Below are 72,089 nucleotides of genomic sequence, written 5' to 3'. Positions count from 1 at the left end.
CCTTTTATCTCTAGATGCCCTTCAGTTTGATCCCACACTGACAAGGATACAGTGATGATTTTAGACTGGATGAAATGAGGGCACTTTGTTACCATCACTCTACTCTCAAAAACATGGGAAGAGTAAAACCAGGTGTATCTGTGCCTGTGTGTGAGAGAGAGAAAAAGGGCAAAAAAGTGAAATGATGAATCAGTAAGAAAGAAGTTTAAGGTTTACTCTTTTGAGATAATCATGACAACTAGAAAAGTAGTACAGGGGCCACAGAAGGAAGTAGTACAACACGTGTGTGATTAAGATAGAGAAGTGGCTTCTGGGAAGAAATTAGGGAAAAATCCTTGTGGTTTACAGAGAATTGCCAACTTCTTGTCAAAGAGAGTGAACTATTTTTGAAAATCAGATGGTGTGGGAGTACTGCTAGTTGCTAATTCCAATCCCCATTCTCCACTTTTTCTTTAAAATCAAAACTCTGAATTCTGACTTTCATCGAGGCAGCAATGTGTCTGGCTAAAACATACATTTCCCATCAGCTCTTGCATGTAGAAATAGCCATGTGACAAGTTGTGGCCAGTGAGATGTAAACAGAAGACTGGTGGACATCCCTGGGGAATCATTCCTTTCTCAATATAGGTGCTACCTCTTCTTCCTTTTTGCATCCTTCTTATTTCTGCCTTGAGTGCAGAAATAAGGCAAGGGGTGGAATAGTCATCTTGAGAGCGTGAAGCAACCGTGAGCGTGAAAGCCAAATGCTAAGAGTGGCAGTTCAGAAAGGCAGAAGGAGCCTAAGACAGTCCAGAGGCCTTAATCAACCCCACCCACTGATGTTGCATCATTACTAGGAGATTATTGCCGTCTCTTTCTATGCTATAAAGTTGGTACATCTAACTCTTCAGTAAAACGGTCGCTGATGTGTAAATTAGAAATGTGTACTTGGTTCATACAGCTTTTGACTTCAGAGACATTTTCCTAAGTAATTTAAATCTAATGACTTCTGGGACATTTGCTTGTCTTGAGACTGGGACAGTGACAGGAGAAGTACATCTGTCATGTATTGAAAGCCCCAGCAAAAGCAGGGATTCAGGTTTTAATTTCTTGCACCTGGTATTTCTAGCATATATTTCCTTTCTCATTTGTCTGCTTTCCCCAGACACACCCTATATTGATAATGGCCACATTTAGCACAGTGAGTGCAGTCCTTTAATTGAATGCAGTTGTATAATAAAACAGTAGAAGTCACATTATACTCAGGCTAGTTGCTTGATCTAGGCACCTCCAAGGAACATTCAAGAGCAGGGAGAAAGGAGGTTGCTGAGAAGGTAGATGTTTGCGGAATTCTCTTAGACCTAGTATTTGAAAGCATGGGGCATATTCCTTCCTTTACATGTATGGTCTCCTTGCTTAGTAGCTGAGTCCAGGTTTTACTGCAACAATGTACTCAGCTTAAAAAAAAAACAAAAAAACAAAAAAAACTTTATTTCCTAGTCTCCCCTGCACCTAGTGGTGGTCATATGACACAGTTCAGGGAAGGAGTTTGAGGGATTTTAGGCTGCGGAATTGACACTTTTAGCTAAGAGTTGTAGCTGTGGCTCATATCTGATTTGCAGATGTGTTTTGCTTGGTCCACAGAGATTTCTTTTTAAAAAATGGGTAATTTCTTATATAAATCCAGATTTCTAGATCTCTAAAAATATGATACGGTAGATCTTGCATGCTCATGTTGCAAAAATGGGCTGTAATTTAGTAATACCACAGTCCCCAACTCTTCTTACTTTCTTATTGCTGCCTGTTTCACTCCTTCGCTTTGACTCTCTCACCCTGTAGGTGTCTGTCTTGTAACATCTTCCCTAAACCATAGTCTGTTTCTCTCTCACTCTTTTTTCCCTTTCTCTGTTTTATGCCATGTTTTATCTGTCTGTGCCTCAGCTATGGGTGACTGCTGCATCCCAAAGCTTACACACTTAAAAAAAAAAAAATTTTACACACTTATGAGGACTAAATTACCGTACCCAAAGAATGCTGCTTCAAAGCTGGGGCATGTGTGAGTGAATGAATGGGATTACTATTCATTAACCTTAATATTTTTAGGTAAGCTAACAAACAGTTGTCCTCGAGTTCACTCCAACTATGGTGACCCTGTGTGTGTTAGAGTAGAACTGTGCTCCACAGGGTTTCCAAGGCTGTGAACTTTCAGATACCGATCACTAAGCCTGTCTTCTGAGACACCTCTGGGCAGGTTCAAACTGCCAGCCTCTGCGGCTAGTGGTCCAGCGCTTAACTCTTTGTACCATCCAGGAACTCCCATAAATAGGTATGATAATATATAAAGACTATGCTTTTTGCACCCTTATTGGCAGGAACTTTTTGCCAGACGGCTGTTGCTGATGCAGCTGGAGATAAAAAAAGATAGCTGATGAAATTCCAGAAGGGAGCCCAGTACAAAATGAAAGAACATTGGGGTTGGGAGGGGAGAGTGGACAGCCTGGAATCTATTGATTGGTTTTCTGAAGTTTTATTTATTTATTAAATCAATTTAAACACAGTTAACATTTGTTGAATGCTTACTGTGTGCTGGGCTTTTAGTTCGTTTTAAACCTGTAACTTTAACTGGTTAACAAATTCACAAGTAATAGTAAGGTCATAAGAGATAAACAAAAATACAGTATGGTGATATGTAATTCTTATCCTGCCTAGTCAAACAGCAAGACAACGTATATGATGAGGGCGTTTGAAGCATGTCAAATTTTGAAAGTAATCTACTTAGCAAACACTTAAGTATTTCTTTACTACAGAAGTTAAGAAGTAGGTGTATGTAATGGTATCCCTGAGGATTCCTACTCTTTGGACTTCATTCAGAGGAGGGCACGTTGCTGTCTATTGATTGTGCAGTATTCTGTGGTCTGTACCCCTGTTGCCATCATGGAGAGCCTAATTAAAGTCACTTGGAAAGAAATATAATAACCCAGAAGATACTCATCAGTTCTCATTTGTTTAGTGACCAATGCATCTCTCATGAAACCAGCAAATCAAGCATGCTTTTACTTTTAAAATTCACATTGTCTTTCCTCCCAAAGATGACTTTTGTTTAAATATTCAATGATTTTTTCATTGCTGTTATAGGCTCTATGACTTTGCCTGTTATTAAAGCAAAGCTCTTCTGATCGTGGTTCTTCAGGTCTCCTCTGAACTCCTTCACTGAATGGGGTTACAGCTACACATTTGTACATATAAGCCACCGATCTGAGCCAGCAGATTCTCCACCTCTCTGTCCTGACAGTTTGTCCGCATTGATTTTGTCCAGCCTGGTGAAGTATCTTCGAGTAGCGTGCAGTCAAGTAATTCCAACTAGTTCATCTTTGGGGACATCATGGGAAAGGAAGCCTCCACTTATTCTTTCAATTTGGCTCAAACAATTCAGCGTGTAAAATATCCCCCTTTCCATTCTCGAGCAAATCCTTTATCTACAAGGATCAAAAAAAAAAAAAAAAAGATCAAAGATCCCACTTATTCTTTGAGTGACTTCCTCCCATTTACATGTTGAAACGATCTCCTTTTATTGGTTTTTAAGACACTTTACTGGGTTAAGACACTTACAAGGTGCTTTTCAAATTCTTTCTGGTACAGTTATTATTTTCCTCATTTTTAGTTTGCTGGGTGTCTTTATCCTGTTCACATGAGCTCTCTTGCCAGTTTGGGGAAAATTCCCTATTTTTTCTCTAGTAATTTATATGGCTTTACCAGTTCTTTTTTTAGCTTCTACCCCAAAATGCTTGTTACTTTTATTTCTTGGTACAAACTTTTCATGGAAGGCAAGGGGAAAAGTATATAGGATTTTCTTGTGCGTTATTGACTTTTTAAAGTACTTGCTTTCAATTATCTCCTGGGTGGGGCCTACATTTATCATATTTTCCTTTTTAAAAATCTAGAGTGCCTGAAACACGTTTTTTGGTTTTCCTCTGTCTCACGAGGATGAAGAATTTAATTGTTTTTAATTCTTACTGAGTGCTTCACCCACAGCAATGTCTAGAGTCCATTTCTGATCCTGTCTGGAATGAAAGCCTGCTCTATTTTCTGTTATTACGGGTTGTAGAAAACATCCTCAAATTATTAACCCCTCCCCCATCTCTCATCCTGATTGAGCAGTTGGTCATTTACGTTTGGATGATGAAAGCATTCTTTTATTAGTATCTGGACTAATATTTTAGCTTTGCCAATTCTTTTAACACTTTGTCTTATCATACCACTCAGGAAATCCATACTATACATATTTCTGGATATAGAAGTTTTAACATGAATTGTTTTAAAAATAGAAAAGCTTTTATATAAAAAGTTATAACACACACTGCTGCTGTGGAGTTTATTCAACAAATATTTTTTGAGTGTCTACTCTATACCAGGAAAACCCTGGTGGCATAGTGGTTAAGAGCTATGGCAGCTAAGCAAAAGGTCAGCAGTTGGAATCCACCAGGCACTCCTTGGAAACTGTATGGGGCAGTTCTACTCTGTCCTATGGGGTCAATATGAGTTGAAATTGACTGCACTGCAGTGGATTTGTTTTTCTTACTATACACCAGTTCTGGGCATGGAGGATAAGCAGGGAACAAAATCAAGGTCCATACGCTTACATTCTAGAGACAAAAAAAAATAATTCATGAAATGTTGATAAGAGCTCAGAAGAAAAATCAAGTGGGATAACCATTTACAGCAGCCCTTTTCTATCAGTTCCACGGGAGAATTAAACACTAATGTCCTAAAGCAGCTGTTATGTACAATGAATTAACTTCTATGCAACTAGAAGGATGTTAGCTATGTACCATCCTTGGGAGGTATGAAAAAGTCACTGACATTGTTTTCTCTAGGGAAATTCTCTCACAGAACCCTGGTTAAGAAAGGCTTGGTTAGAGAGCACCAGTTGCTGGAGGAAATGCTTCTTTGGATCATTTGACCAGGGAAGGCCTCTCTGACAAGGCCTCCTTTAAGCAAAGACTTGTTCAGTGAGGGAGAGAGGGCCCTGTGCGTACATGGGGGCAGAAGATTCCATCCAGAGAGAGTAGTGTGTTCCTGCAACAAGTGTGGGCTTGGAGTATTTGAGGAAAAGTTAAGAAGATAGTTGTGGCTGGAGCTAAGTTATCAAGGGGCAGAGAGGTGGGGCCGAGTTATGTATGTGAGGCAAGCAGACTGAGAAACAGATAATGAATGAGGGCCTAGATGTGCTTTATACAAATTCATATTCTCAAGTAAGCATCTCTTTGTTTCCTGTTGCCTCTCTTTATAATGATGACACCCATAAAGGGGAAAACAATTTTTTTTCTAGTTTAAAATTCACAGTATTCATGCTAGTTAAATACCAATGAAATCTGCCCTTGTTTTACCCAATAGATAGAGCTACAAGTTTACAAGGCGAAAAACATTCCTTCCCATTTGGATGCTGTGAAATATATTTTTAGAAGCATCAGAGCAGGAAAGAAGCTAGTTTGAAGGCTCACACATTGGGCTTCCATATTTTTGGTGTCAAAAATAAAGTCACTTTAGAAAAAGACGGCTGTTGTTAGGAGAGCATTCTGAGGGGACCTCACTAATTGAGTTAAAAACTGAGTCAAGCTCCACTACATTACACATCATTCCATAGAAAAACTCTGTGCAACAGCATCCTGATGCCTAATTAAAAATAAAAATAATAATGACAGAACTTCCTACAATCCCAGTAAAGAGAACTGAGAATCCCTTGGAGTTTTTTTTTTTTTTTTTTAAATGGAATGGCCCTCCTATATTTAGCCAGCATGGCAAACTAAACTAATATCATAGCTCTTTTATTTGAGGGCTTGCGTATGTGTAGATGCTCTCTATCAGGAGATCCAGTTTGGACTCGCATTTGACCAATAATGACTTCAGGACTGTTACATGAGAGAAGTAACAGGAGACTCTGGGGTGAGTCCTGGGGATCTGCATTTTAACAAGTACCCCTGGTGACTCCTTACACACTTTGGGAAAAGCCTCAGAGAATAACTGTTAATGATATTCAACCAGGAATTTGCTTTTGGTAAGAGAGGCATAGAATAAGTGAAGATAGCACTAGAGAGCTGGTCAGCTTGGCATGGTTGACAAAGATAATAGGTTCTTTTTGAAACATTTAGCTAATCAACTGGAATGAACCTGAGTTGTGGACCTGGCTTTTCAATTTGTACCACTGAAATGTCCTTGGTGTATTTATTTCCTATGAATTGTTTTTGGCCTTTCTTATGTATTCTCACATATTGTGTGGAAAATGCCCTCTGTTTTCACAGTCTTTGTGTCATTAGTGATCTGTGTTGCAGACGTGACTTTTCCTTGTGAGAGAATGACTCCATTGATCTAGCAACTTACGCAGGTGTTCTCACACATGCTGGATAGCAAATCACCTGTGGGACTTTTTAAACCTATAGCTACCCAGGTTCCAGGCCTCACACCAAGCAGAACCTCTGGGCACAGGGGCCCCAAATCTACACCCTTAAAACCTTTACTGGACAGCCACACTTCAGAACCACTGGTTTAATGATAAACCCGAAATCAAACCCATTGCCGTGGAGTCGATTCTGACTCATAGTGACCCTATATGACAGAGAAGACCTGCCCCATAGGGCTTCCAAGGTTGTAATCTTCACAGAAGCAGGTCGCCACATCTTTCTCCCATGATAAGCCTGGTGGGTTTAAACCACTGAGTTTTGGTTAACAGTCAAGCACTTTACCACTGAGCCACCAGGACTCCTCCAGTTGGTTTAATGCTAAAACCAAGTCAAACCAAATCCACTGTCATCGGGTTGATTCCGACTGATAGCGACGGTAGAAGACGGCAAAGGAAATTTTCTTTGAGACTTCAAATGTATTTTTCTCCATTGGACAGCTGTTTATTCCTGCTGTAACCAGAACTTGATTTAACGTGTTCCCAGAAACTCTGAATTTTATGCTATGCCTGCTCTGATACTGAGCAATGTGATGAACAATGTCCAAGGTTACTGATTGGGCTTCACTTCTAGTCCTGATAAGACACACTGACAAGGATGAAGTTTTCTCTAAATGGCAGTTTAGTCCCCTTGATGAGTAAAGTGAGTAATAACTGCTTGAAGCAATGTGGTAGAATATCACACCACCTGGTCTGAAGGTTTTGGAGAATTTAGCCCTTACACTCTTGGAGCATATCAGGGAAAACACTGGGCAATAAGAGCTTGATTATGCTGAACAGCAAAGCTCCTAGATGGCCAGTCTGTACACTAAGTTCAGGTCAAGTTTGAGAGATGGCGGAGGCAATGGGCTTCTTGAAGTCCTGACTCTGGAATTACAGAAGAGTATCTGGAAAATTTTTTAAGACTTCTCGCTATGAGTCGGAATCAACTCGACAGCACTGCTTTTTTTTTAAGGCAGGTTAGTTTACAACCACTCTAGCTTAGGCTGCAAAGATCAGATACCTTCATCTTTTTCCTGTACTCCAAGCTCCCTCCCTGAACTTGCCCTTGGAGTTCTATAACAGAGTGTAAATTCCACAAAGTAGCGGGCCCTTTAAGCCAGAGTCTGGCAAAGCTGCCACTCAGAAACTCATGCCCAATATTTTAGAACACAGTCCTGTTACTTCCAAGGATCATACAGTCCCCATCTCTACTTTCCACACTCCAATCCCAAGTTGGCATAGGTTGTTGTCCCTTAGCCTAAGGGTGGGTGGTGCGGGAATTAAACACAGCACAGAGGTGGAAGGTCAGGGGTTCCAATCCACCAGCTGCTCCTGGGACAAAGCAGTCTGCTTCCCTAAAGATTTACAGCCTTGGAAACCCTATGGGGCAGTTGTACCCTGTCCTGTAGGGTCCTATGAGTCCAAATCGACACCACAGCAGTAGGTTTGGTTCGCGGGTTTTTCCCCTCAGCCGCTGCCCAAACTATGAGCGTCATCAGGACACCCAGTGCTTACTCAGTCACTGGAATGCTCTGCATCACTGGAGGAAGAGGTCTCAAAACTTGAAAATAACATGGGTCAGGTGTAAAACCTACGCTTTCTGACAGATTTCCTTAAAATCTTGCTCCTCAAGGGTGGTCCTCGGACCAGGAGCAGCATCACCACCACCTGGGAGCTAGTTAGAAAGCTGGAATCTCAGGTCCGTACCCCAAACTTACTGGATCAGAATCTGCATTTTAACAAGACACCCAGGTAATGACTATTCATATTAGGATTTTGGAAACTAACAGATGTAGCCAATGATCAATCCAGGGCTTCTCAGTCCCCCAACAAGCAGGCTTAGTCTTCCCGTGCACGCCTCGCATCCTCCGCGCTGTAGCAACAAGCTCCACAGAGACTTGGGAGCCTTTGCAGCCAAGGGCAATTTGGTGATTGGCTGCTGTGGCCACGTGACAGGCGCTGGGCCTCCCGTGCGAGCGGATTGGCTGTCGCGGACGCTGACGGGCAGGGCAGGGGCGGGCCAGAGCCTGGTCGGAGGGGCGCGCGCGTGGACCAGAGGGGCGAAGGCGCGAGAGCGCTAGTGCGCGTGCGCGAGCGGCGGGGCTTTCCTCGCGCCTTTGGAGGGAGCCGGAGCGTTTCTCCTGAGGTGAGCGACGCCTTGGGGTTGCCGGCCCCACCCCTCCGCCGGGTCGGGTGAGCGGGATGGGCAGGGCGGGCGGGGCGGGGCTAGTCTGGGGCTAACCCGCCCCGCCCAGGGAGCCCCACTTCTGAGGTGGCCGCAGACCCAGGCTCAGCCACCCCCTCGGTGCCTCGGTTTCCCTTTCGTACCTTCTTACGCGTCTCTACATCCTCCCCACCCCGGAGATGGGGCCGCCCGAGGGGAGTTGCCCGCCTGGCAGCGTCACCTCCGCCTTTGTTTCCAGCCCAGAGGGATGCTGGCAGGTAAAGGGCGCTGGTGGTGAGGTGGGGGCGTTCCAGGCGCGGACCCGGGTTGGGGCCCAGCAGAAGGTGGCATTAATGCAGCGGGAAAATGAAGGAAGAAATGGAGTGTCACGTTAAAGTGGCCCAGGCCTTGGGACGCGAACCTCTGAAGCCTCGGGACCCGCACTGATCCCGGGGCTGTGGGCGACGCCGAATTGCAGGCGCAGCTGTGCAGAAGCGCTCTCTGCCCCGGTGCGGGCGGGGTGGGGGCGGCGTGACCCGTGACCGAGCCCGAGTGCCGCCCGGAGAAGCTTCTCTGCCCGCTGGACCTGCAGGCGAGCCCTGGGCCCAGGTTCCCCGCAGGTGGGCGCTCTGAGTGGGCTGAAGGGCCCAGGTTCCCCGCAGTTGGGCGCTCTGAGCCGGGTGAAGGGCCCAGGTTCCCCGCAGTTGGGCGCTCTGAGCGGGGTGAAGGGCCCAGGTTCCCCGCAGTTGGGCGCTCTGAGTGGGCTGCAGGGCCCAGGTTCCCCGCAGTTGGGCGCTCTGAGTGGGCTGAAGGAACCCAGAGATTCGTTATAGGGGTAAAAATGTTCTAAGCAGTTGGGCGCTGGCGGAGCAGGTCTAAATGAGATCCTTAATTGGTGACTGGTAAATTGTGAGGAAGGAAATGCGTGCAGTGAACTGCGGACCAGGTCAGCACACTGAGATTCTTCTTCAAGAAGACAGATTTTGTGTGCGTGTGTGTGGGGTGGGGGGTCGCTGTAAACTGAGGTTTTTCGGGGCCTGTCCAAGCGGGTAATTACTTGTTTTCTGCTTATTAATGGACTGTAGGGAGAGGAACGCAGGGTCTAAATTAAGCCTCTTCAGACCTCCTTAGTTCTTTGAAAAGTGTGTGTTTGAAGAAGACCATTTGGCTGGCAGAAGAGGGATGTGTGGGGAGGGAATCTCTCGTGTAAACCGTTCTTTGCAAAGGAGAAGTGTGTGCAGCAGTTTCAGAGCAGATTAAAACTGCAGGGTATCCCCTACCTCTCTCCTCCATTTCCGCAGACCTGCAATAGGCAGGGCATACTGTACATCCTTATAGTGAAACATAAAAAGTCCCTTCAGTTTTCCAGTGGTTAACTACTTTGTTAATTTTACTGTATTCTGGAGTTTCAATGTAATCTGCTTAGAATTTATTCTGGCATGAGATTGACAAAGATCTTTATTTACCTGATTGCCTGGAGACATCCCGATACCTTTTCAAAGCCCTTTTATTCCTCTTCTTGCTACAGATTTGTTTCTTTAGGAAACAGTATGATTTTCAAACATCTAAGACATACTCCAGAGATGGATTATCCAATGAGCAAGGTACACATGGAGTTACTTGTGCCTACTTACTAGTGTGTAGTCAAAATTTTACCTGTTTTTCACCACATGAAAGTGGTGATGAAACCCCCGTGAAATTGTGCACTACTGATTGGTAAGTAAACACAATTAAGCTTGTTGCACACCTTGCTTAATGTAATCCCGTGAGTACCTTGCTTACTGCTTAATCCGCCCCTGCATCCTGACAAAATGTCTACACTTGATAGGAAACCGATTAGCTTGACAAGGCAAAAAAAAAAAAATTGAAGAGGGAGCACTTAGATTTGTTAGGAAGCAGAGAACTCTGAGGTGCGCAAAAGTAGAAGAAGTTGCTGTGAAGCTCAGGGTCACTGGGAACATAACAACTGTTCCTAGTAAAGTGAAATATAGGTTGTCGGCTAATAGTTTGGAACACAAAGCAAATTCTTGGGGATAACTTAAAATTTTGCCTAAAATTTTTAAGTTGGTATTGGTGATGGTGGGGGAAGGAGTCCTGAAGGTTGAGAGAGGTAGTATAACTTGAAAAAGTATATGCTTTTAGGTCTAATGAAAAAATGTCATTTTTGTCATGCAGGCAGTTCCTGGATTACGAATGAGTTCCTCTCCTAAATCTCTCTTTAAGTTGAATTTGTACGTAAGTCGCAACAGTTAGGTACAGTTTGTATCTAACGTCAGTTAATCAAATGTTTGTCTTACGATGTAGTGTTCCTTTTCTATACGTAAACATTAAAGAATCATTTCCAACTACACTAAAATATCTTTAACATGATAATATGGTAATAATAACAGTGTTCTAATGTGCTTCCCTAAGTAATGCCAGTTTATTATTATGAACCATTGTATATACCTCACATTTTTAATTTAAATAGGCTCTATGGGGATTGGTTTGAAACTACAGGTTGCACGTTAGTGGCACATTTGTAACTGGGGACTGCCTGTGAAAACTACACAAAGGGCGTGCAGTTCTTATGTTGAGCCTACGGAAGGGGCTGTGAAAAGGTTGAAAAACACTGATCAGGTTAAGGAAGGAAAACCAGGAAGATTGGCAGGCTTAGTTCATCTTGAGGGACACAGCATATATCCGTCACCTATAGCGCAAGGTTTTATTTTCTGAATCAATGAAAACTCATTACTGTTACTTTCAAAACAACAAAATCATTTCCTTTCTGTTGTTTCTGCCCCTTGGTTTAGGCACTGGGAGGATGGAGAGCAAATGAAAGAGATTAGAGTCTGACCTCCATGCCTAAACAGTAGTGTCCTTTGAGAAGGATCTGTGTCACATTGTGTACATGTAAGAGCCTTCACATTGAGAGGGGTCTGAGCACCTTCCTTAGGATGTGAGATGGAGCTAGATAGCATAGCCACAGGTCAGGGCTGGGAGTGCTATTATCTGATACTGAAGCAGTGGGGGAAAAGGAGAGCCAGGAAATGCTGAATTCAGTGCCCCTCTTACATTGCAACATTGAGGAGGCATTTCCAGACAGAAGTGCCTCATTGTTGGCTAGCCTGGCTTTGCTTTACATGGCTTCCAGATGACCTGCCAGTCACAATGGAGGCTCCTGTGGAGGTTACACATCTCAGGTTGTAGCTTATGCTTGTAATGTGCTCTAAAAAAGAAAGGCTCCCAAAGACAGAAATCTAGGCTGTCATTCCTGTCACCCATAAAATAGGCTTCCAGAAAGCAGATTGTGCCCTCCCTACCAGCAGATGGCACTGCTGTCTCTGGGAGTTCCTGGAGGAGATGAAATAATGGAGCTGGCAAACCAGCAGTGTGTAGCCTCTAGTCTAGAAGATCTCAAGAAGCTTTGTGAGATCTCAGTCAAAGAGAAGCTCAAAGAAAATAGTTGTGAAAGCGAAACTGTTTCTATAGGAGTAATGGGTGTTGTGGGGACTGAGGGATCGTTGTGGTTACTTTGCTGGGTGTGTGTGTGTGTCTGTAGTGGGGGAGAAGGCAGAATGTAACCTACCAATTAAGCATCATAATACAGGGTTTGAAAGCACTTTGCATAAATTGGTTAATTGAATGTGAAGTTGAAATCATAATTCAATCAAATTTCCCCATAACTTCATAGTTTCTACTTCTTTGCTTGTAAAGCTAGTCTACATACATGGGTGGGATTCTGGAAATATACATTATTGGATCAGTATCAGTAATGTATATAATCACATACCTTGAAAGTAGGGGTGAGAGTATTAGTAAAAACTGTTGGTTAATTAGTCTCTATACTTCAGAGCTGACACAGAAGGCAGATCAAAGTTATTCTCAAATCAGTTTGTTCTAAAACTTGAAACTTCCTCCTAAGTATGGATTTTCTTAAATTCTGTCCTTTTGAGATTTTATTCACAACCCAAAACTTGGACATTGGTTTCATTGACCTTAGGAGCCAGAGTCATTCATCCATTTTTTCTTTGGAAATAACTAGGTGGCTGTTGTTTGAAATGGATTTTGTAGACATGGTGTTTGAGGGAGATGGGTGCTGTTGCCATTGATGGGGAGGTTACAGTGTATAATGAGGCCCTCAGCTTTGACCCCGACCCAGGTAGAGTACACTGCCTTTGGTGCCAGTACGCCAGTCACCTGCTTCCTCTTACAGTTCGTATTCTATGCCCAGCTTATTTGAGGTTTATTTCTGTCTCTCTTCAAATAAACTGATGAGCTTGTTTTTACTAGCAATGACGAATCCTAGAATTCTGCTGGTGCTAGCTCAACATTATTAGTCATTAGGGAGATGCAAATCAAAACCACAATGCCATACCACCTCACCCCCACTAGAATGGCTATAATTAAAAAAAAAAAAAAAGGAAAATAACAGGTGTTGGAGAGGATGTGGAGAAATTGGAACCCTTGTTCATTGCTGGTGGGAATGCAAGATGCCACAGTCGCTGTGGAAAACAGTTTGGTGGTTCCTCAAAAAAGTTAATCGTAGAACATATGACCCAGCAGTTCCAGTCCTAAGCATGTGGCCCAAGGAACTGAAAGCAGGGATGCAAACAGCAACCTGTATACCAGTGTTCATTGGAGCAGAATTCACAATAGCCAAAACCTGAAAACAAGGGAAATGTCCATCAAGAGATGAATGGATAAACAAAATGTGGAATATACATAACAATGGGCTATTATTCAGCCATGAAATCCTGATACATGCTATAAGGTGCATGAACCTGGAAAACGTTATGTTGAGCAAAATAAGTCAGTCACGGAAAGATACTGTTTGATCCTTCTTACATGAAATAGGCAGATCTTTATAGAGACCAGAGCTTATTAGTGATTGCCGAGGTGGGAGGGAAGAGTAAATGGGAAGTCAGTGCTTAGGGGCCACTGAGTTCCTGTTAATGGTGGTGGGATAATTTGGAAAAGGATAATGGTAATGGGTGTACAACATTTTCAATGTAATCAATGTCACTGAATTGTACATGTAAAAATTGTTGGAGGAAAAAATCCTGCTAGTACTAAATAGCAATAGTCACAACAGCTTGTTAACATTGCCTCTTTATGTGACCCCAACTCTCTTCGCTTTTTGAACCTCAGTTTTCTCACCTGTTCACTGGGATTGGTGAAGTGGCAGGTGTTGCTTAAGATTCCTTCCAAGTCTGAAATTGTCTGACTAGGTGATTTGTGTAGGTATTTCTGAAGCCTCTGGAAAATTCTCATTTAGAATTCATTTTCCTACTGTGAGTGTAGGGAGTCTTAGTCGTGTAGTGCTGCTATAACAAATACCACAAGTGGATGGCTTTAACAAAGAGAAGTTTATTCTCTCTCTGAGTCCAGTAGGCTAGAAGTCCAAACTTGGGGCGCTGGTTTTAGGGGAATGCTTTCTTTTTCTGTCGGTATGAGGTATGGTGGTATGAGGTCCCCAACTCTCTGCTTCCTTCCCTTTCCTTTTTATTTCTTGAGACATAAAAGGTGGTGCAGGCCACATCCCAGTGAAACTCCCTTTACATTGGTTCAGGGAGGTGACCTGGTAAGGGTGTTACCATCCCACCCTACCCGTCTTTAACATAAAATTACAATCACAAAATGGAGAACAGTCACAAAACCCTGGGAATCCTGGCCTAACCAAGTTGTTACACACATTTTGGGGGGACATAATACAATCCATGACATAGGGTGAGAAGAAATTTAAAGTCTCACTAATATTTATTTTGATAGCAAAGTTTTATTGTAAAATAAGAAACAGATATAAAAAGGGGCGAGGAGAAGGGATACAGGCGAAGAACGCAAATGTACCTTCCAGAGTGCAAAGAAATTAGACTCTGAGCATCTGGGGGCAGTAAGACGTGGTGGTGGGTACAGATGCCACGTAAAAGCTGGAATCCTCCAGGGAGTGGGATGGGGCGAGGTTTCCTTGTAGGTGCTGAGGTTTACCTGGAGGCTAGACAGGACGTGGCTAGGCCAGCAGAAAAGGGACTTGGGAACTCCCTCCCCTTAACCAGCTGCCCAGTCAATCCATCAACCAACAGGGAGAGGGACCAGCACTCCCCAGAGGCCCAGTCCCAGATGCCATATGATCTAAGAAGGTTTTAAGGCCAGCAGCCTGGTGACTTCTGGCCCTCTGGGATCTTTGAGTCCTACACACATCATTTCATTAACCTCATGTCAAACCCCACGAGGTAGGTGGTGGGTGTCAGCATTTCACAGATGTGCACATTGCTGTCAGGAGGAGTGAAACACCTTGAGATAGTTTCCCTGGCTAGTCTGCTGGTGACCTAGGCTTCCAACCCAGGTATGGCCAGTTCTATGACTGCTTTTAAAATCTAATTCTTACATGCAGGAATGCTATCCTCTCTCTCCCAAGCATTGTTTATAGTAAAAACCTTAAAATCTAAGCTGCATTGTCCCAGCTGCCCTCATGCCCCCCAAATCACCAGTGTAGGCCAACATCTTTAGTGGAAGCCCAGACCAAGGTAAGTGAAAAGTTCCTGAGTGTTTTGGAGGCACACCTGTATGAAGCAGGGGTTCAAGCATGTGAATTTCAAAATGGTAGGGAAGGAAGGCAGGGGCAGGGTGTGTAAATGGGGGACAGGAAGTGAAGGACATCAGTCTGAGTCAGGCTGCTCTCTCTTGAACATAAGTTTTTTATGGCGGGAGGTAGATTGCCTTTTCTTAGACTTGGGAAGGCTGGATTGAGCCCTGTTCCCCTCTGGCTGCTTCCCAGCCTGGGCATCCTTGAGCTCCAAGGCCTCGTTGAGCTTTAGGAACATCTTGAAGCATTCATGGCCATGGATCTGAAGAGTGAAGTATTTTTCATCCAGTGGCTTCTTCTTTGGCTTGGTAGAGGAGCTGGTGCTGGTGGGCAGTGTTCGCTTAGTGATCCTCCCCGAGCCTGGCTCAGGGCAAGGCTCCCACTTCTTATGGAAATTGTCTTCCTCTGTACATCTGTGTCTCCCAGGACAAGTACAAATATGCACCTCGAAACTGTTGTGTCCCAGCGGATTACCATTGGAGTCTTCCAGTGTGATGATGGTGAGGATGGGTTCCTGCCCCCCATGCAGGAGCTGTTACACATGAAGTTGAAGTGGATGGTGGTAGTCAGAACCGACCTCTGGTGGCTCCTAGGGCACCCCACACTATGTCATAGAGTGATGGTGTCCTCCAAATACTCAGCATGCAGGTTTCCTCCCACTGGATAAGGTGCTGAGGAGGGTCTAAGCAATCGCTATAGTCAGAGCGGCACTCAAGGTGGGGGCAGTGCTTCACGACCTCCATCATATGCTGACGTCTGGTAGATGGCCATGGTGTGAACACAGGTGCTGGGCGGGGGTGTTGAGGTGACCCACAGCTGCACTGGACAGGCCTTTGCCAGCTGGCAAAACAGCATGTTAAGTTCAGGGGAGTACGTGTAGGTGACAGACTTGGCTGTCCCAGAATGCAAGAAGCCCAGACAGAAATGATAGGTGCTGGGTAGGTCTTCTGAGAAGGGACAGAGGATGACAGCGTCCAGGAGGTGGCTAGTGTAGGGGCTTCTGATATTCCTTGAGCCCCAGCTTGGCTTTCTAGCCAGTCTGCAGCATCTTCTGGGAGTAGCAGATCGTCTACTGCCTCTGCTGCTGGGGACAGTGAGGGGAACAGAACCAGCTTCTCAGGAAGGAGTTTCCCCAAGTATGAAAACGTCCCTTGACTCAGAGGGAGCTCAGTGCTGAGATCTGACTGAGGCTCCTCCTTTGCAGCTCCAGGGAAGGCAGTCTGGCTATGGAACCTCAGGGAAGTGTGTAACCTTCTTGGGAAGGACTCTCCAAGTCCAGAAAGAAGGTGCCCCCAGAGCCCAGCAGCTAGCTGTGCCCAGGATGGTGGCTTCGGACTTTTGACTCGTTAATATTTCTTCCCAGATAGTTATGCATTATCTTAGTATCACAAAGTCATAGCTAGAAAGAATTCCAGAGATGGTTTAATTCAAACTTTTCATTTTATAGACAGGAAGTTTCAATTCAGAAACTAGGTGACCTGACCAAGCTAACAGGGCTAGTTAGTGGCAGAAAACAAGGGGACTAAGACTGAAGCTTGGATCTCATCTGGATCTTCCAGTTCCCAGTGCTGCCTCCCTTCACTTGCCATCAGGACATAAAACATGCTTTGTCTGCAGGGCTGGGGCCAAGCAAATTCTCTGGGTAATTCCTTAATGTAGGATTTTAAAGGCACGTCATAAATAGTGTTGGGTTTGGGGAGAAAGTCAAGGTTAGACTTCTCTTTGCAGCTCATTCTTTTCTTCCCTGACTGATCCCGAGCAGGATTTTTCTGTGCATCTTTGGGTTTTTAAAACTTTTCTGCAGACCGTCTGTTTCCTGTAAGAAAAAACTTTGACCATCCCAGAAGAGCCCTTCCCCAATCACTTGTTCTTAAATTGAAGTTCCTGAACTCCCTAAAAAAAAAAGGGCTTATATTTTCAGGGGTCATCCATGTGGTAGCATGTATCTGAACGTCATTTTTCCTAATGGCCGAATAATAATAGTCCATCGTGTGTATGTTCCAGGTTCTGTTTATCATCCGTTGGTGGACACTTGGGTTGTTTCCGTCTTTTGGCTGTTGTGAATAATGCTGCCTTGAAAATTTGTCTGCAAGTATCTGTTTGAGTGCCTGCTTTCAGATATTTTGGGTATATACCTAGGAGTGGAATTGCTGGGTCATATGCTAATTCTATGTTGAACGTTTTGAGAAACTGCCAAACTGTTTTCCACAGTGACTGCCGTTTTACAGTCCCACCAGCAATGCCCCAGGATTCTAATTTCTCCACATGACTTCCTTTTTAATGCTATGTGTTTTATCCTGCGTTTAACACATCGTTCTGAGGAGGGAGCCCTTGGCTTCAACAGACTGCCAGAGAAGCCCACGGTACAAAGAAGACTAATAACGCTCCAGTCTGCAGTAGATTCTGGAAAACCCCCGGGATGGGAGAATTCTTGATTGAGGAGTCAAAGGCCTTCTGGTGGAAGAGGGTTGTGAGGTGGGGTATGGAAATTCCTGGTAGTATTTTAATCTTTATTAAAAATACTTAAAATTGCTCACTAAATGAAGATACTCATATTTACTCATCTTAAATTAATAATGAATATGCAAGTATTGGAAACCCTGGTTGTATAGTGGTTAAGTGCTACAGCTGCTAACCAAGAGGTTGGCAGTTTGAATCCGCCATGCGCTCTTTGGAAACTCAATGGGGCGGTTCTACTCTGTCCTGTAGGGTCGCTATGAGTCGGAATCGACTCGACGGCAGTGAGTTTGGCTTTTTTCATGCAAGTATTGATTTTCATTTACCATTCCTTGCTCAATAAGTTGTTGTTGTTAGGTGCTATCGAGTTAGTTCTGACTCATAGCGACCCTGTGCACAACAGAACGAAACACTGCCCGGTCCTTAGCCATCCTTACAATCGTTGTTATGCTTGAGCTCATTGTTTCAGCCACTGTGTCAGTCCACCTCGTTGAGGTTCTTCCTCTTTTCTGCTGACCCTGTACTCTTAAGCATGATGTCCTTCTCTAGGGACTGATCCCTCCTGACAACATCTCCAAAGTATGTGAGACGCAGTCTTGCCATCCTTGTTTCTAAGGTGCATTCTGGCTGTACTTATTCTAAGACAGATTTGTTCATTCTTTTGGCGGTCCATGGTATATTCAATATTCTTCGCCAATACCACCGTTCAAAGGCGTCAGTTCTTCTTTGGTCCTATTCATTGTCTAGCTTTCACATGCAGATGATGTGATGGAAAATACCATGGCTTGGGTGAGACGCACCTTAGTCTTCAAGGGTGACATCTTTGCTCTTCAACACTTTGAAGACGTGCTTTGCAGCAGATTTATCCAGTGCAATGCGTCTTTTGATTTCTTGACTGCTGCTTCCATGGCTGTTGATTGTGGATCCAAGTAAAATGAAATCCTTGACAACTTCAATCTTTTCTCCTTTTATCATGATGTTGCTCATTGGCCCAGTTGTACTCCTACCTGATTTCACCAAGACATGTTCAAATTCACTTTGCTTTGTTGGAGATGACAACTGCAATTTGGTTTCCAGATAGTCTGTGCCTTTCTGATTTATGACTTGGGAGTTTTTGACTCTTGTCTTTTACGTCAGTGATCCTACATCTGATGTTCTTCTCTAAGCACCTAGGACCCACCATCATCTCAGATGCAGGATAATTTACATGCCAGGAATACAAAAAGAAAAAAGCTTTAGATTTTTTTGTCTTCATGGCTCGCCACAGAAACCACTGTTGTTCTTCAGGGAACTCATTTATTTCCTTTTTCTGTTTGCTACCCCAAGCTCTCTCTTTTTCTAATTATCCCTGAATAGGAATGACTAGAGTTTGTATACATTGGAAACAAAATTCTGATTTTTGCCAGAAAGTAAAAAGAAGGAAATTTGCGTTTACATGATATTTTGGATACATGGGACGTAACTTTATTAGGGCTCACTGCATTTTGAAGATCATTTTCCTGAAAAATCCCTTGCTGTGCACCATGTGACAGCTTGCCTGTATTTAGTACCCTGGTGGCCTTTCTTGTTGAATTTCACCTTCTGGGACCTTTTTGGGTATGGACCAGAATCATATTTGTTCAGTGAAGCATAAAAGTACCCTTTCTTTACAAGGTTATCATTTAGTTTATTTAATGACAGAAAAAAAGTCAAATGTTTGCATTCTAATCCTACCACACCACTAAGTTACTGAGAGATTTTGGGGGCATCAGTGATTTCTCTGAATTTGATTCCTTGTCTTAGAAATAAGGGGGGGTGGAGGGGAGTGGTGGATAGTAACTCCTTAAATTCTTCCTATTCTCCAAACCCTGTGACTGTCAAATTCTATCTGATGCTCATACTAAACACATCCTAGAACTGCTGGCTAGTTGGGGATTCATTTATAATCAGTTAAAGTGAGGACCAGGAAAATTATTCTTTATATCTGCAAATCACTTTGTGATTTACAAAACTATTCTCTAACTATCCCTTTTTACTCTCTCTTCTGTTCTTCTGAGGCCAGCAGCATTGACATCACCTGGGAACTTCCCAGAAAAGCACAATCTCAGACCTCACTGTGTCCTCCTGAGTTAGAATCTACATTTTACCAAGATGCTGAGGTGACGTGGACGCACAGGGAGTCTGAGAACTGCTGCTTTGTCTCATTCTGAGTCTCCTAATACGGTCGCGATGAGTTGGAACCAGTTCACCAACACCTAAGAACAGTGACAACAGTGACCCTCAGAGGAAGACAGGGTATTTTACAGATGAGGAAATCAAGACTCAGAGTTGTTAAGAAACTAAGTCAAGGTTGCTGTGCTTGTGTCTTATCCAAAATTTCTTGCTCTAAACCTTATGCAGCCAGGATGTTCGTTAGATGTGAGAATAGCAAAACTTCATGTCACGTACTTTGGACGCGTGATCAGGAGGGTCCAGGCAGTGAAGAACATCATGCTCGGAAAAATAGAGGGTCACCCAAAAAGAGAAAAACCCTCAATCAGACGGATTGACACAGTGACAGAAACAGTGGGCTTTAACATAGCAACTATTGTGAGGATGGCACAGAACCAGGCAGTGTTTCATTCTGTTGTACACAGGGTCTCTGTGAGTTAGAATTGACGGCACCTAACAACAACAACAACACACCTAATGCTCTCTTCCTGATTGGGCTGGAGTCAGCCTTGTACAGGAGAGACTCCTGGCTGCCTAGCAGTCCATGTGGATAGTTCTAGCCAACTAGTGGCTGAGTTCTAGCCAGCAAAATGTGAGTGGAAGTAGGAAGTACTGTGATCCATTTCTAGGGAAAAGAGACAAACTGAATAACACCCATGCAAGCTCCTCCATTGTGTTTTCCACTGCTAGCTGGCTTGAAAGGAGAGGACTCCCCAGGGCATCCTTGGTCTTTGAGGCACAGGGGAGATTGGTGTACCCACAGGCATCTGGTTGCAGCAGGGAGTCATGCTCTGAACAAGGCAGGTGGTTGTCAGCTGTCCCCTGAGTGTCTGTGAGGAAAGCATGTTCCTGTTCCCTAGAATGCAAAGGTGGTTCGGTTCTGCAGCTGGACCATGGGGACCCAGTGCTTTCAGTTGTAAGGACTGGTAGGCACCAGTTGGACCCCTGTTGTGGGTGGCTAGGTGATGTGGGTGGAGCCACCAGTCCTCAGGCCCCTGATGTGGGCAGGTGAGGACCCTGTTTAATAGGCAAAGCAGTGTCAAACATCAAAAACCTACCTCTCCACCACACAGCTGAAACAGTTGAAATCACATTTCGAGCAGATACATTTGCAGTCTACCAACAAGGGCCTAATCTGAAATGGGCCCACACAAGTCCCTGCAGGGGTTAAAGGTATTTGAAGTCTGCCTGAACAGGACCTGCTTCTGTCCTGAGCCTCCCAGCTTAGTGGAGCTGGCACATTATCTTTTCTCCCAAGGCCAGGGGAATGGCTCAGAGTACGCAGCAGGACCTGTCTCAGGCCCAGGGAAATCGACAGCCACTGAAGCCGGCTTGGGGGCTGGCGGTGTGGTAAAATAAGTGCAAGTACTTAGCTTTTGCCAAGAGTGCTGTTCTTCTCTGGTTGGGGAGATGTGAGTAGACTGTGCGGCCCGCTGTCTCTCCCTGAGGAACCCGCATCCCGTACATTACCGCCAGCTCTGCTGTGGTTGTTCTGGGGAATTGTGCCTGAGTGGCGCTGGTTCCTGCCGAGTCAGGTCTGGCAACTCCTTGCCGCTTCTGAACCATCTCTCCCTCCGCCTGCCGCTCAGCTCAGTCCGATTTCTGAACTTTGCCTGTGATGTTCAGGGCTCCTACCTTTTCATATATATAAACGTCTCACTTGTTTTTTTTTTTGGTCTTTGTTGTAATAGGGATCGCTGGAAGCATCTAACTACTCCGCCATCTTGGCCCCGCCTTACCCCAGAGCAACCTTAGAAATTGTTTAGAGATGGCAAGACTGTTGTCAGCCTGGGTACCTGGATCACTGCATTGAGAAAGCCCACCACAGTGACAGGTCTATCACCTGTCCGGTATGTGTACAGGAGCCAGAAGTAAACTTTTATAGAGCTTGAGACATTATATTTGTTTGGGTCTATTTCTTAAGTGCTTAGCCAGCTCTAACAAATACATTCGAGCAGTGACCTAGTACTTGAAGTCGTGGGTCTTTTGGCCTAATGCATTCATTCATTTTTTTTTGTCTCTGGCAGTTGGTGATTGATCGATCGTGGTCCAGCATGCAGAAGTGAGTGTGTGGTGAAAAGCAGCAGAGCTGATGAGTTGTGAAGACGTGTGTTTGAAGGCTGCCACACTCCCTACTCCAGGGTAAGGCAGGGGCAGTGGCTGCCATTGTTACTCTGACTTTGCCAAGTCATAGGGACTATTGTCTCTCCAGCCTCTCGAAGTTACTGCAACGGGATGCCCTGCCTGTGAAAAGTTTCCAAAGCATCTATTGATTCAACTCATAGACACCATGCTAGTCAGTAATTGTGAAGAGAAAACCATTAGGTTTTGGGTGATAGGATGGAATTCATTATGTGCATTGAAATATCTCAGGCATTATTAGGGACTTCTTTGTATGAGATGTGATTTTCCTAGGACCAGGGAAGGGCCTTCCTGAGGTGTGTTGTCCAGAATGGAACCAGGTCTGATTGCCCTTTTCCTGTACCCTATCAGGTTGTTAGCTCTGCCAGCTCACATTCCCTCAACCACCATCCTCCTTCTCCATGGATCACTTTCCTTAACTATTCTTTCGTTAGTTACTTTTTCTAGAAAAGAAACAGCTTGCCAGAGAGTTGAGGATTCCAGGTTTGGTGGATAATAGCATTGGCAAAGCACATGGTTCTGCCAGTTCCGCTTTATCCTTCGTCACTGGTGGTCACATATCCATTTATTCATCTCTTTACTGTTCCTAGTGATTCAGGTAGGGAGCCCTGGTGACATAATTGTTAAGCACTTGGCTGCTAACCATAAGGTTGGCAATTCGAACCTTCCCAGTGGCTCCATGGGAGAAAGAACTGGGAATCTGATGGCACCTGACAACAGTGAATCAGGCATTGGCATTGGGAACATTAATTATGACCAAGGCTGGCTTTGAACTCTCATTTGTGCTGAAGATTTCTGAGTCCAGAAGGAGAAAGTCACTGTTTGGTGTCCCCTTCTGAGAGTCCAGGTGGAAGTCTGGGAAGAAGGGGTAGAAAAGATACCACATCTCTTTCCGAGCTCTCCAGCTTCTGTAGCTTGAACTCAAATCAGACTCCTTGAAGAGAAATTTACAACTAATAAAATCTAGGCAGAGCCAAGGGTGGTTTGGAAAGAGGGACAGAAAGTGAAAAATTAAAAAAGAAAAGTTGTATTCAGCTTGAAAACTGTTTGGAGTGTTGTCTTAAGCTTCCTTTAGTACTTTGGAGCCCTTAGTAGATAATGTCCCATTGCCAGCCTCAGACAGAGGGCGACCAGAAAGGTTGATGTCCTTAGATGCCTCACATGGCTCGGTAATAAATGTAATTTACTGAGCAAAACACACAACTAGGGAGTGTAGATCTCTGGAGATTCCCATCAACATACATCATTACTGCTCTGGAGTGACACATGTGTGTGGGGATGAGTAAAGCAGAAAAAACGCAGCTGCAAGAGCATGTCATCAACCGAAGACTCCAGGTGAGCGGCCAGGCACAGGCAGAGCACAGCTCAGGGGATGGAGGTTGCTAAGGAAAGGAGCTGGTCCTGCCAGGTTTTCTTAGCAAAAGAAAAGAGTTGGGCTTTGTGAGCTCTACTCGTATCCCTCTATGACTCTCTGTATCCTCTGTTTGAACAGTAGCTAAAAAGCATAGCATGTCAGAAATAGCAGTAGACCGGCATGTGTAAATGCTGTCCAATGATAAAATTATAGAGTAAGCCATTCTTTAACTATCAGTTAGGGGCCAAAGAACGTAATCCGAGAGATACCAGTAGACCAGAATTTCTCAGCCTCAATGCGGTTGACATTTTGGTCCAGACAGTTCTTGTAGGGGGGTTGGGGGCGGTTGTTGGAGGATGTTTAGCAGCATCACTGGCCTCTGCCCACTGGATGCCAGTAGCACTGCCCCCTTCCCCAATCGTGACAATCAAAAATGTTTCCAGACATGCCAGGTGTCTACAGGAAGGGGGCAGGGGCACCAAAAGAGCCCCAGTTGAGTGACTACAGTGGGAGATACAGGAATTTAATCTTGCTCTGAGTTTCTCTGGGACTGTATTTTAATGATTTAACCTCATCATGCCTCAGTTTCCCGACCTGTAGACGCAGTCTAAGGAAGTAATGGGCATAGTACTGTGTGGCAACTAGGGGGTTCTCTAAGTGCTCGGAAACAATACCTGCCTGCCCCCCACATTTCCAGGACCCAAAGATCACTCTTAATCTTTGTGATGGCAGTAAGTGAGGGGCAGTGGGAATTCGGAGAAGGGTGAAGGCTCAGTGGTGTGGAAAATGGTGAACAGTACCGGCATCTGAGTTTGCTTGAAGACATCCTGTCCTAGTTTATTGTGACAGTGTATTCTGGATGAAGGCCTTCTTTTGGAGAGGAAAGGAAGGGGAGGGTGGAGAAGGCAGGAAGGAGGCTGCTCAGAAGAGCAGCCAGGAAAGTGCACTCGATGGGGCGATCTCGTAGTGTGAAAGTGAGGCATACATAAGTAGACCAGAGGACACAGAGAAGTAACCCCCAAATCAAAATATATTTTCAAATGACTGTTGATACAGAAGAGTTTTTGCAGGTAATTGAGGAAGACCAGAGACTGTTTGGAGAAGTCTCTTTGTTCTAGAGCCTTTACATTTCTGTCTCCTCTCTTTTGGAATATGGAAAAAAGATGTCTTCACATACGCTTTTGATAAACGCTTTACTATGATATGTGTGTTCTTTTGTTATTCTTCAGAAGTATGTGTTGGAAAGGTGACAAAGGCTGTAATCCTGATCCAGACCCGAGTGATCTGCATTATTTTGATAGAAAGCACCAACTCGACTCTAAGGCAGGGTCAGTGCGGGGATTAGACATAAACTATCCTGGCGGGCTTGCATTCACCCTTACTGTGCTTCTGGTCTCTGTAGCATTAGACACACTTACAGAGTTTATGACAAATGTGGACAGATCTTTGATCTAATATGTGGAGAAGCCGTCTTAGACAGGTAGCCTTGTTTATTTATATTCTCTCTACGCTTCATTTATACTACTCGGTATTAAGTTTTTACTAGAAGAAAGGGCACTTCTGTGTAGCAGAAAGGGAACAGTGAGAGAAAGTATTTTGCTAGATAGGTTGGTGTCTTAGTCATCTAGTGCTGCTGTAACAGAAATGCCACAAGTGGATGGCTTTAACAAAGAGAAATTTGTTCTCTCACAGTTTAGGCGTCTAGAAGTCCAAATTCATGATGCTAGCTCCAGGGGAAGGCTTTTTCTCTGTGTGAGCTCTGAGAGAAGGTCCTTGTCATCAATCTTCCCATCCTAGGAGCTTCTCAGTGCAGGGGCCTTGGATCCAAAGGAAGCGCCCCCCTTGTGGTTGTGCATTCTTGGTGGTAGGAGGTCTCTGTACTCACTTCTGTCTTTTATATCTTGAAAGAGATTGATTTAAAATACAGACTATTTTTGTAGATTGAGTCTTGCCTCATTAACATGACTGCCCCTAATCCCACCTCATTAACATCCTAGAGGTAGGGTTTGCAACCCATGGGAAATTCCATCAGATGACAGAGTGTTGGACAGTCATACAATACTGGGAATCATGGCCTAGCCAGGTTGACAAACATTTTAGGGGGGGACACAACTCAATCCATGAGAGTTGGTGTTTGAATAGTTGAAGTTTTCATTCTAGTGCTACTCAGAGTGTGGTCCTAGCAGCATCAGCATTACTTGGGAACTTGTTAGAGATGTAAATGATTGGGGCTCAACCCAGACCTCCTGAATCAGAAACTTGGGGTTGGAGCTCAATGATCTGTGTTTTAACAAGCCCTCCGTGATTCTGACGTATGCTAAAATTTGAGAGTGCTGCTCTTGTGATGCATGGTGAAATCTTATGCATAGTGTCTGTGTGTGTATGGAGGGCAAGGGTTAAGGAAGTGTTTTATCAGGTGGTCAGAAGATGAGTAAGATTGTCTTCTCACATACTTTTGGATTATTTTCCCAGTCCATGGTGTAAGCCTTTAACTATGCTGTCTAGTACACTAGCCACAAGCCACATGTGGCTATTTATATTTAAACTAACATGACTAAATACAGTCAAGAAAACTTATTCAGTTGAACTAGCCACCTTTCAAGTGCTCAGGAGCCACATGTGCTTGGCGCTGCCTTATTAGAGAGCAGAGATGTAGAGCATGTTCATCATCACAGAAAGTTCTATTGGACAGCACTGTTTCAGCCTGTAATGACCCCTGTTTGACTCATACAGGCTGGAAACCCCCAGTTGGAGGATGGTGTGTTCTAGTTAAGTCAAGACCTCAACTCCTTTAAAGCAGAATTGAGTTTCGGACTTCTGTACCCTGGGGAGACTTTCACTTTGTAGTTGTATCTTGGTGAACTTTGTATCTTGTGCTGACATCTGCTGGGTATAGAAAGTGCTGTGTGTCTCTGTCCCACATAACTGAGTGCACTGCTTCTAAAACATTTGCTCTTTAATCTGCTAAGCTGTCTCTTTCCATTTGGTCTCCCCATGCCCTGACCAGCGGTGGTAAAGCTTGTTTGTGCAGAACGTCTCTTTGAATACTGCCTAGAGCTTTATAAAGAGTCTGGAAGAGGTGGCAAGAGAATTTGACGGCTTCTGTTTCCCCAGCGTGGCTCAAAAAACTGTTTCGCAAGAGGATATTAATTTATAAACTTAATCTGTGAAGAGTTATCCTCTGAGGAATTAATCTCTAAAGTGAAATTTCAATAGATGTATTATACCACAGATTTAGTAATTAAGTCCTTTAGCAACATGGAGAAATTTTCAGTTGATACTCTATTGCTATTATCAAGCAGCTCTGGTGATGTAGTGTTTAAGTGCTCAGCTGCTAACCGTAAGGTCACGGATGGAACCCACCAGTTGCTCACACGGAGAAAGATGGGGCAGTCTGCTTCCCTAAAGATTACAGCCTTGGAAAGCCTATGTGGCAGTCTACTCTGTCCTGTCAGGTTGCTCTGAGCTGGAATCGCCTCGATCGCAGTGAGTTTGGTTTTGGCATTGCGATTATCAACAATAGCAATAATTATTTAGTTGCTAAGAAATTCTCCTAATTAGAACAAATGAAAAGATGTGGAAATGCAGTGTTTAAAAGATGAAATTGAAAGCTAACTGGGCCCATGGGAGGGGGTATGAGAGTAAGAACTTTGTGTGCCTTTATCATTATTGCTGGAGGTGAGGGAAGGAGGTGCATAGAGGATCACATTGACCTTTGGACAGCCTTAACTTGACTGGTTCACTTCTGAGGGAGGATGTTGCTTATTCTCTTACTGCCTTCTCTTTAATTTGCCTTTCTTACCCTCTTTTGTCTGCCCAGAATGTTGGAGGGGGCCCAGTATTTCTCAAGGAGGGTGCATTGGCGTGATTTATCATTATGTGGAACTGTCCTGCCCATTTCGGACATTTAGCATCCCTGGTCACTTGATGCCCATGTTACTCCAACCTAACCAAGTCATTGTGTCAACCAAAGATATCCACCCCACCTGCAGTACACATTTCCAAGTGCCTGTGATTGAGCATTACTGGCTGTTAAAGAGATGAGCTTGGTGTCTTTTTTGGGAGGGAGAAGTGATTAGAGTTGGTGAAGGTGCAGGTGCTCCGAGGGGCTGGATCATTAATTTTTGACATGACCTGGCTCCAAAGAGCTGCTTCTCGCAGTGCTAGAAGTGATGCTGGGAGCTGATTTTGTTCTATTAGACTAGAAGAATTGTGTTCTGCTACTGCAAGACTTGGACCGAGAGGCTCAAAATCAACAGAGGCCTCTGTTACTGCCAGGGAGGGACCTAACTCAAGAGCAGGGAGATAGTTCCTGGTCTGGTGCCACTCCGGGGTGTGTCTGCACTAACACTGGTTGCTCATTCGTACTCTACTTCTTAGCCATTTACATGACATGGCGTTTCCATTTAGGTTTCTCTTCTGGGGTTTTTCTGCTCGTGCTCGCCATTCTTGCTCCTACTACCTACTGATGGTCTGTGTATGGACCAAAGTCCAAGAAAAGAATAGACCTGGATAGGTTCTGTAGTAGCTATCATCCGTTTTGGCCTAAGCTCTTAAACCAGGCAATCTTATGGATGCTGATACCTTCTCCTGGTCTGTCTTAGTCATCTAGTGCTGCTACAACAGAAGTACCACAAGTGAATGGCTTTAACAAAGGGAAATTTATTTTCTGACAACCTGGTAGGCTAGAAGTCCAAATTCAGGGCGTCAGCTCCAAGGGAAGGCTTTCTTTCTCTGTCGGCTCTAGAGGAAGGCCGTTGCCCTCAATCTTCCTCTGGTGGAGGAGCTTCTCAGGCGCAGGGACCTCAGGTCCAAAGGACAGGCTTAGCTCCTAGTGTTTCTTTCTTGGTGGTATGAGGTCCCCCTCTCTGCTAGTTTCTCTTTCCTTTTATCTCGTGAAAGATGAATGTGGTGCAGGCCACACCCCAGGGAAACTCCCTTTACATTGAATCAGTGATGTGACCTTAGTAAGGGTGTTACAATCCCAGCTAATCCTCTTTAACATAAAATTACCATCATACAATGGAGGAAACCACACAATATTGGAAATCATGGCCCAGCCAAATTGATGCACACATTTTGGTGGTGGAGGGGGACATAATTCAATCCATGACATGGTCCAAACATTTGTGGCCTAGGGCTACTTGCTTCAGTAACGGCTGTGGCCATGGCAGTTTTCCTAGAAGAGAGCAGTGGTAGGATAGACTGATGGAGCATGAGACCCCTCTCCAGTGTAAACCAATAAACCAGTTGCCCTTGCATCATTTCTGACTCATGGTGACACCATGTGTGCAGAGTAGACCTGTTCCGTAGGGTTTTCAATGCCGTGAGCTTTCAGAAACAGATCAGCAGGCCTTTCTTCCAGGGAGCCTCAGGGTGGCTTCAAACTACCACCCTTTTGGTTAGTAGTCAAGTGCTTAACCGTTTGCACCACCCAGGGACTCCGCCTCCAGTATGTTGCTGTTGTTGGTCGCTGTCAAGTCGATTCTGACTCATAGCAAGAGCGTGCGTGCAGAGCAGAAATGCTCCGTAGGGTTTTCAATGCTGTGACCTTTTAGAAGTAGATCACCAGGCCTGTCTTCCAAGGCGCCTCTGGATGGGTTCAAACTTCCAACCTTTCAGCTAGTAATCAAGCGCATCAGCATTTGTGCCACTCAGGGACTTCTCTCTCTGGCATAGGGACCCTGAATTGTTAACTTCTGGAATCAATATAAATAGCATTTGTGGGTTTTGTGCAGCGTAGAGAATTGGAAGATGATTCACAAAAGTTACGTGCTCTCATGTTCAGTAGCAATTGGGGAAAAGCATAAACCCTTTCTTTTAATTGAGACGATGGGCTGCATCTCAGTATAGAATAGCAGGGAAATTGCTAGACTAGATGATTGGGACATGGGGAGTTGTATTTACCATATGGCTATCCTATTTTTTGCATCCGTCAAGTATGTTTCTCTCAGGCACTCATGGATCCCACGAGAATAACGGCTAGGTGACTGTCTAAATGTTGAAAGACGTTTTGACATCTGTGACAATTGCTGTTCAACAGCTGTGCTTGTAAGATTCCAGTTCTGACAAAGAAAATATCTTGGCTTCTTAGTCTATAAATAAGTTCCATATTAATGTTGTCATTTCAGGGATTACTGTCTTAGAAAACATAGTTAATATGTTGTTATAGTGGGTTTTGTTCATGTGAACCAACGATTGAGTGTGACCTTACAAGGGAATGCATTATAATATCACAGAGAGCTCTGTCCTTATTCCTGGTTTTGTGTCAGGGTAAGAACGACGGTCCAGGTTCCACTGGGACCGGCACAGCTGTGAGCGGGGTGATCTGTGGCAGCACAAAGAGCTCACGATGTCGATGAATTCATTTAAGGCTCTAACACTGAATTCTTCTCACTGAGTAGCTGGATCCCCGTGGCACTAACAGAGAATCAGTCAGCGCTTCCTTAGAGGGATGGAGCTTTGTTGATTGGGAGTCAGCAGAGAAGGGGTGCAGCAGGGCTTCTCCAGCTGGTGGGTGAGGAGGAAGTGTAGTTTGTTACCCAGGGGTGGCCTGGGTCAGCTTTCTCACCCAGCTGCTGACTACTGAAGTGAAAAGAACAGAGGGGAATCATTTGCTCCAGTTGCTCTTCTTTCTCTTCTTGAAGATTCCTACACCCTCTATGGAATTAAAAAAAAAAAAAAACGAGAAGAGAAAAAAGTACAGAATTATGTATAGTTCATTTTAACATATGTATGTATATATATGTATTTCTTTTGAATAGGAAGATTTATACAAAGATAACCATGTGTTGCCAGAAGATTAAAACCTTTCATTTTATTTTTAAATGAGCATTAATCTTGCAGGCTAAACTAGATAAAGGTAAAGCAGCTCAAATCTGTGCATATATAATTTTTTTTTGCAAAAATAAAACAAAATTATCATTGTTCCCACAGGATCAGGAATTAACTTGCAACAACCCTCGATGAAGATTCTGTAGCAATGGTAAAGACATCTGCTCCCCCCAGGATGTAAAGAGATCCTGAGAGATTCTGAAAGATGGCTGAGAGCCTAAAATTAAAATCCTGGATCCTTGAGTCATGTCCTGCCGTAGGCCACTCCCTGTGAGTCCCCTGAGGGATAAATGTGCACCAGGGGAAGGACTGTGGGTGCAGATGCTTGATTGAGGACCTGTGACTGAGCACCCCCCATCTAGTGAGCAGCCCCGCCCTTCCCATTAGGTGCGGGAAGGGGCTATGCTTCTTGGTGCTGTCTCTCCTGAGCCCATCATTGGTTCTTGCCTTGGACTTCCAAACAAGTAAAGCTGTGGCTGACTTAATGTTTTTAAATGTGACCCGTTCCTAGCACCCACCTCCTTCGAGGGGGCATCAGAAACAAGGAAGAAAGCAGGCAAGGGGGAGCATGATTCTCCTAGCTATCAATAGCTTTCCCTGTTCCACCAGAAAGAACTTTTATTGGTCACTTTTTTTTTCCCTCTTCTTATTTTATTTTATTCTTTTTTTATTGGAGGCTGTGTCGAGGGAACAAGGCTGGGAGGTGGGAAAGTGTGTACCCCTAGTTACTGGGTACTCTGTGTCCTGTTGGGAGCAGCATGAAGTTTGCCTTCCCGTCCTCCTTATCTGCAGTCCTTGGTGGCTGAGTTCCAAGATGGCAAATCAGCCAGCAGTGAGCTGGTGTCTGTCCAGCTGAGTAACCATGGCCCATTGGAAAGCAGTGGAGGCCACATACAGGGAAAAAGGGTGAGGGTGGGAAAGCATGTATCCCTGGTTACTGGGTGCTCTGTCTCCTGTTGGGAGCTCTGTGAAGTTGCCTTCTTGTACTCCTTGTTTGCGTTCCTTTGTGGCTGTGGTCCAAGATGGCAAATGCGTGCTGCCTTAGCTGGTAGGGGACCTCCACTCTGTAGTTCTCCTTCTTCTCTGTCAGTTTCTTATTCCATTTGGTGCTTGATTGAGTTCTTTATTCTTTCATTTGATGCTTCGGCTTCCAGGATTGACATTTGTATCTGTTTTACTTAGTTTTTCTGGTCTTTGCTGCAGAAGGATGGCATGGCGCTTCTGTCTATAGCTTCATGTTGGCTCCACCTCTTTCTCATTGGATTTTAAGATTTTTTTCAATTTCATTTTTAATTTCTTCGATTACCCAATAGTTTTTAAGTAAGTTGTTATTCAGTTTCCATGTTTTTTTTTTTTCTTTAGTGTTCTTTCTATTATTGATTTCTAGCTTTATAGCATTATGATCAAAGAAGATGTTCTGCATTACAGGTATACATCACTTAACATTCTTCTGGGTAATATCCAACTGCATACATGTCTGTGGTTCCATAAAGTTATAATAGAGTTTAGCAATCCCAATCACAGAACAGGGTGTGGCAGATGTACTTTGCTGGAAATCTGATCCGTCTCTCACTAGCTGTCTGGGTCCCACATCTGCCCTGGCCCCGGGGGCAGAGGGGTGAGGGTCTCGGTGCCCATCTGTGGCTGCCTGTCCTGCTATATTCACCTCAGGCAGGGTAATGCTGCCAGAGCTGCTGAGGGGTATGCCCTGCTGAGGCCACAGCTCCAGTCAGCCTGGGCGCCCTACACTTGAAGCTGAGGCCTGAGGCTGCAGCTCCTCCCATTGTGGTTGGTCACCTAATTATTGGGCTCAAGGGGGTGGTAGGAAAAAGAATAGGAAAGGCATGTGGAGATGTGATGTAAAGGAGGGGCGGGCAGGACTGGAAGAATTTAAAGCCATTATGGGGGATGGGGAAGGCAGGGAGGAATGAAGGGGATGGAGCTGGCAGCTGGCTGGACAGCAAGTGCGTGTCCCAGCAGATTGGGGGCCAGGTGTGGCTCCTGGAGACGGGCTAGTAGCCATGCAGGACTGACTACGGCAGAGCCAAATTTTTGCACAGTCCCTTGGTGTGGCTGATGACGATCCTGTGTACCTCTCTGCTGTATATACTGTGGTGTTCACACAATGTCCTAATCACGTAATGTCATATTTCACAGAATGTATTGTGGACATTAAGTGGTACATACCTGTACTTTGATGTCTTTTAATTTATTGAGGTTTGATTTGTGGCCTAAAATGTGGCCTATTCTGGAGAATGATACATGCGCATTGGAGAAGAATGTGTACTGTGCTGCTGTTGGGTGGTGTGTTCTGTATATATCTACAAGGTCGAGTTGATTGATTGTGTTAATTTAGATTTTCTGAATCTTTTTTTTTTTTTTAATTTATTGTGGTTGAAAGGAAAGTTTACACATCAAGTCAGTCTCTCATACAAAAACTCTGCATATCTTGCTAGGTACTCCTAGCTGCTCTCCCCCTAATGAGACAGCAGACTCCTCCTCTCCACTCTATATTCCTTGTGTCCATTTAACCAGCTCCTATCCCTTTCTGCTTTCTCATCTTGCCTCTAGACAGGAGCTGCCCACCTAGTCTGATGTGTCTACTTGAGTCAAGAAGCTCACTCCTCACCAGTATCACTTTCTGTCTTATAGTCCAGTCCAATCCCTGTGTGAAGAGTTGGCTTCGGGAATAGTTCCAGTCTTGGGCTAACAGAGGTTCCAGGCACCATGACCTCCAGGGACCCTCTAGTCTCAGTCAGACCATAAAGTCATCTTTTGAGGAGAATTTGAGGTCTGCATCCCACTGTCCTCCTGCTCCATCAGGGATTTTCTTTTGTGCCCCCTGCCAGGGCAGTCGTCGGTGGTAGCCGGGCATCATCTAGTTCTTCTGGTCTCAGGCTGACGTAGTCTCTGGTTTATGTGACCCTTTCTGAGACCAACTGATGCTCTTAGATGGCTGCTAGCTAGCATTTATGACCCAATACGCCACTCACCAAAGTGAAATGCAGAACGTTTTCTTAATATACTTTGTTATGCCAGTTGACCTAGATGTTCCCTGAAATCATGGTTCCCAGACTCCAGTCCTGCTACTCTGGCCTTCAAAGTGTTTGGTTGTATTCAGGAAACTTCTTAGCTTTTTGTTTAGCCCAGTTGTACTGACCTCCCCTGTATTGTGTGTTATCTTTCCCTTCACTTAAAATGGTTCTTGTCTACTATCTAATTAGTGAATACCCCTCTCACTTCCTCCCCACCCTTATAACCATCAAATAATATTTTCCTCAGTGTTTAAACTTTTTCTTGAGTTCTTATAATAGTGGTCTCATACAATGTTTGTCCTTTGGCAACTGACTGATTTCACTCAGCATTATGCCTTCCAGGTTCCTCCATGTTATGAGATGTTTCATGGATTCTTCAGTGTTCTTAATTGTTAGGTAGTACTCCATTATGGGAATATACCATTATTTATCCATTCATCCATTGATGGGCACCTCGGTTGCTTCCATCTTTTTTCCTGCTGTACACGGTGCCGCAGTGAACATGGGTGTGCATATACTGTTTATGTGAGGGGTCTTATTTCTCAAGTATATATTCCAAGGAGTGGGATTGCTGGATCATTTCTAGCTTTCTAAGGAAACGCCAAATTGATTTCCAAAGTAGTACCATTTTACATTCCCACTAGCAGTGTGTAAGTGTTCCAGTCTCTCTACAACCTCTTCAACATTTATTATTTTGTGTTTTTTTGATTAACACTAGCCTTGTTGGGGTGAAATGGTATCTGATTGTAGTTTTGATTTCCATTTTTATTTTAATAGCTAATGATCGTGAGTATTTCCTCATGTATCTGTTAGCTCCTGAATGTCTTTGGTGAAGAGCCTGTTCATGTCCTTGCCAGTTTTTCAATTGGGTTATTTGTCTTTTTGTTGTTGAGTTTTTGCTGTATCATGTAGATTTTAGAGATCAGATGCTGATTCGATTTTTCGTAGCCAAAAACTTTTCCAGTCTGTTGGTTAGATCTGCAGTATCTTTGTTGAGTTTGTTTCAAGTTGTTCTGTCCTTCATCGAAAGTGATGTGTTAAAGTTTCCTACTACTGTTGTAGAACTGTCTGTTTTACTATTGTAGAACTCCAATTCTGTTGGAGTTTGCTTTATGTATTTTGGAGGTCTGTCATTAGGTACATAAATATTTATTAGGGTTATGTCCTTTTGGTGGATTAACCCTTTAATAGTTAATGATGCCCTTCTGTCTCTTATAATGGATGTTGACTTTAAGTCTGTTTTATCAGAGATTATTATTGCCATTCCTACTCTCTTTTGGTTACTATTTGTTTGATATATATATTTTTTTCCATCCTTTGATTTTTAGCCATTTATGTCCTCATGTCCGAAGTGTGTGTTGTAGGCAACATATTGATGAATCATGGATTTCTTTTATCCATTCTGCACTCTCTGTCTCTTTTCTGTGTGATTATTGATAGGTATGTATTTACCGTTGTCATTTTGTTATGCCTTTTTTTTGTGTGGTGTTAATGATTTCTTTGTTCCACTTAAATTTTTTTGCTAAGTTGTTTTTGTTTATGGATTTTCTTCCCATATCCGCAATTGTTGTTGACTTTGTGCTTACTGATTCTTTTTGATTTTGTTTTTGTTTGGTAAGTAGATTTATTAATTTTGCCTGTGGTTACTCTGAAATTCACCTTTATCTTCGTAAGTTTAAAACAGTGTTATATCTTGATATCGCCTTGACTTCCTCTCCATTTATTCCCCCTTTTTGTTTAGAAGCTGTCATCGTTTACAGATTGACATCTCTGGTATCCTGTTTTCAGTTTTGCACTTTATTTTACTTTTGAGAATTCTTTATCTGTGTTGGTATCTGTGTGATGTTGTTATATGTCTTAGTTTCAGATTGTTCTCTGATATTGTTGGTTCTCTGTCTGAAGGACTCCCTTTAATGTTTTTTTGAAAGGTTGGTCTGATTTTTACACATTCCCTTATTTTTCTTTTATCTGAAAATGTTCTAGTTTTTTCATTATATTTGAAAGACAGTTTTGCTGAATATAAGATTCTTGGTTGGCAGTTCTTTTCTTTGAGTGCTTTACATATGTCATCCCATTACCTTCTTGGTGCATGTTTTCTGCTGAGAAATCAGTGCTTAGTCTTATTGGTGGCCCCTTGTAGGTGATATTTTGTTTTTCTTAAGCTGCTCTTAGAATTCTTTCTTTGTTCTTGGAAAGTTTAATTATAATATGTCTTAGTTACTTTTTGGGGGTTCTGGCATTGATTCAATGGCGCTGGTTTTGGTTTGTTTGGTTTATCCCGTATGGGGTTTGTTGAGCTTCTTGGATGGAAACCTTCTCGTCTTTGATGACATTAGGGAAATTTTCTGGCAATAAATCTTTGAAAATTCTCTCTATACTTTTTCTTTTTTTCCTCTTCCTCTTCTGGAACTTCTGTTATGTGTAAATTATTATTCTTGATAGTGTCCCATATACCTTTTAAGCTTTCTTCATTTTTTGTCATTCTTTTTTGTGATTGTTCCTCAAACAACTTAGTAACAAGGAATTTATTCTCTATTTTGCTGGTTCTTTCTCTCATTGACTAAATTCTACTTCTGTGTACTCCATTGCATTATTTACTTCTGATTTTTTATTGTTAATCTTCTGAATTTCTAGTTGTTGTTTTTGTATGGTTTCTAATTGTCTATCTTGTCATTTTGTTCTTGTATTGTTTTCCTGAATTCTTCTAGGGTTTTGTCTGTGTTTTCCTTGATCTCTTTGATGGTCCTATATATGTCTTTTGAATCCCTCATTAGGTGGTTCTTCCTCAGTAAGGTTTTCTGCTCCTTTATCTTGCTCACTTTTTTGAGCTGTCTTATCCTGTTTCTTCCTATGATTTGTTATTGTCTACTGTCTCTGAGGTATTAAGGTGTTAATTTATTTATATATTTCTTTCTTGATTGTATGTTTTTTGCTGATATTTTTTTATTATACTTTAGATGAGGGTTTAGAGTACAAACTAGCTTCTCATTAAATAGTTGGTACGCATATTCTTTTGTGACATTGGATATCAACCCTCCGACATGTCAACACTCTCCCCTCCTTGACCTTGAGTTCCCTGTTACCAGCTTTCCTGTCCCCACCTGCCTTCTCATCCTTGCCCCTGGGGTAGTGTGCCCCTTTAGTCTTGTTTTGTTTTATGGGCTTGTTGAATCTTTGGCTGAAGGGTGAGCCTCAGGAGTGACTTCATTACTGAGCTAAAAGTGTGATGGGGGCCATACTCTTGGGGTTTCTGTAGTCTGTCAAGCCAATAAGTCTGGTCTTTTTTTGTGAGTTAGAATTGTGTTCTACATTTTTCTCCATCTCTGTCCAGAGCCCTCTATTGTGATCCCTGTCAGAGCAGTCAGTGGTGGTAGCCAGGCACCATCTAGTTGCACTGGACTCAGTCTGGTGGAGGCTGTGGTAGTTTTGGTCCATTAGTCCTTTGGATTAATCTCTCCCTTGTGTCTTTAGTTTTCTTCATTCTACCTTGCTCCTGATGTGTGCTAATTTATTTTATTTTGTTTTGATGTATCCAGAGCCTTGTTTCTTTTCTTTCTCTTTAGAATGACTTTATTCCTTTGCATTACTTATTTTGTGGTTCTGGCTTATTTGTAACTTTGGTGGTGTATTTTGGCTGAGGATGATTTCCTCTCACTATGGGGTATGGTTTGTCACACTTATGTGTGAATCTTCTTTGGGTAGGCTCATTTGTCTTCCCTTACTGGATTGAGTGGAGGTGGGAGAGCTGGCTCTTCTCCTGACATTGGGTGACAAGTGTTGGGTGTTCAGCTTCCTTCCACAGCACTTGTGGGACCATGGGATCCTTCTGGGTTAGTGATAGAGTTAGTGTGTTTTCTGTAGGTCAGGGCAGGATGTTTCCATATCCAGCATGAGAGAGTGCTACCCAAATAGATGGGGTAGGCCCACTGTACATGCACAAATTGGTATCTCATTAGGTGTTAGGGTATCAAGGGGTTTCAGCACAAGTGTAGACAGCCTGCAAGAACTCTTTGGATATGGAATGTGTGGCATTGCAGATGGTGAGATGTAGGCTGAGGGCACTAGGATCTCCTGATCATCATTTGGCAGAGGTTCAGTTGGCACCTGTCAGGATGTATTGCCATTGCTGCTGAGGTGATGTGTCTTTCTAGCTGGTTACTGGAGCATGGGTGCAGGGAGCGTTCTTACTGATCTCTGGGTTGGGCATTGTGTGTGTGCCTTGCGGGTTTCCCAGTGGTTGGGGTGAGAGTGCGTGGGTCACTTGTCACTGGGTAGGTAGCACAGGAACTTGCACTGCTGATCGCCAGGTGGGTGGAATGGTGGGCGGGAGAGGGGAGTTTCAGTCCTCCGATTGCCAGTCTGTTGGCGGGAGTGGTGGGCTGGGTAGCGCAGGGGTGGATGGAGCGTGCATGAGCCTCTGGTTGCAGGTCCAACAGTGTACGACTGTGTGCTGTGGATTGCCAGGTGTGCAAGTTGGCATGAGAATGGACGGGGCAGATGCAAACCTTGGGTTGCAAGTGTGACAGCACGGGGCTGTGTGAAGTGGATTGCCAAGTGGCGAAGGGAAGAGAGGCACACTCCTGGGAACTGGGAGGGAAGCGGGGAGCATAGAGAGGGATTGAGGCACTCCCCACAGAGTGCAACCAGTGATCAGGACCAGCTCTGACCAGATGCTGGGAGTGGGCTGTTCAGAGTCTGGTCAAGTGAGAGATCTCTAGCTGCCACTTCAAGGATCCTCCACTCTGGCAGTGCCAGCTGCCCTAATGATCAGAAACTGCTGCTGGTGAGTAGTTCTGCCCTATTTTCTAGCTCACTCCCTACTCTATGGTTGCCTGGATCCCTAGGGCTCTCACCTGCCCTCCTGCACTTTGCTTACTTAGGTATGGTTCGTGTTTTGCTCACCTTGTTTTGCTCCACATTTGTCTACACAGTATCTCTGTCTCTTAATGGGGGTTCTGTGAAGTTGCCTTCCTGAGCTCCTCACCCAGGAATGTAACTCACTTTGTTTTAAGATGGCCACATGGTGCTGGGCTGGCTGGGAGGATGCCTACAGTCTGTAAGTCTTGTTTGCTGTCTTCATTCAGTTCTCCTTTCCTTCGGTGTTTGACTCATTTGCTGTTCTGGGTTCCCAGATTGTCATCTGTCTTAGTCATCTAGTGCTACTATAATAGAAATACCACTAGTGGATGGCTTTAAGAAAGAGAAGTGTATTGTGTCAAGGTCCAGTAGGCCAGAAGTCTGAATTCAGGGCGCCAGGTCCAGGGGAAGGCTTTCTGTCTTTGTCATCTCTGGAGGAAGGTCCTTGTCATCAGACTTCCCTTGGTCTGGGAGCATCTCCATGCAGAAACATCAGGTCCAAAGGGACACACCCTGTTCCCAGCACTGCATTCTTGGTGGTGTGAGGTTCCCATGTCTCTCTGCCTGCTCCTCTCTCTCGTATCTCAAAATAGATTGGCTTAAGACACTATCTGATTTTGCAGATCTCATCAGTATAACTGCCACTAATCCATCTCATTACATCATAGTGATAGGATTTACAACACGTAGAAAAATATCATGAAATGACAAAATGGTGGACAATCACACTATACTAGAAATCATGGCCTAGCCAAGTTAACAAATATTTTGGGGGGACACAGTTCAATCCATGACATCATCTTTATCTGTTTCACTTGGTGTCTTGGTTCTTTGCTGTAGGGGGACAGCATGGTGTGTGTGACTAAGCTGCCATCTTGGGTCATTTCCTCCTTCCTTAGCTTCTGTTTGTCTGGGAATGTTCTATTTTTTGCCCTCAATTTTGAAGGACTATTTTGTCAGATACAGAATTATTATTTGGCAGTTTCTTTTTTTTTCTGTCATTGTCATAAGTATGTGACCCCACTGCTTTCTGGCCTTCGTGGTTTCTGAGGAGAAATTGATGTTTAATCTTTTTGAGGATTCTTTGCATGTGATGATTTGCTTCTCTCTTGCTGCTTTCAAAACTCTTTGTCTTTGGTGTTCATCAGGTTAATTATAATGTGTCTCACTGTGGCTCTCTTTGGGTTTATCCTTGGAGTTCATTGAGCTTCTTGCATGCATAGATTCATGACTTTGATCAAATTTGGAAAGTTTTCAGCCATTATTTCTTGAAATATTCTTTCTGTCCCTTTCTTACTTTCTCCTCATTCTGGGATATCCATAATGTGTATATTTTCTGCATGATGGCATCCTACAGGTGTGTTAGACTCTGTACATTGTTTTAAAGTTCTTTTTTCTTTCGGTTTCTCAGATTGGATTATTTCAGTTGTCCTATCTTCAAGTTCACTGATTCTTCCTTCTGCCGGCTCAAATCTGCTGCTGAGCCCCTCTAGTGAATTTTTCATTTCAGTCATTGTACTTTTCTGTTTGGTTCTTTTTTTTTTTATATGTGTATAATTTATATCTCTACGGATATTCTCGCTTTGTTTATAGATTGTTTTTCTGATTTCCTTTAGTTCTTTGTGTTTTCTTTTAGCTCTTTGAGCATATTTAAAAGAGTTGTTTAAAAGTCTTTATCTAGTAAGTCCGGTAACTTGGCTTTCTTGGGGATGATTTCTGTCACTTTGTTCCTTTGAATGGGCCATTCTCCCCTGTTTCTCTGTATACCTGGTGATTTTTTTAATTGAAAATCAGATATTTGAGTAACATGAGGACTCTTGAAATGAGATTCTCCCCCTTCTACCGGACTTTCTTTTCTTCCTTCTTTCCTTTCTTCCTCCATTCCTCTCTGTCTCTCTCTTTGTTTTGTTGTTGAAGTCCATTGGTTTAGTGACTTTCACAGATTAGTTTTGCAAAGTCTGAATTACTTGGTGTGTGTGTTCACTGAAGTCTCTGTTTCTTTAGGTTGTGCTCAGCTATTGTTCTGTCAGAGACTTCCATGAACACTAGGAGTTGAAAAGAAAAAGAAAAAAAATGAAAGAAAACAGGAAAAAGAAGCAAAGGTAAGCAATGAGAGAAAAAATCCTCTGTGGTCCTTGCAGATAGGGTCTGTCCTGCAACACTCCTTCAATGCTCAGCAAGGTTTACGCTGACCCAGAGATCAACGCAAAGTGAATGTTAAAGGTGTTCTCAGGTCTTTTCTGGGTGAGCATCTTAACCTAGGCGTTTGTATGTCTTTTTAAATTCCTCAGTATCCCCGGATGCTTCTGCATGCCCCAGTTTCCCAAAGAAGCTCTCGTTCTGGCCCCTTGACCTTACCCCACAGCTTTCTAACATGTGTCTGAATCTTCTCCTCTTAACCCAGGACTTTCCGTTAGCCCGCTACTCCTCCATCTGTACTACCTCCTTTTAGGCCAACAAGGCTTATAGCAGTAACCAACAAACATTTTGACTGTTTGTGTGACTAATCAGGTATCCGTCAATTACAATTATAATTACAATGACTCTGTGTTGGTTGCTGTTGTTTTTAGGTGCCACTGAGTCAATTCTGACTCATAGCAACCCTGTGTGCAACAGAACGAAACACTGGCAGGTCCTGCGCCACCCTCACAGTTGGTGTTATGCTTAAGCCCATTGTTGCAGCCCCTGTGTCAATCCATCTTGCTGAGGGTCTTCCTCTTTTTCGCTGACCCTTTACTTTATGATGTCCTTCTCCATGGGCAGGTCCGTCCTGATAACATGTGCAAATTATGTGAGACAAAGTCTCACCAACCTTGTTTCTAATGAGCATTCTGTCTGTACTTCTTGCAAGACAGGTTTGTTTGTTCTTCTGGCGATGCATGGTATTTTCAATATTCTTCACCAACACTGTGATTCAAATGTACCAATTCTTTTTCGGTCTTCCTTAATTATTGTCCAACTTTCATGGGCATATGAGGCAATTGAAAACATCATGGCTTGAGTCAGGCGCACCTTAGTTGTTAAAGTGACATCTTTGCTTTCTAACACTTCGAAGAGATACTTGGAGCACATTTGCCCAAATGCAATGTGTCATCTGTTTTCTTGACTGCTGCTTCCATGGATGTTGATTGTGCATCCAAGTAGAATTAAATCCTTGACAACTTCAATCTTTTCTCCGTTTGTTGTGATGTTGTTTATTGGTCCAGTTGTCAGGATTTTTGTTTTCTTCATGTTGAAGTGTAATCCATACTGAAGGTTGTGGTCTCTGATCATCAGTAAGTGCTTCAAGTCCTCTTCACTTTCAGCAAGCAAGGTTGTGTCATCTGCATGTCTTAGGTTCTTAATGAGTCTTCCTCCAATCCTAAGTTGCTAAGTAGGTCCAAATCAGCATTGTTCTCTTCTACCATCACAATCTATATTTATTCCTTTTTTTTTTTTTAACAGTTTACAGAATGTTGTTTTCATGTTACCTCATTTAATCTTCATTGCATCCCATATGAAAAATAGCCTTTGTTCTCTTGTTTTACAGATGAGGAAACTGAGACTCGATGTAGTTAAGTTACTTTCTCCAAACCTTCCAAATAATTAATGGATTTTAAAACTAGACCTTCTGGAACCACAACTTGTACTTTTCATACGGCAATATTGTATCCCCTGGAATGGAAACAGGTGGTGACCCAAGACTCTCAGCCGTTGCTGTCAGTCAGTCTGTGCCCAGGAGAGTTTCCAGACACAACTTGTGGACCCAGGAGTAGGCAGGGAAGATGAGTGTATTCAGTCCCCTAAGCTATCCACTTGTCTCCCTTCCCCTACTTAAATGGTGCTTGGCTATGAAGTGACTATGGCCCAATGGTTCCTTTGTGCATTCTTTCACTCAACAGGTGTGTGTTATTTTGGCCATATATGTGACTACTATAGTTCAGAAACCATTCTGCCCACTCAGAATTCAGCAATAAGCAAAATAGAGTAAAAAGAAAAAAGTCTGTGCTCTAATAGAGCTTAAATTCTCAATGGAGAATGTGATAACAGGTAAATGAACAAACATGTTCATTTACTTATTCACTTAATTTTGGGGACAATAAGTACTTTGGAGAGAAATAAAACCAGTAAGATGAACCTGGAGTTCCAGGGCATGAGGTTTGTTGTTTTAGATAGGTGATGAGGGATGACCTTGTTAAGGTGAAGGAATTGGGAAATGAGACACAGATATAGGGAGAAGGGTACTAGTCCAGGATGAATGAACAGCAAGTTGAAAAGCACTAGTGCAGCAGGGTGTGTGGGGTTTTCTAGAAACAGCAAGGAAACCAGTGAGTCCGGAGCAGAGTGAGCCGTGCTCCAAGATGAATGAACAGCAAGTTGAAAAGCACTAATGCAGCAGGGTGTGTGGGGTTTTCTAGAAAGAGCAAGGAAACCAGTGAGTCCGGAGCAGAGTGAGCCAGGGGAAGATGATAAGAGAGGAGTAATAGGGGACAATCATGGAGAGCCTTATTGGTCATTTGGCTTTTTTTTTATGGTGAACAGATTTTTTTTTCTGAATTTTATTAGTTTTTTTGTTTTTTAGAATATACAGAACAAAACATACACCAATTCAGCATTTTCTGCATGTACAATTTAGTGACACTGATTGCATTCTTCATGTTGTGCAACCATTCTCACCCTCCTTTTCTGAGTTGTTCCTTCCTCATTAACATAGACTCACCCTATATAGATGGTTCTTAAAAGAGCATTTTGCTAAACTCTTGACCAATTTTGAGATGACTTCAGGGAATATTTTTGCTTTAATGTTTAAAAATCATTTCAGGGCAATAGTTTCAGTGGTTAATCTAGTCTGTATGGTCCAGAAAGTATGGATTCCATGAGAATTTGAAGTTCTGCAATCAGGATTCTTCTATGGACGTTTTGATCAAAATGCTTAGTAATGGTAGACAGACACCATCCAGTTCTTCTGGTCTTATGGCAAAGGAGGCAGTTGTTCATGGAGGCAATTAGCTACACATTCCATATCCTCCTCTTATTCCTGACCCTCTTTTTTCCCCGCATTGCTCCAGGTGAATAGAGATCAATTGTGCCTTGGACAGCTGCCTGCAAGCGTTTTAAGACCTCAGTCGCTACAAAAGAAACTAGGAGGTAAACCAGAAGCACTAAATACATTATTAGGTCAGTTAACTGGGATGGTCCATGAAATCATAACCGTGAACCTCCAAGCCAAGGAACCAAATCCCATGAGGTGTTTGGTTATACATAAGCAGCCTCAACAGCTCTTTTTTTTTTTTTTTTTGTCATTATAAATATATCTCTCATGCAACTTTTGCCAGTTCAGCTTTTTACAGGTATATAGTTGACAGCAATTACAATACTTAGCTATGCAACCCTTGTTTAATCAATGTGATTTTTCCAACACCGTCAACTCCCGTTTCCTCCTGCTTCCCTGCCTCAGGCAACCACTAATAAACTTTGGGCTCTGTACATTTGCCTTTTCTTGTCTTTTTATACAATGGAGGTCATGTAATATTTTTCCTTTTATGATTGGCTTATTTCACTCAGCATACTGTCACATGTATCAAGTCTTTATTTCTCCTACTGGATGATAGTATTCCCTTGTATGTATGTACCACATTTTGTTTATGCATTCATTTGTAGATGGGCATTTAGGTTGTTTCCACCTTTTGACTATTGTGAATAGTGCTGCAGTGAACATTCTTGTAGAAGTCCCTATTTGAGCCTTTGCTTTCAAGCCTTTCGGGTATATACGTAGGAGTGGAATTGCTCGGTCACATGGTAGCTCCATTTTTGGGTTAAAAAATTTTTCTTTTTATTTATTGTGGTCTAAGTGAAAGGCTACAAATCAAGTCAGTTTCTAATACAAAAAGTTGCGAACACCTTGCTATGTACTTCTAGCTGCTCTCCCCCTAATGAGACAGCACACTCCTCATCTCCAACCTGTATTCCCGGTGTCCATTCAACCAGCTCTTATACCCTCTGCTTTCTCATCTCACCTCTAAACAGCACTTGCCCACATAGTCTCATGTGTCTGCTTGAGCCAAAAATCTCACTCCTCACTAAGATCATTTTCTGTCTTACTGTGCAGTCCAAACCCTGTCTGAAGAACTGGCTTTGGGAATGGTACCAGTGCTGGAGTAACAAAGGGTCCGGGGACCATGACTTGCAGGTTACCTCTAGTCTCAGTCAGATCATTAAGCCTAGTCTTTTTATAAGAATTTGAGGTCTGCATCCCACTGTTCTCCTGCTCCATCAGGAATTCTCTGTTGTGTTCCCTGTCAGGGTAGACATCGGTTGTCGCTGGGCACCATCTAGTTCTTCTGGTCTCAGACTGATGTAGTCTCTGGTTTATGTGGCCCTTTCTGCCTCTTGGGCTCATCTTTACCTTGTGTCTTTGTTATTCTTCAGTTTTCTCTGCTCCAGGTGGGTTGAGACCAATTGATGCATCTTAGATGGCTGCCTGCTAGCATTTAAGACCCCAGATTCCACTCACAAATGTGAGGTGCAGAATGTTTTCTTTGTGCATTTTGTTATGCAAATGACCTATATGTCCCCTGAAAACATGGTCCTCAAACCTCCAGCCCTGCTACTCTGGCCTTCAAAGTGTTCAGTTGTATTCAGGAAACTTCCTTTCTTTTAGTTTAGTCCAGTTGTGCTGAGCTCTCCTGTATTGTGTGCTGTCTTTCCCTTCACCTAAAATAGTTCTTGTCTGCTATCTAAGTAGTGAATACCCCTTCCCTCCCTCCCCACCCTCGTAACCATGAAAGAATATTTTCTTCTGTGTTTAAACTTTTTCTTGAATTCTTATAATAGTGGTCTTGTACAATATTCGTCCTTTTGCAGCTGCCTAATTTCACTCAGCATAATGCCTTCCAGATTCCTCCACAGTATAGATGTTTCACACATTCATCATTGTTCTTAACCATTGTGTAGTATTCCATTTTGTGAATATACCATCATTTATCTATTCATCCATCGATGGGCACCTTGGTTGCTTCCATTTTTTGCTATTATAAACAGTGCTGCAGTGATCATGGGTGTGCATGTATCTGTGCATGTGAGGGCTCTTATTTCTCTAAGATAGATTCCAAGAAGTGGGATTGCTGGATTGTATGGTAGTTCTATTTCTAGCTTTCTAAGCAAGCGCCAACTCAATTTCCAAAGTGGTTGTACCATTTTACATTCCCATCAGCAGTGTATAAGTGTTCCAGTCTCTCCACAAGCTCTTGTACATTTATCATTTTGTAGTTTTTGGATTAATGCCAGCATTGTTTGGGTGAGATGGTGTCTCATGGTAGTTTTGATTTAGATTTCTCTAATGGCTAATGACTGTGAGCATTTCCTCATGTATCTGTTAGCTGCCTTAATGTCTCCTTTGGTGAAGTGCCTGTTCATATCCTTTGCCCATTTTTTAATTGTATTATTTGTCTTTTTGTAGTTGAATTTTTACAGTATCATGTAGGTTTTAGAGATCAGATGCTCATCAGAATTGTGGTAGCCCAAAACTTTTTCCCAGTCTGTCCGTTATCTTTTTCCTCTTTTGATGAAGTCTTTGGATAAGCATAGGTGTTTGATGTTTTTTTTTTCCAGATATCGAGTTTTTCTTCTGGTGTTTGTGCATTGTTACTAATGTTTTGCATACTGTTTATTCTATGTATTAGGGCTCCTAGCACTGTCCGTATTTTTTCTTCCATGATCTTTATTGTTTTAGATTTTCTATTTAGGTCATTGATCCATTTTGAGTTAGTTTTTGTGCATGGTGTGAGGTATGGGTCTTTTTTCATTTTTTTGCAGATGGATATCCTCTTATGCCAGCACCATTTGTTAAAGAGACTGTCTTTTCCTTATTTAACAGACTTTGGGCCTTTGTCAAATATCAGCTGCTCATATATGGGTGGATTTATGTCTGGATTCTGAGTTCTGTACCATTGGTCTATGTATCTGTTGTTGTACCAGTACCAGGCTGTTTTGACTACTGTGGCAGTATAATAGGTTCTAAAATCAGGTAGTGCAAGGCCTCCCGCTTTGTTCGTTTCCTCAATAATGCTTAACTTATTGGGGACCTCTTTCCTTTTCATATGACGTTGCTGATTTGCTTCTACCTCTCATTAAAATCTGTCATTGGTATTTGGATTGGGATTGCATTGTATCTATGGATCACTTTGGGTAGAACAGACATTTTTACAATGTTGAGTTTCCCTATCCATGAGCAAGGTATGTTTTTCCACTTATGTTGGTCTCTTTTGGTTTCTTGCATTAATGTCTTGTAGTTTTCTTTGTATAGATCTTTTACATCTCTGGTTAGATTTATTCCTAAGTATTTTCTCCTCTTGGGGGCAATTGTAAATGTTATTGATTTGGGGATTTCCCTCTTTGATATTCTCTTTGTTGGTGTGGAGGGATCCAAATGATTTTTGTATATTTTTCTTGTATTCTGGTACTCTGCTGAAACGTTCTGTTAGTTTCAGTAGTTTTCTTAAGGATTGCTTAGGGTTTTCTGCATATAAAATAATGTCATCTGCAGAGATTCTTTTACTTCTTCTTCGCTAATTTGGGTGCCCTTTATTTCTGTATCTAGCCTAATTGCGCTGGCTAGGACATCCAGTACAATGTTGAATAAGAGTGATGATAGAGGGCGTCCTACTCTGGTTCCCTTTCTCAAGGGGAATGCTTTCAGACTGTGTGCATTTAGGGTGATGTTGGCTGCTGGCTTTGTATAAATGCCCTGTATTATGTTGAGGAATTTCCCTTATATTTTTATTTTGATGAGAGTTTTTATCATGAATAGGTGTTGGACTTTGTCAAATGCCTTTTCTGCATCAGTTGATAAGATTATGTGGTTCTTGTCTTTTTTTTTATTTATATGGTGGATTCCATTGATTGCATTTCTAATGTTGAGCCCTCCCTGCATACCGGATATGAATCCCACTTGGTCATGGTGAATTATTTTTTTTTTTTTGATATGTTTTTGAAATCTTTTGGCTAGAAGTTTGTTGAGGGTTTTTGCATCTAGGTTCATGAGGGATATAGGTCTGTCATTTTCTTTTTCTGTGGTGTCTTTACCTGATTTTTGTATCAGGGAAATGCTGGCTTCATAGAATGAGTTTGGGAGTATCCGATCCTTTTCTGTGCTGTGAAATACCTTGAATAGTGGGGGGGTTAACTCGTCTCTGAAAGTTTGGTAGAATTCTCCAGTGAAGCCATCAGGGTCAGAGCTTTTTTTTGTTGGGAGTTCTTTAATTACCTTTTCAATCTCTTCTTTTGATATGAATTTTAGTTGTTCTACCTCTATTTGTGTTTGTTTACGTAGGTAGTGTGTTTCTAAAATTTGCCCATTTTTTCTAGGTTTTCAAATTTTCAGAGTACAGTTTTTCATAGTAATCTGAAATGATTGTTTTAATTTCAGTTGGGTCTGTTGTGATATCACCCATCTCATTTCTTATTTCAGTTATTTGCTTCGTCTCCTGTTTTTCTTTTGTAAGTCTGGCCCGTGGTTTATTGATTGTTATTCTTTTCAAAGAAAGAGCTTTTGGTCTTGTTAACTCTTTCAATTGTTTTGTTCTCTATTTCATTTAATTCTGCACTAAATTTTATTATTTGCTTACTTCTGGTTCCTGAGGGTTTCTTTTGCTGCTGTCTTATTTGTTCAAGTTGTAGGGGTAGTTCTTTGACTTTGGCCCTTTTTTTCTTTTTGGACTTGTGCATTTATGGCTATAAATTAACGTCTGAGCACTGCTTTAGTTGAGTCCCAAAGATTCTGATAGGAAGTGTTTTCATTCTCATTGGATTCTATGAATTTCTTTATTCTGTCCATAATTTCTTCTATAACCCCGTCATTTTTGAGCAAGGTGTTGTTCCATTTCCATGTGTTTGATTTCTTTTCTCTGCTTTTTCTGTTATTGATTTCTACTTCTATGGCTTTATGATCAGAGAAGATGCTTTGTAATATTTCTATGTTTTGGAGTCTGTTAAGGCTTGCTTTATGACCTAATATGTGGTGTCTTCTTGAGAATGTTCCATGAACGTTAGAAAAGAAAGCATACTTGTCTGCTGTTGGGTGGAGTGTTCTGTGTTTGTCTACAAGGTCAAGTTGGTTGACTGTGGCATTTAGATCTTCCGTGTCTTTGTTGATCATCTTTCTGGATGTTCTGTCCTTCATCAAAAGTGGTGTGTTGAAGTTATTGTATAGATGTGTATCTCACTTTTCAGTGCTGTTAGAGGTTGCTTTATGTATCTTGCAGCCCTGTCGTTGGGTGCATAAATATTTAATATGGTAATATCCTCCCGGTATATTGTCTCTTTAATCATTATATAGTGTCCTTCCTCATCCTTTGTGGTGGATTTAACTTTAAAGTCTATTTTGTCAGAAATTACTGTTGACACTCCCTCTCTTTTTTGATTGTCGTTTGCTTGATATGTATGTTTTTTCCATCTTCTGAGCTTTAGTTTGTTTGTGTCTTTAAGTCTAAGATGTGTCTCTTGTAGGCAGCATATAAACGGATCGTGTATTTTTTTTTTTTTAACCATTCTGGCACTCTCTGTCTTCTTATTGGCACATTAAGTCCATTTCCATTCAGGGAATTATGGATAAGTATGAGTTTAGTGCTCTCATTTTGATGTCTTTTTGTGTGTGTTGTTGACCATTTCTTTTTTCCACTGAATTTTTTGTGTTGAGTAGTTTTTCTTTATAAATTGTCTTTTCCTTTTTTTGAGTGTTGATTTTGTTTTTGCTGAGTCTTTATGTTTTTCTTGTATTTTATTTTGATGTGTAGGAGTGTTAATCTTCTTTGTGGTTATGGTATTATTTACCCCTAGTTTTCTAAGTTTAAACTAAACTTTTATCTCTGTATTGCCTTGACTTCTTCATATGAAAGATCTATGAGTACATTTTCTTGTCCCTCTTGATTGATTTAATGTCTTCTTTTACATAATGACGTCTCTATTTCCCTGTTTTGCGCAATTTTTTATTGAGTTATTTTTGTGATTTCCCTACCTTGGTTGATATCTGATTTCTCTGTCGTATGTTTTAATCTTGGGTTTTTGTCTGATGCTGTTGACTTTTTTAACCAGAAAACTCCCTTTAGTATTTCATGTAATTTTGTTTTAGTTTTTGCAAATTCCCAAAACTTCTGTTTATCTGGAAATGTCTTAATTTTACCTTCATATATTGAGAGACAGTTTTGCTGGATTTATGGTTCTTGGCTGGCAGTTTTTTTCCTTCAAGGCTTTTTGTATGTTATTCCATTGCCTTCTTGCCTTCATTGTTTCTGTTGAGTAGTTTGAGTTTATTCTTACTGACTCTCCTTTGTAGGTGAGTTTTTCTTTATCTCTAGCTGCACCTAAATTCTCTTTATCTTTGGTTTTGGCAAGTTTGGTTATAGTATGTCTTGGTGACTTTCTTTTGGGATCTATCTTGTGTGCAGTTAGGTGAGCATCTTGGATAGATATCTGTCATCTTTCATGGTATCAGGGAAGGTTTCTGCCAGTAAATCTTCAGCAATTCTGTCTGTATTTTCTGTTTTCCCTCCCTGTTCTAGTACTTCAATCACACAAAGGTTATTTCTCTTGATAGAGTTCCACATGTTTCTTAGGGTTTATTCAGTTATTAGTATTCTTTTATCAGTTTTTCTTCAAATATATTGGCGTCAAGTGTTTTATCTTCAATCTTCTTAATTCTGACTTTCATTGCTTCAGTTCTGCTCATCTGACTTTCTCTTGAGTTTTCTGATTCTGAAGTATTATTGTTGAAGTTCTGAATTTCTGATTGCCGTGTCTCTATGGATTCTTGCAGCCTTTTAAATTTTTCGTTATGTTCTTGAATAACTGTCTTAATTTCCTCAAATGCTTTATCTGTGTACTCTTTAGTTTGTTCTGCATTTTGCCTGATCTCCTTCCTGATCTCTTGAAGAGCTCTGTATATTAATATTTTGGATTCTACGTCTGGTAATTCCAGGAAGGCCTCTTCATTCAGAAGCTTCTTTTATTCTTTGTTTTGGGAGCTTGTTGAAATGATCAGTGTCTGCTTCTTTATATGATTTGATATTGACCGTTGTCTCCAAGCCATCTATAAGTTACTGTATTAATTTATTTTGTTTGCTTACTGTCTTAGCTTCTTACTTTGTTTTGTTTTGGTATACCCAAATAGGCTCCTGGAATGAGCTAACGTGATTATTGGAGCCTTTAAGCTGTAATGTCTTTTCATGAGATGGCTAGAGTTGTTACCAAGTATACGAGCATAGGAGTCCATTCACTTTTCTTGTATGGATTCAGCACAGGTGTCCAGTGAACAGGTCACCAAGTGTGTGGTGCATGCTGTCACCTATGGTCTGAGAGGAGAGTAGTGATTGGTATATGCACAAGTTTCTTGTTGCAGCAGGAGGTCACACTCTGAACAAGTCGGGGGTGACAACCAACCCCCAGGTGTCTGTGAGCAAGGTGAGTCCCTGTTCTCTAGAGTGTACAGGTGGGTGGGCTGTGAAGCCGTGCCATAGCCACCCAGTGCTTTTAACTGTAAGGACTGGGAGGCACCACTTATCCTTGGACCCCTGTTGTGGATGGCTAGGTGGTATGGGTGGAAACACCAGTCCTCAAGCCCCTGATGTGGGTGGGTGAGGACCCTGCTTAACAGGCAGAGCAGTGTCAAATATCAAAAACTTGGCTCTCCACCCCACAGCTGAAACAGTTAAAGTCAGACTTCAGGCACATAAACCCTTGCAGTGTAACAGCAAAGGCTTAGCTACTGAAATGGGACACAGGTCCATGCAGGGGTCAAAGGCATTCAAGTCAAGGACTGTTTATGCCTGAAGAGGAGCCACTTCTTCCCTAAGGTCCCAGTTTAGGGGAGCCAGGAAATTATTCTTCTCCCTGTTTGTTAATTTGTTCCTTCTGTAAGGGCAGGAGAATGGCTTAAGGTGTGCAGCAGGATCTGGCTCAGGCCCAGGAAAAGTGACTGTCACTGAAGGTGACTTAGGACCTGGGGCAGAGGGAGGAGGGATCAGATAAATCTGCATGGTGAATTAGATGCAAGCACTTAACTTTTGCCAAGAAGGCTGTTCTTTGCTGATTCCTTAGGGATGAGTAGATTCTGCTACTCACTCTCTGTGGCTGAGAAAACCGCATTCAGTATGCTACAGCGAGCCCTGCTGTGGTCAAGGCAGGGGATTGGGGCTTAGGGGTGCCGGTTCCCACTGAGACAGGTCCAGCAACTCCTCATGCTTCTGAACCATCTCTCCCTCCCCCTGCTGCTCAGTCCAGTTTCTTAACTTTGCTTTGATGTTCACGGGTCCTTGCTTTTCATATATATAATCAATTCACTATTTTTTTTTGGGTCTTCTTTGTAAAAGGGACCACCGGAAGCATCTGAGTACTCCCCCATCTTGGGCCTGCCTCTCCTATTTTAGTTTTTTGAGGAAGTGCCACAGTTTACCACAACTGCTGTACCGTTTTATATTCCCACCAGTAATGGATAAGGGCTCCAATTTTTCCACATCCTAACCAACATCTGTTTTTTTTTTTTTTTTTTATGATTAGACGTCCTGGTGGGAGTGACATGGTATCTCATTGTGTTTTTGATTTGCATCCCTCTGATGGCTAATGACACTGAGCATCTTTTCATGTGTCTGGTGGCCATTTGAATGCCCTCTTTGGTGAAATGTCTGTTCAAGCCCTTTGCCCATTTTATGATTTTTGTATTTGTCTTTTTCTCACTAAGAGTCAGAATTGGCTCATTGGCAACGTGTTTGGTTTTGGTTTTTGTTGAAGTTTGGTATATAGTTTGATTGTTAGATTCTTATGCGACATAGAGTTCCTGAAGATATTCTCCAATTTGGTAGCTTGTGTTTTCACTTTTTTGATAAAGTGTTTTTTCTTTTTATGAAGATCCATTTATTTATTTTGCCTTTTGTTCTTTTATTATTATATTAAATAAGCCATTGTTCAAAGCTGGACCTCAAAGCACTGCCCCTGCATTTTCTTCTAAGAAATTTATGGTTTTAGTTTGCACATCTGTGAGCGCGAAAATACAACTTTGAGCATACCAACCGACCAACCCAACCCTGTTGCCGTCAAGTCTATCCTGACTCATAGCAACCCTATAGAACAGAGTAGAACTGCCCCCATAGAGTTTCTCAGGTGTGCCTGGTGGATTCAAATTGCTGACCTTTTGGTTAGCAGCTGTAGCACTTAACCACTACACCACCAGGGCTTTGACCTTGAGTGTATACCACCTGAATTTAGACGCCATCTTTAGAATAGATTTCATGCATTGAATACTAATGACCAAAGACCAGAAATGTTGTGGGGTGGCATCAAGGACATCACACATGAAGAAAGCAAAAGATCATTAAAAAAGAGAAGAAAGAAAGAAAAGACCAAAATGAATGTCAGAAGAGACTCTGAATATTGCTCTTGAACATAGAGAAACTAAAACGAATAGAAGAAATGATGAAGTAAAAGAACTGAACAGAAGATTTCAAAGGTCCGTTCGAGAAGACAAAGTAAACTAGTGTAATGAAATGTGCAAAGACATGGAATTAGAAAACCAAAGGGGAAGAACACACTAACCATTTCTGAAGCTGAAAGAAGTGAAGAAAAAATTCAAGCCATGAGTTGCAGTATTGAAGGATTCTACAGGAAAATATTGAATAACACAGGAAGCACCAAAAGTAGATGGAAGGAATACACGAAGTCACCGTACCAAAAAGAATTGGTCGATGTTCAACTCTTTCAGGAGGTAGTATATGATCAAGAAGCAATGCTACTGAAAAAAGAAGTCCAAGCTGTACTGAAGGCATTGGCGAAAAGCAAGGCTGTAAGAATTGGCAGAATACCAATTGAGATGTTTCAACAAATGAATGCAGCGCTGGAGGTGCCCGCTTATCTTTGTCAAGAAATTTGGAAGCCGTGTACTTGGCCCAGCCACTGGACAAGATCCATATTTGTGCCCATTCCAAATGAAGGTGATCCAACAGAATACAGAAATTATCGAACAACATCATCAATATCACACACAGGTAAAATTTTGCTGAAGGTGGTTGTAGCAATACATCAATGGGGAACTGCCAGAAGTTCAAGCCAGATTCAGAAGAGGACATGGAACAAGGTGCATCATTGCTGATGTGAGATGGCCCTTGGCTAAAAGCAGGGAATACCAGAAAGATGTTTACCTGTTTTATTGACTCTGCAAAGACATTCAACTGTGTAGATCATAACAAATTATGGGTAACATTTTGAAGAATGGGAATTCCAGAACACTTAATTTTGCTCATGAGGAACCTGCACCTAGACCAAGAGGCAGTCATTTGAACAGAACAAGGGGATACTGAGTGGTTTAAAGTTAAGAAAGGTGTGCGTCAGGGTTGTATCTTTTCACCATACTTTTTCAATCTGTATTCTGAACAAATAATCCAACTACACGAAGAAGGATGGGGCATCAGGATTGGAAGAAGACTCATTAAGAACCTGAGATATGCAGATGTCACAACCTTGCTTGCCGACTTAAAAAACATACTGATGAAGATCAAAGATGATAACCTTCAGTGTGGATTGCAACTCAACGTAAAGAAACCAAGAAATTTCCAACATGGCATGATACACAGAAGCACCATGCTATCCCTCTGCAGCAAAGACCCAAAAAACAAAACAAATATATACATTAATTCTGGAACCTTAAGCATCAACTGAAGGAATAAAGAAATCGATCAAGCATCAAATGGAATAAGAAACTGATAGAAAACAGAGAGCTATGGAGTGGAGGTCCCCTACCAGCTAATGCGGCATGGATTCGCCATCTTGGACTACAGCCACCAAGGAATAGAGACAGGGAGTATGAGAAGGCAACTTCATGGAGCTCCCAACAGGAGACAGAGCACCTGCTAACCGGGCATATGTGTGGTCTTAAGCTAGTTTCTTTGAAGAAGCAAAACCAGTAAAGCATATGTACATACGTGTATATATATGTGTGTGTGTGTGTTTGTGTATCAATCACATGATTGTAGAGGCTGGAACAACCCACGTCCATGCATCAGGATAGAGGTTTCTCCTGATTCATGTAGCCCCAGGGGCTGGTGAACGCAAGATGGGCAAGTCAAAGAGGAGCGCTCTTGCTCACAGGCTGTGAAGGCTGATGAATCCCGAGATTGGCAGGTAGGTTGCTAGCTCAAGTCCCAAGAACCAGAGGTCAGATGAACTCGAGGTACCTGCAGGGTACAGAATCAGCCAAAATCCTTGGCGAGGCAAGCAGGGAGGAAGTAGGCAGCAGAGGGAGGAGAGATGAAGGCTGAGGGGCGGTGAACTGCCCCATGCCCTGCCTCTGCTATTGCCACTCAGCAGATTCCATCTTGGGGGTGATTACATATCAGATTTCAACAGGAAGTGATCACAATACTATAGAACTGCCAAAACATTGATAATCATGGCCCAGCCCAAGCTGACATGCAATCTTAACCATCACAGTCCACGCCTTGTCAGCTTGGCACCTGTATACATCTCCCCAAACCATACAAAACCTCTGAAGAAAGACAATTACAAAGTCACACTTGCAGCTAACATGATACAACTAACACACATCCAGCCGAAAACACTCTAGCCCTATTGACATCTTACATTTTATAAGTGTAGAAAACAAAAATATTTGATGCACACATACAAAACAGAAATACTCGTAACAATTACAGTCCTCGTTTCTGCAAGTGGTCACGTGGCCGCAACTGGTATTTAGAACTACCTTCTACCACCACCCATTCCATATTCCCTTTGTCCTCAGCAAGCACCTCAGCAGGTCATGGTTCTTTGCGTGGTGGGATGACCCAAACCTTCATTCCTGAAGGGCCTGGGCCATTAGTAGTCATGTCGGAATTGGGTTGCTGTAGTTTTCCGTCGACTTTAATCACAAGGTATGGTAGTACTAGGGGACACCTTAAGAGATCTCCTGCATTCCAGACATACTCTTTTTTACTTCCATTATGTACTATCAATCTGATTTCCTCTTGGTAATAAGGATCAATCACACCAGCCAGTGTGGTAACTCCCTTCTTTGCTTGTTGATCCAGAGACAAGGAACCCAAAGTGACCAGGTGGCATTCGTAGCTTCCAGTTCAATGGAATCAGTGATGCATCTCCAGGTGGTAGCATTCTTCCCTTTGAGACTAAGACCTCTAGACATGCAAAGCATAAGGTTGCAGGGACAGGAAGAAGAATCTTATGAGTGGATGACTAGGGGTAATAGTGCATGGTGCCATTTCCATTTCTACCCCTTGATTCCTCGACCCATGAATCCTGATTATGGGAGAAACAGTACCATATACTAGGCGCTGGTTTAGGGCATATAGAGCCTCTGAAGAACACAGCCCCAAACCTGCAAGGTATTCCCACCTACCTAGCACCGTAATTGTGACTTCAGGGGGCCATTCCATCATTCTGTGAAACCAGCTGCTTCAAAATGATGGGGAACATGGTAAGATTAGTGAATTCCATGAGCATGGGCCCACTGCTGCACTTCATTTGCTGTAAAGTGAGTCCCTTGATCAGAGGCAATGCTGTGTGAGATACCATGACGGTGGATAAGACATTCTGTAAGTTCACAGATAGTAGTTTTGGCAGAAGCTTTGCATACTGGGAAGGGAAATCCTTATCCAGAGTAAGTGTGTATTCCACTAAGAACAAAACGCTGCCTTTTCCGTGATGGAAGTGGCCCAGTATAATCAACTTGCCACCAGGTTGTTGACTGATCACGTCAAGGGATGGTGCCATATTGGAGAGTCAGTATTGGTCTCTGCTGCTGGCAGATTGGATGCTCAGCAGTGGCTGTAGCCAAGTCAGCCTTGGTGAGTGGAAGTCCATGTTGTTGTGTCCATGCATAACCTTCATCCCTGCCACCAGGGCCACTTTGTTCATGAGTTCATTGAACAATGACGGGAGTAGCTGGGGAAAGAGGATGACTGGTTTCCATAGAACACATCACCCTATCCACTTAATTATTAAACTAAGCCTCTGCCGAGGTCACCCTTTGGTGAGCATTCACATGGGACACATATCTTCACTTTTTTGGCCCATTCAGAGAACACTATCCACATACCTCTTCCCCATAACTTCTTGTCTCCAATTTTTCAATCATATTCCTTCCAAGTCCCTGAGCATCCAGCCAAACCTTTGGACACAGCCCATGTATCAGTATACAAGCTCACCTCTGGCCATTTCTCCTTCCAAACAAAGTGAACAACCAGGTGCACTGCTCAAAGTTCTGCCAATTGGGAGGAGTTCCCGTCAGCACTGTCCTTCAGGGAGGTCCCAGAAAGGGCTGAAGTGCTGCTACTTTTCACTTTTGAGTGGTGCCTGCATATTGCAGAGAATCATCTGTAAACCAGGTACAAGTTTCTCTTTTTCAGTCAACTGATCCGAAGGAACTCCCCATGAGGCCATAGGTGCAGACTGGGAGATGGACGGTAATATGATAGGAATAGAGACTGTGGGCATTTGGGCTGTATCCTCATGCAACTTACTCAGGCTTTCAAGTGCTGCTGGGGCCCGATCTTGTATATACTGCTTCCATTTAATGATGGAGTTCTGCTGTGCACATCCAACTTTATGTCTCTGTGGGTCATACAACACCCAGTTTAAAATGGGCAGCTCAGCCCACATGGTGACTTGGTGTCCCATGGTTAAGCATTCAGTCTCTACTAAGGCCCAGTTACAAGGCAAAAGCTGTTTCTCAAAAGGAGAGTAGTTAAATGCAGAGGATGGCAGGGCTTCGCTCCAAAATCTTAAGGGTCTGTGCAGTAGTTCACCAGTAGGGGCCTGCCAAAGTCTCCAGACAGAATCTTCATGTGCCACGGACACTTCAAGCACCATTGGATCAGCCGGATCATATGGCCCAAGTGGCAGAGTGGCTTACACAGCAGCCTGAACCTGTTGCAGAACCTTCTCTTGTTCTGGGCCCCACTCAAAACTAGCAACTTTTCAAGTCAGTTGATAAATAGGCTGGAGTAGCACACCGAAATGAGAAACATTGCCTCCAAATTCCAAAGAGGCTCAGTAGGCATTGTGCCTCTGTTTTAGTTGTGGGAGCAGCCAGATGCAATAACTTATCCTTCAATTGAGAAGGAATATCTCGACATACCCCAGACCATTGGACCCCTAAAAATCTGACTGAGGTGGTAGGTGCCTGAATTTTTGTGGGATTAATTTACCACTCTCTGGCAGGCAAATATTTTACCAATAAGTCCAGAGTCATTGATACTTCTTCCTTACTAGATCCAGTCAGCATAATGCCATCAATGTAGTGGACCAGTGTGACATCTTATGGGAGGGAAAGGCAATCATGGACCCTGTTGACTAAATTATGACATAGGGCTGGAGAGCTCATGGAGCACTGAGGTAGGCCAGTGAAGGTGTATTGCTGACCTTGCCAGCTGAAGCCAAACTTCTTCTTATGGTCCTTGGAAACAGCTATGGAGAAAAAGGCATTAGCCAGTTCAATAGCTGCATACCAGGTACCAGGACATGTATTAATTTGCTCAAGCAATCAAACTACATCTGGAACAGCATCTGCAGTTGGAGTCACAACCTGGTTAAATTTTTGATAACCTACTGTCATCCTCCAAGATCCATCTGTTTTTTGCACAGGCCAAATAGGCGAGTTGAATGGGGGATGTGGTGGGAATCACCACCCCTGCATCCTTCAAGTCCTTGATGGTGGCAGTAATGTCTGCAATTCCTCCAGGAATGCAGTATAGCTTTTAGTTTACTGTTTTCCTAGGTAGGGGCAGTTGTAATGGCTTCCACTTGGCTTTTCCTACCAAAATAGCTCTTTCTTCATTTGTGAGGGATTCAGCATGGGGTTTCTGCCGGTTGTTGAGTGTATCTATTGCAATAATGCATTCTGGAACTGGGAAAATCACTGGGGGGATTCAGGGACCCAATGGACCTACTGTAAAACAAACATGAACCAAGACTCCATTAATAACCTGACCTCTGTATATCCCCACTCTGACTGGTGGGCTACAGTGCCATTTTGTGTCTCCTGGAGTTAGTGTCAGTTCAGAGCTACTGTCCGGTAATCCCCAAAAAGTCTGATTATTCTCTTTTCTTCAGTGAAAAGTCACTCTCATAAAACGTTGTAGACACCTTTGGGGAAGGCTAGGAGAGAATTGAGCATAGAAATTTTTAGCAGTGTATTGGAGTCCTTCCTCATGGGGACCTGGCCTCCCCTTCATTGAAGGTGTTGTGGGTCTTTAAATTTGCTCAAGTATGGTTGTTGACTGTGGGCAATTCGAGTTAGACTGCTGTTCACCTGAACTAGAATTCTTCTGTTCTTACAGATCAAGTAAATATTTAGTAGATTTCCTATCTAATTCACTCCCAGGGACACCATGACTAAGTAGTCATAAGTCCATATGAGTCACACTCTTCTGATTACTGCTTTGATTCTGCCATCCATTACTGTAACCACGTCCACTTGTCTTTGTTGATTGAGTGTTGCCACTTGGCCCCTACTATCACAGGGTCCAATCAACCCTATTGTATTTAGGTGTCTTGATTCAGTTAGGGCAGTTCCCACTGTCAAATCTGATTTACATAAAATAGCAGTCACAGCAGTCTTCAAGGATGCTGAATTTCCCTTCAGAAATTTGTTCCTCACAGTTGTGGTAAAAGGTGTGTTCTGTGGGCATTCCATGTGTGGGTCTGTGGGTTTAACCTGAGAAATGCATTTTAGCATGGCAGTATCTCTAAGCCTTTGAGTACCTTCTTCTACAGTATACCAAAGCAGGTCTGGTACTTCAACTTGATTTAGTGTAGGCCACTGCATAACCCATGCTTCAGCAACCTAACCAAATGAAATGTTAGATCTTTTCCTAACTTCTCGAGGTGAAACACTGAATGAAGAATCTGTGCTTAGTGGACCCATATCAATAAACTCAGACCGATCCATCTTTCCGTTCCTTGGAGCATTATCCTGCACCCTTAATAATCATTCCCATACCTATTCCCCAGGTTCCTGTTTGTACATATTAGAAAACTCAAGCACTTCTCTTCTCTTGGAGTGTAGCATACCTCCTCCTGGGTCACACTTTGTACTTCACCTTTTGTGGTTCGCTGGGACTTAAGTCTAGTTATAGGTCTAGAAGCCAGAATCTGTAGTGTGGAATTGTTTTGAGAACGTTCAGCATTGTCTTGTAAAGCATCTGCCTCCGATGATGCCCCAGGGAATGGCTCAGGCAAGGGCTCTTTAGAGGCAGCTGGGCAAGGGCTAATTTCATTAAATGGAAGTGGAGGTGCTGATGCTTTTATTTGGCAGGGTGGTGTAGCAGACAAACGTCAAGTAATCTCTTCAGATGAAAGTGGTTCTATTGGCAACCCGACCAACAGGAGTGATTAAATGGAATTTAGGGGCTCAGTGTCTCCAGCTTTCTAATTACGTTCCCTTATGTCCCCATCCCAAGTTTCAGGATCTTATTTCTTCCCAATCGGTCCCCTCATTTTTACTTCAGACACCTCTTGAGGTTGGAAATTGAAGTAGGATTGTAATTCAGCCACTCTTACAATAAGACTCGGGTTTGGTTTTTGGCAATATCAGTGTTATTGCTACAAGAAATAAGGCTTTCTTTCAAAGCACAAGTGTTTCCACTTTGAGATTGTTTATGCTGCACTTGAGCTTTGACACTGAAGCCCTGAGCGCATCTCTTTCACCAGTTTGTCTAGTGAAAGTAGGACCAACCAACCAGCTTCTGTATACTTCTCATTATGAGAAAATTGTTGAAAGGTGTCATATATGCGATCACCCAGAGCCTCGCCTTTCACCAATACCTAATCTATTGGTGGTGGTAGTTTGCATATTTGAATTGCCCCATGGCATGGATTAGCAGTGCCTTCTTTACTACTGAGAACAGAGTCATCAACATCTTTGAAACTAACCATAGTTGAAAATTAATTTAGAAAACTCATCCATACAGTTTTGTTTGTCTAGAACCACTCTTGGTAGCAATTGTCTTAGGCTGGGTTCTCTAGAGAAGTAAAACTAGTCAAGGGTACGTATATGTATAGAAAGAGAGATTTACATCAAGGAAGCAGCTCATGAGATTGTAGATTTGCAAGTCCCTGAATCAGGAGAGAGGCTTCTTGTGATTGATGTAGCCGTAGGGGCTGGCAAAGCCCAGATTGGCAGGCTAGGGAGCAGGGCTCTTAAACTCCCAGTCTGTGAAGGTTGATGAATCCCAGGATCAGCAGATAAGTCCCAAGAACTGGAGGTCGGATGAACAAGAGACAGCTGCAGGATCCAGAGCAAGCCAAGAGCCTGGGCAAGATGAGCAGGAAGGAAGTACATGGCAGAGGGTGAAGAGAGAAAGGCTGAGTGGGGAGTGAGCCACCACAGGCCCTACCTGCACTGATAACCGCTCAGAAGGTTTCATTATGGGGGTTCCATATCTGAAATCCACATATCAGATTTCAACAGGGAAGTGATCACAACATTGTACAAGAGCCAAGACACAGAGAATTGTGGCCCAGCCAAGTTGACACACACAGTCTTAACCATCACACATGCCTTGTGATTAATGTCAGTGGAAAATTAGAGCAATTCAGTTACGACATGAGTACTAATGGCCCAGACCCTTTAGGAATGACGGTTTGGGTCAACCGACCAGGAAAGAGCCACGACGAGCTGAGGTGCTTGCTTAGAGCAAAGGGAACATGGAATAGGTGGTGGAAGAAGGTAGTTCTAAATACCAGTTTTGGCCATGTGACCAATTGCAGAAATGAGGAGTGTCACTGTTACGAGTGTTTCTGCTTTTATGTGTGCATCAAATATTTTTGTTTTCTCAACTTATAAAATATTAGATATAAACAGGGCTAGTGCATTTTTGTTTGTATGTGTGTTCATTGTATCATGTTAGCACAAGAATGCCTTTATAATTGTCTTTATTCAGAAATTATGTATAGTTTAAGGAGATGTGTAGAGGTGAAAAGTTGGAAAGGGGTGAACTGGGATAGTTAAGAGTATGTGTTAACTTGGTGTGCCATGATTCTCAGAGTTTTGGCAGTCATGTTATGTTGTGGTCACTTCCCTGTTGAGATTTGATATGTGATTACCCCCATGGTGCAATACACTGTGAGTAGCCAGGTGGTTGAAGGGGAGTTTCCTTGGGCCTGTGTCCTGCATCTAGTTTGTGCAGACATTCTGTCAGGGCTCGGGGGGTTTTTGTCATTCTGGAATCTGCAGCTGGCTTCTGTTCGTCTCACCTCCAGTTTTCGGGACGTGAGCTAACAGTTTACCTGTGGTCTTGCCTGCCACTCTTTGGATTTGTTGATCTTCACAGCCTGTGAGCAAAAGCCCTGCTCTCCAGCCTCCCTATCTTGGGTACACCAGCACCTGAGGGTACATGAATCAGGAGAGGCCTCTATCCTGACCCACAGACTTGGGGTGTTGTGGCCTCTAAAACCGTGTGAGCCATTTTCTTGATATAAATCCCTCTCTCTATATACGTATTTATACACTTAACTGGTTTTGCTTCTTTAGAAAACGCTGCGTAAGTCAGAGCATTCACATGAGATACAAATATGTTTGCTTCTTTGAATTGTTCAGAGAGGTCTGTCACATGCCACTTCTTCATACTTCCTTGGCTCCAAATTCCAATCATGTTCCTTCCAAGTCCCTAGCTATCCAGTCAAACTATTGGCCACAACCCATGAATCAGTGTACCACTGCATATCTGGCCATTTATCCTTGCAAGTAAAGTGAAAACTCATATTCACTGATTGAAGTTCTGCCCATTGAGAGACTATTCCCTCACCACTGTCCTTCAGGGAGGTCCCAGAAAGGGGCTGTAGTGCTTTGCTGCCACTGTCCGTGTTCAGATGGTGCCTGCATATCATGCAGAGAAACACCTGTAAACCAGATATCAGTTTCTCTTCCTCAGTCAACTGATGATGAGGTCATAGATGAAGACTAGGAAAGGGCAAGTAATGTAATAGGGGTGGAGGCCATGGGCATTTGGGCCATTTCCTTGTGCGACTTACTTGAGCCTTCAGGTCCTGCTCAGGCCTGATATCGTGTGTACCACTTCCATGTAATGATGGAGTGCTGCTGTGCACATCTGGCTTTATGGCTCCATAAGTCAGACAACACCCAGTTCATGATGGGCAGCTCTGGATGCATTGTGACTTGGTGTCCTACGGTTAAGTGTTCAGTCTCTACTAAGGCCCTGTAACAAGCCAAAAGCTGTTTCTCAAAAGGAGAGAGTAGTTAAATGCAGAGGATGGCAGGGCTGTGCTCCCAAATCCTAAGGATCTGCACTGTGATTCACCAATAGGGGCCTGCCAGAGACTCTAAACAGGACTCCAAAGACCATCTCTGTCTGCCACTGTCGCTTCCCAAACCACTGGCTCTGCCAGATCATATGGCCCAAGTGGCTAGAGCAGCTTGGACATCAGACTGAACCTGTTGCAGAGCTTTCTCTTGTTGTGGGCCCTACTCAAAAGGTGCAGCTTTCAAACCACGTGATCAATAGGCTGGAGCAGCACACCCAAATGAGGGATATGATGCCTCCGAAACCCAAAGAGGCCCAACAAATGTTGTGCCTCCTCTTTAGCTGTAGGAAGGGCCAGATACATCAACTTATCCTTCACTTTACAAGGAATATTTCAACTTCCCCCACACCACTGGAAGCCTAGAAATTTCACTGAGATGTAGGCACATGGATTTTTGTCAGAATAATTTTCCACCCTCTAGCATGCAAAGGAAACTCTGGTGGCATACAGTGGTTAAGTGCTTCAGCTGGTAACCAAGAGGTCTGTAGTTCGAATCCTCCAGGTGCTCCTTTGAAACTCTATCGGGCAGATCTAATCAGTCCTATAGGGTCACTATGAAGCGGAAAGGACTCGATGGCAGTGTGTTTGGTTTTTGGGTTAGCATGCAAGCATCTTACCAATAAGTCTAGAGTATTGATCCTTCTTTCTTACTAGGTTCAGTCAGCATAACGCCATCAATGTAATGGACCAATGTGACGCCTTCTGGAAAGGAAAAGCAATCAAGCTCCCTGAGGACTGAATTATGACATACACCTTGAGAACTGATATACCCCCGAGATAAATTAGTGCAGGAGTATTGCTGGCCTGACCAAGTGACAGCAAACTGCTTCTGGTGGTCCTTTAAAACAGGGATAGAGAAAAAGGCATCAGTGAGACTAATGGCTGCATACTCCAGAAGATATATTAGTTTTCAGGCCACATCCCCAAGGAAGCTTCTCTTCCAGCTGATTGGATGATCACATCAGATCACAAAATGGAAGATGATTACATAATTTCGGCCAAATCCCTGAGAATCATGGCCTACCTAAGTTAACACGTAACATGAGCCATCACAGTGGTGACGAAAGTGTTCTGACATAGATACTGGTGATGGTTGAATAGGATTGTGAAAGTAGGTAAATCTACTATATGACACACTTTAAAGCTATTAAAACAAAACTTTATTTAATAAGAAATCTACCAGTTAATACAGTATAAGCTATAAAGTATAAATTGAGCTGGAAAAAAAACAAAAGCGAAAAAACACCCACTGAGGTGAGAAGAAGAAAATGTCTCATTCTGAGGCTGATGTTCCCAGGCTGTGAATGAGGAGCTGCTGTGGAGGAGGCATGGCAAGTGGCTCTGCCTCTGGTGCCCGGGGCAGAGCTAGCGGTGGAAGATTTATTAGCCTGTGGGGCTCCAGTTTTGGAGTAGGAGCAGGATCGATATCAGCTGTTTGTCGGGAGCCAGTTGGAGGTGGCCCAGGATGGAGATCCGGCCCTCCAGCTGACTCTTTGTCTAGCGCCATCGCCGGACCTGGTGATGAAATAGCTGGTGGTCTAAGGACTTCCGGTGTTGGTGCAGGAGCAGGTGGTTGAGGAACCATTTCTGTAGGTGGCCCAGGATGGGAATCGGGCCCTCCAGCAGGCTCTTCCCCAGGTGCCGGGGCCAGAGATGGAGATGGAAGGCTGTGGGCTATATTGAGCCCTGGTGTTGGTAGAGGTACAGGAGCAGGGTTGACATCAGCCGGTGGCCCAGGAGCCAGCTCTGAATGTAGCCCAGAATAAGAATCTCATTTTCCAGCTTTCTCCCCATTTGGTGGCAGTGCTGGAGCTGGTGATGCTGCTCTGTGGAGTCCCAGTGTTAGGCCAGGCGCGTGATGGACCTCACCAGGCGGTCCAGGAGCTGGTTATGGTCTTGGCCCAGGGAGAGAATCTGATCTTTCAGCAGGCTGTCTGTCAGGTGGCAGTGCTCGACTTGGTGATGGAGGACCTGTTGTTGTACCCAGCTCCAATGTTCCTGCAAGAGCGGAATCTGACTCAGGAAGCGGTCCTTGAGTGTGTTCTGGAAGTTGCCCAGGGAAAAAATCCAGCTCTTCTGTGGGCTCTCCATCTGGTGATGGGATAGGCGGTGCTGTATTGAGCGTCGGTGTCTGTACAGGATCAGAATCGACATCACCAGGTGGTCCAGGGCCCGGCTCAGGCGGTGGCCCTGGTTAAGAACGTGAACCTCCAGCGGGCTATCCATCTGCTGCCAGAGCTGAAGCTCGTGACAGAATAGCTGTTGCTCTGTCGACGTCTTGTGTTGGAGCAGGATCTGGATCAACGTCAGCTGGTGTTCCAGGATCCGGTTCTGGAGGTGGCTCACGATGGGAATCCACCTCTCCATCGGACTCTCCATCTGATGCTGCTGATGGACCTGGGGGAAGACCTGGGCTACGTCAAGCTCCAGTGTTGAAACAGGAGCAGAAGCAGGATTGACATCAGGCAGTGGTCTGGGAACTGGTTCTGGAGGTGGCCCAGGATACGAATCTGAGCCTCCATCTGGGTCTTCATCAGGTTCCACTGTAGGAGCTGGTGATGGAAGCAGTGGTGCTCTGTGGAGCTCTGGTTTTGGTGCAGGAGCAGGATCAACCTCACCAGGTGCTACAGGGGCCGGATCTGGAGGTGGCCCAGGATGAGAATCCCACCCTTCAGGCTGCTCTGGGTCTGGTGGCAGCGATGGAGCTGGTGATGGAATAGCTGGTGCTCTCTGCAGCTCTGGTGTTGGAGCAGCAGGAGGAGCAGGATTAACATCAGCTTGTGGTCCGGGAGCCATATCTGGAGGTGGCCCAGGAGAGGGGTCTGCCCCTCCTGCCAGCTGTCCATCTGGTGCCAGTGCTGCAGCCGATGACATAGTAGGCGGTGCACTATGGCACTTTGGCGCTGCTACAGGAACCGAATGTACCGTAGAAGAGTGGCCAGGAGCCGGTTCCTGGGGCAAAGATAGCTCTCGAGCTCCTTTTAACATTGGCGCTGGCCCCGGCTCTGGAGCTGCAAGAGGAGAAAGGTTCACCAACATGACTGCTTCTCCTCATGCCTTGCCAATGATGGAAAACACCCACTGCCACAAAGAGAAGCCCATTCCCAAGATTTTCCACCCCGGAAAGTCTTCCCAGACTGTGGTCCACCAGAGGACGGTCTGAAGTTACTCTGAGCTCTGGCTCAACCCCCAACCCCTGGGGTTCTTCCGTCGTGCCCCTCCCAAGCTCACATGCAGTCATGCCCAGTCTTCCTCACCCTCTGGCTCTGCCTCTGCCTCAGTGACCTCCATTTGATCCAGCTGTGCCAAGAGAAGTTGGGCACAGCGCTCCAGATGTGAGCCTGGCATGTTCACCTGCACATACTCCAGCACGAGCTTTAGGCAGGGGAAGTCTGGGGGCTGATTGAAATCCTCCGAGTATTCCTTCAGCCATGTGCCCAGGATAAAAGAGATGGCGCTAGGGATGGGTGGTGAAGAGCAGGGTCAGAGGCCTGTCTTTTCCCACCACACTGCCCTCCCAGGGTACCCTTGCAATGGGCCAGTCCCTCTGCCTGCCCCTGCCCTTCCAAAGGTCAGGACCACCCTGCAACACACCCTGTGGTTATCCTGGCAGTGGCGGGCCTTGTTACTGACGGGGCTAGCACAAAGCCCTGTCCCAGGGAGCTCCCCATCCATGGTCTGACCAACTCTCCCTCCTTGTGGAGCCTGAATTACATCCATTTCTGTCCCCTGGCCCTCTCCCCACTGGACAGTAACCCGCTAAGGGCACAGAAATATGTGTCTGCATGTTTATCTCACAGCCCGGCACACAGTAGTGCTACAGGATTATCTGATGCTGGGTGACACACAGGATCCGTCCCCTGACCCAGATGTCCAAGCCATAATGCCCCTCCTCTGGAGCGTGTGCACCAGCATGCTCCCTGGTTGTCTGCACATGTGTGAGGGTCTCTTCTCCCATGGACACTGTTCTCCCCTGGAACAGGGGCCCCACATGTGGCTGAGCACCCATGACTGGGGATGGGGATTTGGGAGCAATTTTCTCCACTCCCCAACCCCCCCTCACTTCCTGTTTTGGGCCCCAAATACAGAAGGGGGCAACCTGTGATGTGAAGCAATTTTGGGAGGATGAATTGTCTCAGGAGCCTCTCTGAGCCCCCAGCCTCCCCTTTGCTCCCCAGGACACCCAGGTTCCACTCCCATCTCTCTGTGATTGCATACATCCTGCAGGGGGCACCCCTAAACTCATCCCTCTAGTGGAATCTAGATGAATGGGGCCCAGGGTCTGCCAACCCCAATCCAGATACAGGTCCCCTGTAGCCTCCGCCCTTTTGTAAAGATAAGAGCCCCTCCTTCTCCACACAAAGTCCACTCACCCTTTCAGCTGCTCCTGGGGTTCACCGTGCTCAGCAGAATAGGGGTGGTTACATCCATACCTAGAGGTGGTGTGAGGGTGTCACATCTAATGCACTGTGGACACTACTTGCTTAAGATGTCTAGTGTTCCTGTCTGACTCTTGGACTGGAATGGAGGCCCAGGAGGGCAGGGCTTTCTATCTGCTTTGTTCACTGAACAATGCTAAATACCCAGAACATTGTCTGCAACAGTAGGGGTTTCACTGATCATTGGTGAATGAGTGAACCCACCCAGCACCTTCCCAGGTATCTGAGAGTCCTGTAGCCTCTCTTCCAGCCTCCAGGGATCTCTTTTCTGGCTATACCAAGGACAACCCAAAACCAAAAACCAAATCCAGTTCTGTTGATACCAAGGACAAGGACACACTAAATGGAATTTCAACATCCCCTTTAGAAATGGGAGGTAGGTTTGCTGAAGGGCACGTAGTCAGTGAGGAGTGAGGCAGACAGCTTCTTTGTGATGGAGAACATGTGAAGATCCCAGCCCCTCCAGCACCCTTTACCATAGAGCTGGGCTCCGGGTATATACTTTCTGTGGCTTATCCCATGTGGTCCTGACAGTAATTCTAGCTGATTGGACCTTTATCAGCCCACTTCTCAGGGGAGAAAACTGAGGCTCTGAGTGGTGAAGTGGCATTCTCCAGACTCACAGCTGGTAGGGAGTAGAGTCCCCATTGGGCTGTGGAGGGCAGTGCAGTCACCTTTGGAGCAGCTGGTGTAGGACTTGCTGGGTGGTGGTGTAGGTTCTATAGGTTCGCAGAAAGATGTCGATGTAGGAGAAGTCACCCTTTAGGAAAGCGGGCACCAGGAGCTCCACCAGCTTCTCCAGTGAGCCTGCCTTGAAGGTTTTCATCACCCAGGCCTCATCCAGGTCCTCGTTTGAACCACAGACACACTGAGGTGGGTCAGAGGAGGGAAATATTGTCAGAGGCAACCCCATAAACCACCAGGAGGGTTGGGGGCCCAGAGCTTAGACCAGGCACTCCCTGTCCCTCAGTGACCTGTGGCAGGAGGTGGGACATGAGTGCCTTCAGCAACAAACAGGACTTGGATTTCCAAGCAGAATTGGAGGTGGGAGCTGATTAGAAACATTAGGAACCTGAAGGGATTTCGTTAACTAAGTAACCATTGTTATCTCCCTGAAGGAAGAGCAGTATCCCAGTGAGTCTTCACGAAACACCCCATTCCAGAGATGAGAAAACAGAGGCTTGGTGATATCCAGTGTCTTCTCGAGGTCACCTGGTCAGAGCCCAGAACTGTCTGACATTAGTGTTCCATGATGTTCCCTCTGTGCTACGTGAAGCCTGCTCTGCTCCTGACTCAGAGGGGAAGGTCTGGTCCAAGCTCACTCCCTCCCAGCTGGAGACAGTGCACACAGCAGACACACCAATGAGATAGGCAAGACATGGATTTTTCTTTCTGTGCATTAAAGGGGGTTTTAAGAACATGAAGCTATGGAGCACCCAGACGCATACAAGGTTGAGAACCTAGAGACCCTAGGGTGGGAGAAAGACCTCTGTAAAACTGAGGATCTGAACAGATGGCCCAGGGAGTGCAAATGTGAATGATCGGTAAAGGACTGAGAGGCGGTTCAGCTTCTTAGGGCCAACAGGTGCCTCAGAGCCACCCTGCAGTTCTGTTGGCCACCCTGACAGCAGACTGGCAAAACAGAAAGGAACCATAATACCTGGAACAGGCTCAATGCAGAGACGTGGCCAGCATCACAAACTTCTGGGCCACGGGACTGCGACCGCTGTTTTGGGAAGGAGTCTGGCTCTTGTGATCCTAACTTGAAATGTGTGCATCCTCCCCCGCAGCATGCCACTCCTGGGAGTCTGTCCTGGGTGGGTGAGTGTGTGAGGACACACGTAAGCGTTCCTGCAGCCCTGCAGAAGGCATCAGTCCAGGACCAGCAGCAGAGAGAGGCTCAGTCACTGTGGGGACAGGCCTCCCTTCTGGAACATTCTGCAGCGAGTCAGGCTATAGCCCCTGACCTGAAGGGGTCACGTGATGTGTTCCCTGAGATTACAGGTTGTAGAAAAAGATGTGTCATAGCCTAAGCCCCTCGTTTTAGGATAAAAGAAGCCTGCCAGGTGTGATGATGTGTGAAGGTGGGACAAGTTGTGCGAGGAGAGCCGAGCCGACTACTGCCTGAGACCCTGGTGTTGAAAGTTCAACACTAAAACAGCAGCAACAGGCAAAATATGCATGGGCTTATGTGAAGTGAAGACAGTATAAAAACCTCATTTCTGATATTCCTACAACTATGGGAAGAGTGACTTTGTGGCTGGCCAGGGCAGGGAGGCAGTGGAGGGCGGGGGAGAAGATCATTTTCTTGCGAGGGGACTGGGGACCCTCGAGAGGGAAAGCCCTGGGAGTGACCTGAGGTCCACAGGGTGGTGTCTTGGTCACCTTGGGTCCCTGGGTAGGGACGTCACTCCCCTCCCCCTGCACTCACCCAAAACCTGCGGCAGCCCTTCATCGCCCGTTTCTTGGGGTAAACCGAGGAGATGATGCCATTCTCCTTTTCCTTGGGGATCTCCTGCGGGGATTTCTGCAGAGACAGTGCCGGCAGCGGCCAGGGAGGCGTCAAGAGCCCCTCTGAGCCGTCTCCTTCTCTTTCTGCCCCTCAAGCCCTTGTGCCTCCGAGGAGCTCCCAGTTCTCCCATGCTGGATGGGTCTGCCTGGGGGCTGTACCATCCAGCCGTGACCATGTCCACGGATAGAGGAATCAACCTCTAATTACTGCAGCAGGATCTGGCAGAAGCTGGGCTGGCACAGGGTCAGCAGTGGCCCAGGCAATGCCAGCAGGTAGGGCTGCACTTTGACTGCCACACTCAGGGTGAGCTGGATCTCAGAGAATGTCCAGGTGAGAGTGCTGACTTAGCCTGTGACCCCGACAGTCCCTCCCTACGGCCTCGTCTGAACTGGAACCCCTGGGTAGACTTACATCCCACTGTTCTGTGCGATCAGCGGGGTCAGGGCAGGGAAGTGAAAGAGGCCTCCCCATTTGCCACCCCAGCCCCCAGCCTCCCCAAGGTGCCCAACCTAATGGACTAGGCCCAGCCACGGTCAGACTCAGCCCCATGAACCCAGTGTGGTGAGAGACCGTGGGGATGGAGCTTGGGGTTGCCCTCAATGTGTGCTAGTCCTGAAGCAGCAGCCCAATTTTCATCATCCTCATTATTATTCCTCACCTCCCAGATCTCCCCAGGCCACATGGCTCCTCCTTCCCTGACCCCCACCACCTCTCTCCCAAATGGACCCTGCCTCATCCAACAACTTTCTGCCTCATCAGTTCTGTCCACATTTCCTCCCAGCCCCTATTACCAGGGACCCCATGAGGACAAGGGCTGGCATGTCCTGGGGGGTGGTATGACCTTGGGGAGGGGTGTGGGGCTTCCCAGGTGGGGTCACAGTGGTGGCCTGGCCTGGATTGGCAACCCTGGGCCACCCTGTGTTACCTTTGGATTCTTTTTGGTAAATGGCCTGAGCTTTCGTGGGTGGGGGATGAGACCATGTCTCAGCCTTCGTGGAAGTGTCGAACTCCTGGGTCTCTCAAGATTTGATACAAGGGAAGATGGGAGACAAGAAGAAAACACGTTTCTAGTTTGAGTGTCTCCACTCAAGTGAGCTGGGTAGGGGGCTGTGTTTTGAATGTGGGTCCCTGGTTACCAGGGTTTCAAGTTCTATGTACTCTGTCGTCAAGGAAGTGAGGTCATGTCCTGGATCTCCTGACTTAGGCCTGATGGCAGATAAAACCTCCCCAAAGTCTCCTCTGGGCTGCTGAGTGCTCACCTTTCCCCATGCCATCTCCATAACTGTACACAGTGACACGAACACAGCCCTCCGCACCCCCACGCCCAGAACCTGAGGAAGGCCTGGGCATAGCCAGGGCCCCAGGTTTGAGCTGACAGAGCTGGGTTCAGACAAAGGTCATCCCTGTCAACCACTTTGTGACTGTGAACAATTCTTTGTGTTTCTCAGAGCCTCCTCAGTCCCCTTACCCACACAATAGGAATCATTCTGGCATCTTCTTCCCAGGGACCTCGTCAGGTATATGTGAGATAACACCTGTAGAACCTGTGTGCTGACTAATCAGGGGTGGATTATCTAATAGGCAAGGTAAGCACAGGGCTTACCTGCTTGTCAGATTATGTGTAATGGACAGTTTCACCTTTTCACATTTTTTCAGCACATCTAATACTCTGCTTCTGGGTATGGCTGGCATCTGTTTCTCCCAACCCCACAGCACCTTCCTACAGAATCAAAGCCTGTTTTCAAATTTACAATCCCTGACGGGGGCAGATGACCCTGTAAGCAAGGTAAACACAGGTCTCCTTGTGCTTACTTACTAACCTGTAGTGAACAATTTCACATGGGTTTTGCCACATCAAAGATGTGGTGTTCACCGTGCTTACCTTGCCTATTGGATAACCTGCCCCTGTAGCTAATGCACAAACTCAGACATGGAACAATTTCAAGCAGGTGTGGGAAGCAGCATGGAGTACATCTCCAAACAGGGCTGGGTTCTGGTGGTGTGAGCTTGGGAAAGTCACTTCCCCTCTTGGCCTCATTTCCCAGTCTGCACCAGAAGGGGTTTGGAATTAAATGAACATCAGATGTTGTCACCCTCTGCATAAAACCCTCCGATAACTTCCATTATATTTGGAATCTGACCCAGTGCCTCATCTCAGACTAGCGGATACGCAGCCTGCACGATGGCTCCCAGCAATCCTACCTCCTGGTCTCCACATCCTGTGTGACCCCCTCCCCTCAGTGTGGATTGGACTCAGGGACTCACTTCTCAAGAGTGTTGTTGTTGTTAGGTGCCATTGAGTCGAGTTCAATTCATAATGACCGCATTTGGGGCAATGTTTCTTGGCTCTCTTTTATCCTCTCTCTCTGTTTCTCTCTCAGTCATCCCTGTCTGTCATTTATTTTTCTCTCTCCCTCCAGGCAGCAGCTGTGATGTATGACCTGCCCATGGAGAGACTCATGTGACAAAGACCTGAGGGAGGGTCCTGATCAACAGACAGACAGGAGTGAGGCCCCCCAGTCCAAAAGCTCATGGAGTCCTGCTGATAACACAGAAGTGAGTAGGGAACAGATTGTCCCCAGTCAAGACTCAGTTGAGACCACAACCACAGGCTCCTGAGAACTTGGAGAAGTCACCAGGTAAGCCATGCCTGGGTTCCTGGCCCAGAGAGACTGTGTGCTGTTGTGTGCTGTGAGTCATTAGTTTTGGGGGTTCTGTTATCACAGAGCAAGAAGGAACTTCACCAGCCTACCAGGTCATGGGTCCTGGACCTGTTCTCCTCCTCCCTGCCTCCTCTCCTCCTCAGCTCCCTCTAGCTCTACTGG

The 72,089-nt window shown here is 44.2% G+C and overlaps 1 long non-coding RNA gene and 1 pseudogene across 1 annotated transcript; one reads left to right on the top strand and one right to left on the bottom strand.

Moving 5' to 3' along the window:
• Positions 1-15,217: 15,217 nt before the first annotated feature.
• Positions 15,218-16,015, bottom strand: LOC135228741 (cellular tumor antigen p53-like; annotated as a pseudogene).
• A 5,646-nt stretch (positions 16,016-21,661) lies between these two features.
• Positions 21,662-71,810, top strand: LOC135228740 (uncharacterized). Its single transcript, XR_010319541.1, has 4 exons — positions 21,662-21,933; positions 30,224-30,391; positions 40,018-40,115; positions 71,685-71,810. It is a non-coding gene; the product is annotated as an uncharacterized LOC135228740 (long non-coding RNA).
• Positions 71,811-72,089: the final 279 nt, after the last annotated feature.

Source organism: Loxodonta africana, chromosome 27 (assembly GCF_030014295.1).
Source record: "Loxodonta africana isolate mLoxAfr1 chromosome 27, mLoxAfr1.hap2, whole genome shotgun sequence".
NCBI classification, from domain to species: domain Eukaryota; kingdom Metazoa; phylum Chordata; class Mammalia; order Proboscidea; family Elephantidae; genus Loxodonta; species Loxodonta africana.
Note: the sequence above shows the minus strand (reverse complement) of the source record. Positions and strands in the feature narration are given on the sequence as shown.